The sequence below is a fragment of the Silene latifolia genome, unplaced genomic scaffold (genome assembly GCF_048544455.1).
Source record: "Silene latifolia isolate original U9 population unplaced genomic scaffold, ASM4854445v1 scaffold_243, whole genome shotgun sequence".
Classification (NCBI taxonomy): domain Eukaryota; kingdom Viridiplantae; phylum Streptophyta; class Magnoliopsida; order Caryophyllales; family Caryophyllaceae; genus Silene; species Silene latifolia.
In genome coordinates this window covers 201,645-263,390 of record NW_027413191.1, presented here as the reverse complement: position 1 = coordinate 263,390, position 61,746 = coordinate 201,645, and the positions used below count along the sequence as shown (strand labels likewise).

Here is a 61,746-nt window from a genome sequence, read left to right as displayed (position 1 = left end):
AAGTTCATTGAATACGAAACTAAGTACACCCAACTAGAGAAGACATGTCTCGCCCTGGTTTGGTCAACAAAGTGTTGGAGTAGTGCCCTCCACAATAAGTGCGTTTACATATTAAATCTCGTTAAAGCAATATCAGGGATTTATTTATTTATTTGTCAGCTGGTCATCGTTAATCGGTAATGATTGGCTGACTAGAGTTTGACATTACTGTCGTATGACAGCGGTGACCAGCTGATCCCTTTAGGTCACACCTATAGGATGATGCCGACATGGAAAAAAACTAATTATTTGTTTGAGATACAAATTAATTAAATCCTTGTATTAATTGACTTTTAATAAGTCAAGTGAATGTATTATTTGATGACGAGTTACGAACTCGGGCCGAGGGGATTTATTATTTAATTATTTGATGATTAATTAATAAATGTCAATTGAGATTTAATAATTAATAGTTAACTAATTAAATTTATACGATATGTGTATAAGTTTTGAGGTAAAGGTAATTAGCTATTTTAATTTACAAGAGGTTGTAAAATTAGCTAAATGGGGTAGTGTGGACAGCGGGGGGCCCACGGGGGCGCTTGGGAGGAAGAGAACAAGCATTTGCATTTGTTGGAGTCGCCACCAATTTTTATGGGAAATTGGAACCGTTCGAATACCTCGTGTCATGTCAAGACACAAAGTAAAGACATGAACACTAAGCAATCGTTACCCTTAGCATTCTATGTCTAGAATGACTCTCGTGGATGCCAATGAACACGGATGTTCACAGAGATCTGGAGTAAGGGGTGAGGGTACGTATTAGGAAGCTCTTTTGATCGAACACCTAATCCCGCCCGCCTCGATAGCGGCCTCTACAAATGATTAGGGACATCATCTATACTCGATATATCATCGGCTATATGCATGAAATGCAACATCCAAGTTTTAATCCTAGCATGTGAAGATTAACTAAGTCGGTTGACAATTAGTTTAGCAATCAATTGGGTCGAAGTAGGATTTAATGCTCAATTACATGTGAAAACATACAAATGATACAAAAAAAAGAAATACAATAAAGGAAAATACAATAATTACAATGGGTTCAATGATTTATGTCGAAAATACCTTTAAAACGGATAATTTGGGAAAAAGAATGAATAAAGAATTAACGAACAAATCAGAAGGTGATAATACGGTTAATAGTCAATTATACGTAAACTAATTAAACTAGGTCAAGCAACAACGAAGTTTAGAGACAGAACTCAACCGGGAACAGTAGCGCAAGAGATCGCGCCCTTTGGAAGAGGCGCGGCGATTCTTTGCGTCTGTTCCAAGAGTGAGTTCCCGGCCGTGAAGCCGAATCGCAAATCGTTAATACTCATGGGTTAATTTAAGGATTGATTAATAATATATACTCGGATGAAAGTTATTAATAGATTATTTACATGTGATTAAAGGTCATAAAAGCAATAAACATGGATGAGACGGAATATTTACAAGATTAATTATGGGTTATTAACGAATTAAACAAACTAATTAGATTAAACAAACTATTAATGACGGATTAATGAGGAAAACGACAAAAGACAGATGAAAATATATCAACGGTCGAATTCCAGAAACCCGATATGAACAAATCGAATTCCTACAACCCGGATTGAATTTAATGACGAAAACCCCAAATATGAGATTATAAGGGATTTAAGCTGGATTTAATGACGAATTAAACATGTGAATGAATGATAAATAAAATACATGAAATTATTAGACGATTGTATCTAAGAATTAGAGAGAACAAACGAAACAAAACAAAGACGAACGAATTACAGAGGACGAAGGAAGAAGAAAGGAAGCGAATCATGCGGCGGCCTCACGAAGAGGCGCAGCGGGAGAATGCGCTCCTTCGAAGAGGCGCGGCGATTCTTTGCGTCCTTTCTCGACATCTGTCTTAAAAAGTCCGTAAAAGAGGTTTTAAAGCACGGTTTTAGAAATCGGTTTTAAGAGGTGTTTTCGACATAAACCTTACATTAATGATGATACAAAAAGTAAAAAACAATAATAAAAGAGAGATTTACACCCTCAGACTTACATTTTTGACGAAACGAGATGAACTAAGTTATCGATTAGCGATGCTCGACTCGAACTATAATGCAATTATGAAATTGCCCTCGTAAGAGGAGAACGATTAGATTAATTAAGTTGATTGATTGTGGAGTTGGTCAAATTGGTCGGTCATGCAAACGAGGCTGGTACTCAGAAGGATCCGAGTTTACGTGGTCGAAAGTTCAAGCACGTAGACGCCAAAAAGTAAGAACAAAGGTCTAGAATACAAAGGGAGAAGAGAAGGGCGGACACTCGCGTGAGAAATATGAGGAGCGAAGGCTCCTATTTATACTAAACACGTGAAGGAATTAGGGTTTCGGAGAGTCTTTGGAAGTGAATCTCGGAAAGATATAAAAAAGATATGAGAAAAACGCAGAAAAGGGCCTGGGAAGAGGCGCAGCAGCCACTGCGTCTCTTGGAAGAGGCGCAACACCTGCTGCGTCTGTTCCCAAGTGGTTTCCTCCTGCGAAATAAAGATTTCCGTGTTTAAGTTATGGTAGGACGGAATAATTTGGTTTTCCTTAATATTTTGTATGAATATTACGGGAAATTGTTTACCAAAGGATAAAGATTGTGAAATATTTATAAAAATATGGACTAGAAATATCCGGAACATTCCAGAACATTCTGACTCGGGATTTAACGGTTATCAGAAAATGAAGACGGTTTTAGGCCCGGACTCCAAATGTACTCTAATTCTCAAAAACGACCGTATCGGCACGTAGATGACAACTAAGAGGTAGACATCAGTGTTTGAGCAATCACTTGACGATAAACTTACGAACTGTCACAAATCGTTCCGCGTACCAAACATGCGGCCCAATCATCACCGGGTGGTTTGCGTAGAGGTGCGAAAATGAAGTATCTCTGAGCCCCCACTTTGACGAGGCTTGGACAAGGCGAAAGTCAAAGTATAGCCATCAGGTCAATCGAAGATTACAACCTGACGACTATGGCGACGCAAGGCGGCTCAAGGGGTCTGAACCAAGGACCTGTCGTCGGGAACATTTTAGAGTCTGTCGACTATCGGGGAGGGTCGTTTAAAGTCCATTAGACTACGTAAGGAGGCTCGCCAGCCATAAGTGAAAGGAAAAGTAGATCTATATACTAACATATTCATATATATGTTTTAATTTAATTTGTCATAAAATTAATAAGTGATCTTATGCATGCAAACTAATAAACAATATAAAGAAGAAACTATCATCTTACATTGTGATTTTCGGATTTATGGGCACAAGTGAGTTCACCTACTCACTTGTTCTTGAGCTTCCAAATATTGGATGAACAAGGTTCAAATTAGAACCTCTCCCAAAAGCATATACCCAAGGAAACTCATAATAACCAATATTATTTAGATCTAGTAATAATATTGGTTTTACTATAAAATTGACACAAAATAAATTGTATTTTTACTCTTGAAAATCTCGGTCAAAAGGGAGTATTTGTGAGTTTATTTCTCTAGAATTATCATAAATTGTAGAGAGTTTTTATTGCATTTTCTTACACTAGAAAAATTAGATGGAAAGAATGAATAATGTCATTGATCCATATGGTTGCACATACAAGAGGAAAACCGGTTGGAGGGGGGGACTTTTTGGGGAGCCAATGCATGGTCTTTGTCTTCTCAAGGAAAGAGTAGGTATGCATGGCTAGAAGTAGTCTTTTTATCATTATGTTTTCCACTAATATGAAAACATAATATTAACCTAATTACTCCTCCATTTTCGGCACTTTCATAATAAAATGGATGGTCCATTTTATTTTGTCATTTGTCAATTTTGTCACATGTAACATGTTACATGACATGTCACAATGTAATGTATTTTTAACATATTAAAAATCAACATACTCATAAAATATGTCATTTACAAAATTTGACTAGTAATTCGTAATTACTTGTGCCAAAAGTGTTTCCATATTATAAACTACAACATTCTGTATTTATAATAATTTATTCATTCCGTTTCAATTGTTTCTGTAAACAATAATTTCATCTAAGTAATAAAACAATTCGATTACTTAGACCGTGTCTCATTTAATCATATTACAATAAGATACGTTATTTATACTCACAAGATCATCCGTCAATTTTAAGCAATTTAATTAACTCGTATCGGTATACGATTAATTAAATTATCAATTAAGAGTATTTCCCTATAGGTATGACCTAAGGGGATCAACTGATCACCACCGTCGCACGATAGTAATGTCAAACTCTAGTCAGCCAATCATTACCGATATGTGTGGACCAGTTGACTGTAAAATATTACATCCCACATGTATTCTTAAAATGAGATTTAATAATGATATTTAAATCATGTGATCGCACTATTGTTGAGGACACATTTCCCAACAATCTCCCACTTGTCCTCGACAAGTGTGCGTCACCAATTCTCTTGTCCTATTACTATCTTCCACTCAATGCAAGGTGTCTTTCGGGTCGCACTTGCAAGTGATCATATCGAGAGTGGTTTCCTCGATCTGGAGAATAACTGATTGACCGGATTTATCTATCATAGATACCTTCCGAGCGTGGCCACGCATTTCCAGTTCATTACTCCTTGAGTGGCCCTGAGATATTATTTTAACCCTGACAAGGGGGTCGACAATTCCTATCGCACTTATTCCCTTCGACTAGCCACAGCCATCATAACCCAAAATATGCCCATTTGACCCCATTTACGAAGGTCGTAGTAACACAAATCAAAGTTAATCTGAAACTGTGCCATCTTAGGCGAACAGTCTTTAGTCAAAAGAATCGACTCATTAGAATACTATAGCGACTCTCGCCATGACCAGGCTATATAAATTTGCCGAACTCTATAAGCGGTCATAAGGCCCGACAAAGTGTTCCTAACGATGCGCCTATGTGATCGACTAGTCATCTCACATGACTCTATGGCACTTGAACTTGCCATCAATCGCATCACACTCTAGTCACTTCGAGACGTCACCTCATACAAGCGACTATGGGCTAATACTATGTTAATCCGAGTTCACTTTAACGGGGTTCAACGTTGTCTCTACAACCCGTTTGGATGTAACAAAGTATAATAAAAGAGTTTTAAAGTAAAACTCGAACGACAAATGCGATTATCACATATAAATGGTCAATGCCTGATTACTATTTCATGTTCTATAATCTAATTTGATCTTGTACGTAGTTGTTCATTTCAATTCAATTGAAATGACATGACTCATCATTTTTAGCCTTTGAGAAGGCTTTGGTTAGTAGGTTTTATCAATTTCTTGTACCTTACTCAACCTTACTACATACTCGTTTTCCTTTGTAATGTATACATTTGCATTACAAAACTTTCTGAGTACGTGTCGAGATCCAATCAAGACATAGGCCCTCTAGCCTAAGAATAGCTCCCACTTTGTTTTCACGATTGTGCGGGACTCATCCTTCTTGCACATCTCATGATTGCAAGTGTACTCAATTTCCGTTATAAATATCTCTCATTGTTCTTTATTGCCTAGAACGATTCTAGAAAATCTACTTCTTAATTAACATTGCCACAATGGTATCTTAACCATCCTAATGTGTTTTGATTATGGTTTTGTCGGAAACCATGCGCAATCTCAATTGTCAATTGTCACTTGTGTAACACCCTTACACAAAATTGCATCATAAACACTTTGCATCATAGCCTTAATGCTTCTGCAAGCACTTAAGGGTAATCTTTGTGGCTTACTTGGTAAAGATTACTTAAATTCGATTTTGAAAACAATTCATCATACTCAAAGCATATGAAGTGTTATACATCATTTCTTTTTAATTGATTCGGCAGCGGAAGCAAATGAAATCAATCAAATATGTTCAATTTAATTGAACTAGTCATGAATCTTATCAACATAAGACTTCTTACTGACGCTAATATCATGTGGATTTATCTTCATAAATCCGGATATTCAAGATGTATTATAATACTCCAAAAGTCTTAAATCATTCTCAATGATCAATATGTCATCCACATATCGGACTAATTAAAAATTCCGTAACTCCCACTAAACTCCATGTATAAACACAACTTCTCGACTTATCGAGAAATGTTTTATCACATGATCAAAATGTTGATTCCAACTCATTGATGTCCTACTTAAGATCCTCTCTTAAGTTTCACATTATATTAGGATTGCAAGAATCTATAAAACTCATGACATGTATTGAATACATTCCTTCTATTGAAGAAGTGGGTTTTAGATTCACTTGCTGTATGCATATCCTCATAATGAAACACAATCCCTAAGAAGATCCAAATAGACTTAATCATTTCAATTAGTGCAAAACCCTTTGAAACCAATCTTGCTTTGAAATATCTCTTTATTAGTGCAAAACCCTTTGTCACTAATCAAGCCCTTTTGTTTCGGATTTTCATGGCTCTAAGCCTTGTATTGAGTTGTGACTTAAACACTCTTATGTAAGTCATATGTTCATTACTTTCTAGAAGTAATCAACTTGAATCAAACAATTTCTTTTGTAAGTTATAAGCTCTTTACTTTCTTAAAAGTAGCATGAATTCATCATTTTTAACAAGTGACGAATTTAACCTCCTAGGTTTTGAAGAAACAATGTCTTACACAAAACGTCTCATGTAGCCAAGAAAGACCAGTTTCTTGCGACATAACATTCTCTGTGGCTCTTGAATAATTTCTCCCACTCTGTCTTCTAGAAATAAACTTGTATTTTAGAAAGACAGCTTCATGAGCCGCAAACCCGTCGTGCTCGTGATAATTGAAAAGGGAAAAATGAGCATTTGTTTCTTGTGAAAACTTACAACCATGGTACCCTTACCATTTCATATCTCATATGATTCGATTTAGTGGAAAAATAATTTAGACAAAAATGATAAAATCCCCAAAAGGATCAAGTAACTCAAAGTAACTTGATTGAAGTCCAAACCATATCGAATAGCGTTTGATTTCTTATCCATCCACACATTATTTCATAATGCGTGCTAAGAGAGATTAACTTGTGATACTATATCACATTTCCTTTGGCTTATATCAAAGTCTTCACTTTGATAATCCCATCACGACTAAATCGTGATTCCTTGAACTCTTGAACTTCTTCAAAGATTTCTCTATTTACCTTATTAAGTGAACACACTAGTGTCAACTTAAATCGTTGGTAAAAGATGATGATCAACCTATTTTGGATCGATGATTTATAACCTCGATCTCCTTTTCAACCAAAAGGTACGAGATATCTTGCTTTGAATACAAGATACGCATATACCATTAACAATCTAATGGTTTCAAGAGTACTCGATAACTCTTTGCGTTCATCATTCCAAAATTTAAGGTTTAATCTTGGGTTACCAATTTGAGTCTTGCATTATCTTCATGATATATCATTCTAGTTTGGTTTAGAATATAATCACCTCGATGATGGGCTAGCCATACATCAAATCATGGTGTATAGGATCACAAAAGTGAAACCTCTTTTGTATCTTTAACAAATTGTATTCTTATTTAGAGTTTATGTACTTAATAGTCACAATTAAGTACAACTCCAAACCCGAAAACTAGATTTAGTACACAATGACTCTATCTCTTGACTTCATTGTTACTAGTCGTCATATTCTAATCATCCTATGTATCAAACATAATGATGAAAACCACCACCGGTTTCTAATATTGACGAAGTAATACTAGCAAAATTTATGTTTAATCAAATAAACATTTAACGAAGATGGTCCCATTAGATGTCCCACAACTAACTTGTTGATTCTTCAATAATTTGAGGTAGTTTCCTTTCTCGTGTCTAACATTTAAGACAATGGAAACTTTATCGGTCGGGATTGATAGGTTTAGTATAGTCATTCTCAACAACTTTACCTTTAACATAACCTTGTATCAATTCCATTCTAATTTTACTTCTTTAACCTCGTCCTCATCTTAACGGTTTAAGAGAATGCTCCCACTCATTTCAATGAGTCTTTACTTAGAGAAGCAAAGGTGAATCTTATAAAGATTACTCTTCAATTCAATCGTTTTAGTCTTAAAACTTTCATTGAAGTGGTTGCGTTATTTTGGTCAATTACAATTCGACAAAACTAATTACCAAAACAATTTATCGTTTCAAGGTACTTAATTCAATTAAGTATATGAAACATAATCCATTGTAAGTAGAAGTGTTAGTCAAGAATCAAAAACCTGTTTGATAATGAATAACTTTAATCTATACTCTTTACAAGAGATCCTTAGCAATGGTTCATTCGAGGTCTTTAGAAGAAAATTCAAATTTTGTCTTTAGATACGATGTTTTAATGGAGTTTTGAATCGAAATGATATCGTATATGAATTGTGGTAAAGAAATAGAACAATATAACAACGGAATAGTGGAAAACTTAACATTTATCGTTTTAATAATACTTGAAAAACAAGTATAGCATTTACATAGTGACCTCTACCCAACTATGATAAATGATTCCAAGATCCAAATTCATATTAACTTGGGCACGGTAGGGCCGATTCATCCCTTATCAATATAACTCGGTGGATTAACTCTTTAATCGATTCTACTTTTAGAACTCTTGGTCGATAAAATTACATTAATATTTATCTTTAGCCCGAACACATGCGACTACGGTCACGAATACTTCCGTTGAGCTCAATCCAAATTTCGAATAAATGTGTCCATGAATCCAAATCCACATCAACTTGGGCACGGTAGGGCCGATTCATCCCTTATCAACATGAATTCGGTGGATAGACATTTATCACCCACTTCCCCTACGTAACAAGGTTTGTACCCCGGTAGGGCCGAGTGCACTCCCTCGCGAAATAGGTTTTCATGGTTTCTACTATTTGGTAAGGCTAAGTCTCAATTGTTTATTTTAGCGAGAGGTCATGTCAATTTATTATCTATCACGTTTTAAGTGAACTAAAGCGGTGAACTACGATAATTATAATTGACACGGTCGATATACTCGATTAAAAGATGATGCATGTTTTAGTTATGGCGATTTAGCGATGCATGCAATATATAAATAAAATGCAAAGCATAAAAATAAATCCTAGTATGGCCTTCCTAAAATAGAAAATCTAATTAACTATTACATATTCGGAAACCAACTCCATTGGTCCCTTGAACTTCGGTTGTGGCACGCATCTCTAGGTAACACCGTCTTTATGTATCGCCATCTTGAAGAAATCCGTCTTTGGGAACTCCGAAATGAATAAAATTACATAATAAATTACATAATTTCTTATTATACATTTGTAACTATAATAAAATAAATCTATTAAATTACAAGACGGTGATACGAGATCACAATAAAATTACAACCGAATCGATATTCCCATACATTTCGGGTAATACCAATTAAAAACTAAGGCCATACTAAGTAAAAATTACATAATTCAAAATTACGTAAATAAAATTATGACAATCATAAAGAAAATGCAGCATTATAATATGTATGAACATGCCCAATTTTATGCTAAATCGCCTTTAATTAGCCAATATCGTATATTACTCGGTTTTTACGGATTTGCGTGATTTCAACATTTTATAATCACAAAAATTACATAAATTCATATTTATGCATAAGTTAATTACCCTAACCTCTTAGGACTCAAAATTTAGTCTTCACTAATAATTTGACCATAATTAACTCATATTTCTAAAATTGTTCATTAATGGACCAAAAATTACAATAAAAATGCTATAAACTTCAAATAAATCACAAAAATTCAAATAAATTCAAAATTTGAAATTTAAACTCATGAACATTCTGCAAAAAAAAAACCATGACACTCATAATGTTCAAAAACCTTAGGTTAAAAATTTCAAAATTTTTCCGGAAAAACAATGTTGCGGTTCATCGGTTTTTAACAAAATAATCATTAAAATATGAGAAAAATTATATTCATCAACTTTGCAATTTAAGATCTGAAAAAGACAATAAAATGCAACATGTGACGTTTTTCCTTAGTCATAGATTATGTTTTATTAATTTTTCACTAATAATGTCATTATTTATGCTATTTTTCATCAAAAATCCATAAATCATGCACAAAGACTTCAATATAGCCTATTATTTTACACACATCTTGTAAAATTGCATGTGACAACATACTAAATTTCTATGACCAGATTCAAAATTTATCTCATATTAACCTATTTTTTACTTTAAATCCGATTTTTATCATGAAAAATCCATTTTTCGAGCATAAAAACTCATAAAATTATGAAAATTTCCAGATCATCTAAAAATAATATATGTGAAAACATATCCAAAAACCACTGGAAAATTCGAAGTTTAGCTAATTTTCGTCCAAAAATGACATTTTTATCATAAAAATCACATTTTAATGCCAATATTATATAAAATGAACAATAAAATCCATAAATTAACCAAAATATCCTAAATACATTTTAGGATCAGAAACTTTAACATGCAAAAATTAATTTTGTGATATATCATAATAACACAAATTATACAAGTTTTATATGTTAATCTTTATAACTCGGAAAAACTTTTAACCGATTTGCATGCAAACAACCAAGGCTCTTGATACCGATTGAAAGGAAAAGTAGATCTATATACTAACATATTCATATATGTTTTAATTTAATTTGTCATAAAATTAATAAGTGATCTTATGCATGCAAACTAATAAACAATATAAAGAAGAAACCATCATCTTACATTGTGATTTTCGGATTTATGGGCACAAGTGAGTTCACCTACTCACTTGTTCTTGAGCTTCCAAATATTGGATGAACAAGGTTCAAATTAGAACCTCTCCCAAAAGCATATACCCAAGGAAACTCATAATAACCAATATTATTTAGATCTAGTAATAATATTGGTTTTACTATAAAATTGACACAAAATAAATTGTATTTTTACTCTTGAAAATCTCGGTCAAGAGGGAGTATTTGTGAGTTTATTTCTCTAGAATTATCATAAATTGTAGAGAGTTTTTATTGCATTTTCTTACACTAGAAAAATTAGATGGAAAGAATGAATAATGTCATTGATCCATATGGTTGCACATACAAGAGGAAAACCGGTTGGAGGGGGGGGACTTTTGGGGAGCCAATGCATGGTCTTTGTCTTCTCAAGGAAAGAGTAGGTATGCATGGCTAGAAGTAGTCTTTTTATCATTATGTTTTCCACTAATATGAAAACATAATATTAACCTAATTACTCCTCCATTTTCGGCACTTTCATAATAAAATGGATGGTCCATTTTATTTTGTCATTTGTCAATTTTGTCACATGTAACATGTTACATGACATGTCACAATGTAATATATTTTTAACATATTAAAAATCAACATACTCATAAAATATGTCATTTACAAAATTTGACTAGTAATTCGTAATTAATTGTGCCAAAAGTGTTTCCATATTATAAACTACAACATTCTGTATTTATAATAATTTATTCATTCCGTTTCAATTGTTTCTGTAAACAATAATTTCATCTAAGTAATAAAACAATTCGATTACTTAGACCGTGTCTCATTTAATCATATTACAATAAGATACGTTATTTATACTCACAAGATCATCCGTCAATTTTAAGCAATTTAATTAACTCGTATCGGTATACGATTAATTAAATAATCAATTAAGAGTATTTCCCTATAGGTATGACCTAAGGGGATCAACTGATCACCACCGTCGCACGACAGTAATGTTAAACTCTAGTCAGCCAATCATTACCGATATGTGTGGACCAGTTGACTGTAAAATATTACATCCCACATGTATTCTTAAAATGAGATTTAATAATGATATTTAAATCATGTGATCGCACTATTGTTGAGGACACATTTCCCAACAATAAGAAGAGATCATACCTGAGACTTCTTCTCGAGATGCTTCCGGAGGTGCATAGGAGCTAAGGGTAAGACCTAAAAGATATGTAAGGATTGGTGCTAGGGCATGGGGCCCTAATGGAAAGCATCGACGGGAAGGAGGCCCGAATATAAGTTCAAACTAAGGGTAAATAAGGCTCGAGTGTAGGAGTTCTATCGGTTTGGGAACTTATGGAGAACGACACCTTCGTCGCTTTTCGAGGGGAAACAAGAAATATTGTGAGCAGCAGGACACAGGCGGGAACTGCTGGAGAAATCTGTTCGTGTTCAGCTTCAAACAAACTTCGGAAGAAATAGGGGCTGATGTTGATCTCCATGTCTCGAGAGGGAAAGTCTATCCGCTTACTCTCGTTGGGGAACATAATCGGGAATCAATCTCCGTGTCTCGAGAGGGAAAGTATATCCGCTTACTCTCGTTGGGGAAACATAATGAAGGCGTGTCGAAACACCTGTGAAGGAATAAATGCTTGTTGCGACGAGCAAAGTCTTGGAAGCGATAAATAACGTGTAATAGTCTGCTGTTTGGCTTAGAAATGCGGGTCGGAACGAAAGATAATCGTCAAACGGACCAGAAAGATAAAATAGCATCAGGGAAGAGGCGCACCAAAGGTGGGCCCACAAATAACGAACTCATAACGAATTTTTGAAAACTCGTATGGAGGGAACACCAGGAAGAGGCGCAGCAAGAGCTGCGTCTCTTGGAAGAGGCGCAGCGCCTGCTGCGTCTATTCCCCAAGGTGTATCTTCTGCGTAAAAACGCGATAAACAGAGGGATTGTTTCATTTGTTTCGAAACACAAATCACACAATACTCTCTCAAATCTTAACCATTTCCGCTAAGGTTTGATCCGAAAGCTTGCATTAATCATGACTAATCGAGGTATGTGTCCCATTCTTGCATTAATCTTCTATATTTGCTCAATTTGAACCGAAAAAATTAGGGTTTTCAACCCAATTGAATCGAAAATTTGGGGCTTTTCCCCCAAATGGATTTGCCTTGTTAAATTAGTGTTAGAAACTGATAATTGGCAGTATAAGGAACATAACCATGTGTTTGTTTCGAATTTTCGTTGAGTTTTGAGCATTTGAGTGAATTTGAGACGGTTTTACAGCTAAACCGTAAATTGCTTTGAAAATAGCCTCATGATCGCCCATTTGCGATGAAACTTGATATTTGGGACCCTTGGATGATGGGTAAACTTTCTACCATCTCGGAATTTTGGTTTGTGACGGCTTTTTCAGGACACTTTTTAGGGTATAATCACCATTATAACAAAATGCTGCCAAAATTTCGACTCGAACCCATGACTTGGCTTCCAATTAGGCTTGACTTGACCCTAACTACCACACGAGTGATCGGGTTTGTGAGAATATGGCCAAAGATGGCGAGAAAAGAGCGATTTCAGGGCTTCCGAAGGCTCGAAAATCCCTTAACTAAGGCTCGTCATCACGTGACGCGGCCTAAATTTGCGTTGATGTTGCAGGTGATGAGGCTTCTACTTCTGGGAGGGCTCCCATGGAGATAGACGCTGTTGCTATCGAGGAGGCTTTGGAGCAGGCTTTCACCGCTGCGGTGATGGCTGCTGGGGACGAGGTCCACGAGGAGGAGGCTGTTGAGGAGGAGGAGGCCCCTAGACGGGCCAACGTTGGGCGAGGAGGTCGTCAGCTGAGGGGAGCTTCCGCGTGGGCTGAGACCTGGGAGAGCAGGCACTTGCTATGGGTTGCAGAGGGTCACCTGTCCTACAGAACGGTGAAGAGCTTGGTAAATAGGAATTCACTACTCATCACTCATCTTCTTTCAGTTCATTTGCTCATATCTCATCCAAGTTTCATTCAAAACTAAAATTTGCTTTTGTTTCAAATCACAATAGGAGGCCGGGAACATCAGGTCGTTCTCGGGTTACATGACAGCGATGGTGTAACACCCGCGAATTTCTCTTTCTGACATTTAAAATTTATTTAACCGTTCGATTATTTTATTTTATATTTTTAAATCATTTAATTTAATTGATCTCCTTTTGAATATAAATTTTATAAAAGTTACTTTTTCACAAACTTGATTATATAAAATAAATATTTTTGTCGGATAATATTAATAGCGACAATAATAAAGCTCCGTCTTAAATTATAGTAGGTTAACGGCGAATTCCCGTCTAGCATAAGACCGTCACATTTTTACATATGAAGCTAATTTATTCGGACCAATCCGATCCCTACTACACATACTCACTCACCTACTCTCTACACTTAAAATGATCTTATTATTATTATTATTATTATTATTATTATTATTATTATTATTATTATTATTATTATTATTATTATTATTATTATTATTATTATTATTATTATTATTATTATTATTATTATTATTATTAATAATAATAATAATAATAATAATAATTATTATTATTATTATTATTATTATTATTATTATTATTATTATTATTATTATTATTATTATTATTATTATTATTATTATTATTATTATTATTATTATTATTATTATTATTATTATTATTATTATTATTATTATTATTATTATTATTATTATTATTATTATTATTATTATTATTATTATTATTATTATTATTATTATTATTATTATTATTATTATTATTATTATTATTATTATTATTATTAAACTTATTAAACCCCACCAACCATCCTCCCCCTTTTACTTTTTGGTTGTAACACCTGCAACAAAATCAACGCAAACAACAATAGAACAATAGACCATCGGTGAACCAATTGCCAGTTCTGTGCAAGCTTCAACCTCCGATCCCGTCTCCGTTTCTCGACCTTTTTCCATAATTCTTCCACCATTCTCTTCCTCTTTCCTTCCTCCTTCTTTCTAAGTAAGAAAGTCTCGTTATTGTGGTGGTTTCGTCTTTCGCCGTCTTATAAAAGTGTCGTCTTTTAGCTTCTTTATCCGTTTTTCTTGCTCTCTGATGAAGGATTTGAAGACCCGGAGCAGTTTGAGTTGGAAATCGTGCTCGTTGAGGAAGTTATAAGGTAACGGTGATAGGTTAATCGACAAAATGTCGAAACTCCGTCTTATGTATCGTTTTACATGTCCTTGTATGATATAGTTTGGTCCTTTGTGCTTTTCTCATATGAATGATTGAATGTGTCGGAATAATACTCGACTTGTATGTTTTCTTGAAGTGTTCTAATGCCTTCCCTTTTTCTTACCCGTATTAGAACTCTACTAGTGCAATATATTGGGTATAATATCAATAGGTTTATCATGGACTTGCGAGATCTTTACTAGTGCAATGCGATAGAAAACTTTCAAATTACTCAGCTTGCAGCAAGTATTGGCACTCTTTAGTCCTCTCTCCTGAAAATAACCACATAGGAATCTTAAGTTAGGATAGTGGAGTGAGTTGTGTACGTATGTGTATTTGAATGGACTGTTTTTTTGGACCCGTTTTGGGGCCGTGAAATGTGACCTTTGGAGCTGAAATGTGGAACGATTTTCGTGGACTTTCGGGACGTTTGGTGTTTTTAGTCACGAAAATGGTACCTTGTTGGGACCGGTTTTGGTGTTAAAAAATGCGGTTTTGAGACGATTACATGTTGAGTTTAGGGACTGGTTGTACGCATTTTTAGGACTTTTTTTGAGTCGGTTGTCGCAGTATTCTAGGACTGTTTTGGACAGTTTAATCACGGTGCATTCGGGTCAAGTGGGATCGCTTACAATGGGCCGAGCTGAGAAATTTATAGGGCTAAAATGTTGGTTGAATACGTAAATGATTTGAACTTCCGTCTCAAGTTTATATCTGAATTTTTCCCGCTTTCACATGCTCTCTCTCTTCTGTGTTAGTACTGTTTTGGGACGAGAATAGGGAGTGTGTTGGTACTGTTTTGGGGCGCAAAACTGTGCTATTTTGGGACTAATGCTCTTCCGAGACGGAAAATGTAGTGTTTATAGGTGTTGTACACGGCTGTTTTAGCAACCTATTTTGATGGTGTTTGCGGCTTTTGTTTTGGGTGGTTGTTTGCAGCTTGCTTTGGCCTACTTTGTGGTCTGGTTTTGGCAGGTTGCGTGATTAGTTTTGGGTCTGTTACGGCCTATTTTGGTGTGTGGTTTTGGCCTGCTTTGGGGACTGTGTTGGTGGCCTGCTCACGGCTTGGACTTGGCTGTTTTGGTACGGGTTTTGGGGCAGGAACTCGGGCCTTTTGATACGGTTTTGGGTAGAAGTAGGGCTGCCCGTGGCCTGTTTTGGAGGTGGGTCACGGGTGGTTGTTGGGTCGTGAATGGGGTTGCCAAAAAGGTCCTTTGAGTCGTGTCATAGCTCGTTTGGCGCAATTTGGTTATTTGAAATATTTAAATTCCGTCTCGTGTTTTATATAATGTGATTCGTTAAATATCGTTCATTTTTTTTATATTCTTCTCACATGGTTTATAATTGTGAAATACATTCATTACTATCTCACGTGTATATGAAATGACATGTTTCCATTTTTATAAGAGCTCGATTTAATTGTTTATGCCTTGGGAGTAGTAAATGATTTATCTTACATTTGAGTCATTTATAATTGAATGTTTGTTTGCTTATTATAAATGATTCATTTTCATTTGTTTACATTTTCACTCAAGTGACAAATATTGAAGAAATGGGCTATTTATTCATATTCGTGAATATAATTTGTCATGAAATGTCTTATTTGGATTATATCGGCTCATTACATTAGTAGTCTCTTTCCAAGTTGATTCGTATCGCTTGGTTGAGTCGTATTTTTGATAATGCCTTTATGCTATACCGTATTGCTTGACTTACCTTTACGCCTCTTTCGGACTGTCCTGCCGATTGTGGGTTTAGCTCATATCTTCCGCCTCTTTCGATCGTCCCGCCGATTGTGGGTTCTCGATTTCCGATCTGTCTTCGAGTCTTGGATGCGGACTGCTTCGCCGCATGTCGAATCGGGAACTGTACTGTCCCGAGAGTCTGGCCAGATTTAGACTAGGACTGAGTCTTGGGAGTACCATTGTCGTCCTACCAGGGGAATTATATATTGATATATGAGTAGTAAAGGTCTTGCTTGGTTATAGATATTGGTATTTGTCTTTCAAGGCAAGAGTTATGCCTTGTGTTGTTTGTCTTGGTCCTATCGGATACTAGGGGTGAGCTATAAGCCCTCTAGTTGCGATATGATCGTCGGGATTGATGATCCCATCCGTTCTTATGGTGAGATGCAAGCCATAAGTATGAATGTGACATTAGTAGCCACGTCCCGTGCAATGTTTTCTAAGTGGTTTTCCAAATAATGGCTACGGTTTCTATTCTTGTAATTTGCATTGGTTGATCCCTTACTTAACTGCTTCACATGATTCGGATTCTAATCTCATATCTATGTTGTAATTCCTTGAAATGCGTACTTTTGCATAAATGACCGTATTCTTGTCTTTCATATTATTTAATGGTCTCACGTGAACAGTTGAATCTTTATTATGCTAATGTTGGCCTATCTTGTTCCATCTCAATTATTTGCCACGTTTACATATAAACTTGATATTCTTATCTTTTGTACGTGTCTTATATGACTTACCTGTTTCAATTCCTTGTTATGTTCGTTTTGACATTTTGTGGCTGGGTGAGTTACTCCCCAGTTCATTTTTACATGAATGACAGGTATTAGTTGGTGCATTCATGGGGTGAAGACATGTGTGAGCTAGCGAGCACTTTGGCCTTTTAGTCGGTTTATTTGGATTGTTTAGACTCACCTTTTATTGTATTGTCATTCGAGGGATATCTTTTCCCTCACCTTGACTATCACGTTTGTATAATTTAAACTTTATTTCCGCATTCTTTGTTTGTGTTTGGTATTTTAATAAAACCGCGCTTTAAATTTTAAAAGTTTCAAAAATTCCCTATTTTCCGCTTGAGTTTATAAGTTATATTTTCCGCTTTATCGTGGGGTGTCACAGTTGGTATCAGAGCCTATGTTGCTCCCGACGCACACACGTGTACCCCAAATTTAAATGTGAACTTTACCCTGAATAATGGATGAGAGATGGGTAGACTTAAGGATCTAAGGTGGTAGTCTGTAGTGTGTTTGCTCTTTGTTAGGTCCTAACATGTTTGTTGATTGTCATTTAATAATTGTTATGCCTGTGGATCAATGACCGTGAACTTACCTACATGAGGATCAAGATTTGGTGCCTATTGCCGGGGATTGAAGAATTGTTCAACCTTTGAAGAATGCTTCTACTTCCTCAGAGATATTTCTCTTTCTTTGTATACCTTGCCTTACTCTTTATCTCTTGGTGTTTATCCTTCTTCTAAACTCTCTTCTGTTTTACTTTGAAAGCAACTCTTGTATCTCTCAACTCGTCCTTTGTCCCTTGCTTATCCTCCCTTAACGCCTTTTGGATAGTTCTCTTTCTTTTGTGAGATATTAATTTTGGCTGGATAATTTGGCTTTGTGGAGTTTATTTGTGATTGACCCATAACCCTTGGTTTTGAGAGGCTGTGATATTAGAAAGACTAGATAGTGTGATGTGACATGCTTAGTGATTCTTATACATAGTTCCTTGAGTATAATTGATCGGTGAAATTCTGTGTGTTAAGTGTGAGTTGCCTATGATACTAAGATTATGGAACTTGGCCTTGTTGTTTACACTCGGAAGTTTGAGTTTAGCTCGAGGTTAGCATAGTCGGTATACTTTTGGGAGTGTTACGATGATTACATAAGAACCATGTTAGGCGAGAGTTGTTGCTAGTTTTGGAATCTCATTTGGGTATTCACCTTGCGGTAATGAGGATTAGTAGCCAGAGTTCTTGAGATGTAATTATAAGTTAGGAGCGACAGATGTTGAGCTGAGATGAGTTAGATGTTTTGGGTGGTTGTCTCGTAACTTGGAGAATGTCACCATTTATGCTTTAGGTTTCGAGAGTATAACAAGATATCCTTCGGATGATAGAATATGCAAAAGAACTTTTGAATTTGGATTTTTGATTGAGAGTTTTACCATTTTGAGAAACTCATAGTTGACACTAGTTGGATATGATTATAGCTTTGTTAGAAGTTTTAACCTTGATCTCATGGAGGTTGTTTGTAGATGTTGAGGATTTGAAGTGGTGAAATCACACTTATAGTGAAGTAACTTGTTTCATGGGAGCCTAAGGTGAAGTAACACAAGTGTTCCGAGGAAATCTTTGGGAGCTATGTGGTTATAAGTTTTGTGGTTATGAAGCTTTCGAAACAGTTCAGGATGATGTTGTTGTTCGAGATTTTGAGTACACAGCGTTTCCTTGTTGTCTAATTCCCCTTCCTCTTTGACCATAAGTGTTACCGTTCATACCTCCTTTCCTCGCTTCATCTTGCTCCTCCCTTGAGTTAGATGCTAGTGACCTATAAAATCTCTATCTTTGACCTCCTTGTTGACCTTATTTCAATTCTTACCCCTACGATGTTCATCATAGATCTTTTTGTTGGTTAAGTTTGGACTCTCTTAGCTTACTTAATATTTATATTGTCTAAATTGCTTTTCATTTTATACAATGTCTAAACTTTCAAGCTATCATTTTTTTTATTCGTTGTTAAGAATCTATGTTACTCTTACAAACCTTACCTATTTTAAAATTTGAAAATGAAAATTTGATTCAGTTTCCGATTTGTTCTTTGAGTATAGACTTCTTTATCATGATTTTAAATGCTAAACCCGAAATTTCTTTAAATTTTATCCAATTTCTGTTAACTTTGATAACTTTGATCTATTTGTGATTTCTTTGCCAAGGTTTGATGCTATCTTTTCACAAACTTGACTCCTTTTTGAGTTTAAAAGTGAAACTTTTATTTTTGTATTGGCTTTTGTGAAAGAAAATTTGAGTAAATTACCTTTCTCTTTTGATTTTAACGTTGATTGGATGTTAGAACTCGTTATTGGAGACGTTTAATAACTTGTTCTACGCTTATCGGCGAGTGATTTTTGTTTTAAATTTGTCTTTGAGTTGGAAAGTTACCGTTCTAGTGTGCACAACAAGAGCGATTTCGTTCCATGAATGAGACCTATACTTTTGAAAACTCTCCATAAATGTTTGGAAAGCATTTTGATTTTCTATTTATGCAAATGATTTACCTTTTGACCTTATCTTTGATTTAGAATGTGATGTTCTTGAATACGTAACGACAACACTTCCGTTCCTCTGATGAGAACCTGGTTATGTCGGAAAATTTTATTTCAAACTTTTGAAACAATTTTAATTCTTACGATAAGTGACATTTTAATGTTTTAGGTTACCAATTTCAAAAGTCCAGTTTTACCTTTATAACCTCTCATTTCTACCTTCAAGTTTCGAGGACGAAACTTTTTAAAAGAAGGGGTGATTATAACACCCGCTAATTTCTCTTTCTGACATTTAAAATTTATTTAACCGTTCAATTATTTTATTTTATATTTTTAAATCATTTAATTTAATTGATCTCCTTTTGAATATAAATTTTATAAAAGTTACTTTTTCACAAACTTGTTTATATAAAATAAATATTTTTGTCGGATAATATTATTAGCGACAATAATAAAGCTCCGTCTTAAATTATAGTAGGTTAACGGCGAATTCTCGTCTAGCATAAGACCGTCACATTTTTACATATGAAGCTAATTTATTCGGACCAATCCGATCCCTACTACACATACTCACTAACCTACTCTCTACACTTAAAATGATCTTATTATTATTATTATTATTATTATTATTATTATTATTATTATTATTATTATTATTATTATTATTATTATTATTATTATTATTATTATTATTATTATTATTATTATTATTATTATTATTATTATTATTATTATTATTATTAATTATTATTATTATTATTATTAAACCCCACCAACCATCCTTCCCCTTTTACTTTTTGGTTGTAACACCTGCAACAAAATCAACGCAAACAACAATAGAATAATAGACCATCGGTGAACCAATTGCCGATTACAGCAAGATTCAACCTCCGATCCCGTCTCCGTTTCTCGACCTTTTTCCATAATTCTTCCACCATTCTCTTCCTCTTTCCTTCCTCCTTCTTTCTAGGTAAGAAAGTCTCGTTATTGTGGTGGTTTCGTCTTTCGCCGTCTTATAAAAGTGTCGTCTTTTAGCTTCTTTATCCGTTTTTCTTGCTCTCTGATGAAGGATTTGAAGACCCGGAGCAGTTTGAGTCGGAAATCGTGCTCGTTGAGGAAGTTATAAGGTAACGGTGATAGGTTACTCGACAAAATGTCGAAACTCCGTCTTATGTATCGTTTTACATGTCCTTGTATGATATAGTTTGGTCCTTTGTGCTTTTCTCATATGAATGATTGAATGTGTCGGAATAATACTCGACTTGTATGTTTTCTTGAAGTGTTCTAATGCCTTCCCTTTTTCTTACCCGTATTAGAACTCTACTAGTGCAATATATTGGGTATAATATCAATAGGTTTATCATGGACTTGCGAGATCTTTACTAGTGCAATGCGATAGAAAACTTTCAAATTACTCAGCTTGCAGCAAGTATTGGCACTCTTTAGTCCTCTCTCCTGAAAATAACCACATAGGAATCTTAAGTTAGGATAGTGGAGTGAGTTGTGTACGTATGTGTATTTGAATGGACTGTTTTTTTTGGACCCGTTTTGGGGCCGTGAAATGTGACCTTTGGAGCTGAAATGTGGAACGATTTTCGTGGACTTTCGGGACTGTTTTTAGTCACGAAAATGGTACCTTGTTGGGACCGGTTTTGGTGTTAAAAAATGCAGGTTTTGAGACGATTACATGTTGAGTTTAGGGGACTGGTTGTACGCATTTTTAGGACTGTTTTTGAGTCAGTTGTCGCAGGTATTCTAGGACTGTTTTGGACAGTTTAATCACGGTGCATTCGGGTCAAGTGGGACTGCTTACAGCGGCTGAGCTGAGAAATTTATAGGGCTAAAATGTTGGTTGAATACGTAAATGATTTGAACTTCCGTCTCAAGTTTATATCTGAATTTTTCCCGCTTTCACATGCTCTCTTTCTTCTGTGTTAGTACTGTTTTGGGACGAGAATAGGGAGTGTGTTGGTACTGTTTTGGGGCGCAAAACTGTGCTATTTTGGGACTGCTCTGAGACGGAAAATGTAGTGTTTATAGGTGTTGTACACGGCTGTTTTAGCAACCTATTTTGATGGTGTTTGCGGCCTGTTTTGGGTGGTTGTTTGCAGCTTGCTTTGGCCTACTTTGTGGTCTGGTTTTGGCAGGTTGCGTGATTAGTTTTGGGTCTGTTACGGCCTGTTTTGGTGTGTGGTTTTGGCCTGCTTTGGGGACTGTGTTGGTGGCCTGCTCACGGCTTGGACTTGGCTGTTTTGGTACGGGTTTTGGGGCAGGAACTCGGGCCTTTTGATACGGTTTTGGGTAGAAGTAGGGCTGCCCGTGGCCTGTTTTGGAGGTGGGTCACGGGTGGTTGTTGGGTCGTGAATGGGGTTGCCAAAAAGGTCCTTTGAGTCGTGTCATAGCTCGTTTGGCGCAATTTGGTTATTTGAAATATTTAAATTCCGTCTCGTGTTTTATATAATGTGATTCGTTAAATATCGTTCATTTTTTTTATATTCTTCTCACATGGTTTATAATTGTGAAATACATTCATTACTATCTCACGTGTATATGAAATGACATGTTTCCATTTTTATAAGAGCTCGATTTAATTGTTTATACCTTGTGAGTAGTAAATGATTTATCTTACATTTGAGTCATTTATAATTGAATGTTTGTTTGCTTATTATAAATGATTCATTTTCATTTGTTTACATTTTCACTCAAGTGACAAATATTGAAGAAATGGGCTATTTATTCATATTCGTGAATATAATTTGTCATGAAATGTCTTATTTGGATTATATCGGCTCATTACATTAGTAGTCTCTTTCCAAGTTGATTCGTATCGCTTGGTTGAGTCGTATTTTTGATAATGCCTTTATGCTATACCGTATTGCTTGACTTACCTTTACGCCTCTTTCGGACTGTCCTGCCGATTGTGGGTTTAGCTCATATCTTCCGCCTCTTTCGGACTGTCCTGCCGATTGTGGGTTCTCGATTTCCGATCTGTCTTCGAGTCTTGGATGCGGACTGTTCTGCCGCATGTCGAATCGGGAACTGTACTGTCCCGAGAGTCTGGCCAGATTTAGACTAGGACTGAGTCTTGGGAGTACCATTGTCGTCCTACCAGGGGAATTATATATTGATATATGAGTAGTAAAGGTCTTGCTTGGTTATAGATATTGGTATTTGTCTTTCAAGGCAAGAGTTATGCCTTGTGTTGTTTGTCTTGGTCCTATCGGATACTAGGGGTGAGCTATAAGCCCTCTAGTTGCGATATGATCGTCGGGATTGATGATCCCATCCGTTCTTATGGTGAGATGCAAGCCATAAGTATGAATGTGACATTAGTAGCCACGTCCCGTGCAATGTTTTCTAAGTGGTTTTCCAAATAATGGCTACGGTTTCTATTCTTGTAATTTGCATTGGTTGATCCCTTACTTAACTGCTTCACATGATTCGGATTCTAATCTCATATCTATGTTGTAATTCTTTGAAATGCGTACTTTTGCATAAATGACCGTATTCTTGTCTTTCATATTATTTAATGGTCTCACGTGAACAGTTGAATCTTTATTATGCTAATGTTGGCCTATCTTGTTCCATCTCAATTATTTGCCACGTTTACATATAAACTTGATATTCTTATCTTTTGTACGTGTCTTATATGACTTACCTGTTTCAGTTCCTTGTTTTGTTCGTTTTGACATTTTGTGGCTGGGTGAGTTACTCCCCAGTTCATGTTTACATGAATGACAGGTATTAGTTGGTGCATTCATGGGGTGAAGACATGTGTGAGCTAGCGAGCACTTTGGCCTTTTAGTCGGTTTATTAGGATTGTTTAGACTCACCTTTTATTGTATTGTCATTCGAGGGATATCTTTTCCCTCACCTTGACTATCACGTTTGTATAATTTAAACTTTATTTCCTCATTCTTTGTTTGTGTTTGGTATTTTAATAAAACCGCGCTTTAAATTTTAAAAGTTTCAAAAATTCCCTATTTTCCGCTTGAGTTTATAAGTTATATTTTCCGCTTTATCGCGGGTGTCACAGATGGAGTGCTACGAGCGGCTGTCGGCGGAGGAGCGCGCCATGATCGAGCGCGGAGCGTTCGGGGCCTTGGTGCAGGCCTGGAGGGATATCGCGAAGAGGAAGCTGCGGGCTAACCTTAGCCTGGTCCGCTCTTTCTTGGACCGTTTTTGGGACACGACTTCCACTTTTCACATGCCTTTTGGCAAGGTGGGAGTCACTCTGGAGGACTACGGCATGATTTCTGGTCTGCCGTGTGGAACTGAGGCAGTGGAGTGGCCGGAGACCGCCATGAGGGTGGATTCGGCCGAGGCTAGGAGGTTGATCGGCTGGAACCTGTCGCCGAAGGCTGTCACGGTGCCTGGTTTGGTACCCAGTTCCTACGTCCGAGACTACTTTGCGGGGAAGACCCCGACGCTGGTGACGATTGACGGGAAGGAGACGGCTCCTCCTCCATGTACAGCTGAGCAAAAGGCCCGCCTGTGGCTCTGGTGGTTTCTGTCTTCGATTTACCTCGGAGACAAGGGAGAGAGGCTGTCGACGAAGTTTCTTCTCTTCCTTTCTGACCTGAGCTCCCTAGGGCGTTGGGACTGGGTCACTGCTGGTTTCGCGGTCCTCATCCGCTTCATGAGGGCCATGGTTCGTCCGGAGCTGATGGAGAAGGGGACTTCTCCTGGTGCTGTCGGTCCTGGACTTCTCTTGGAGGTATGAACCTTCATTTGGACTAATAGTCACTTCTCTTCTTTATCAAATTGCGAAAGAAAATCGTTATTGACTATCTTGCTTTACAGGCGTGGGTATACTCCTACTTACTGGGCCTCGCGCCCAAGAGGACGGAGCCGCTGGAGAGGGCCTATCCCGTGGTGAGGGATTGGGTCATATGCAGGACAAGGAGCAAGCGTTCCTCTCACGTTGTTTACCGGCGGGACGTGAACGCTCTTCAGCTAGACAGCGTGAGCATCTCACTTATATTCATTTTTCTTCTACATTGCTTTTAAATCGATCATAAGAATGATTCCTTGTTTGTCTTGTCCCAGTGGGTGCCCAGGCCTTGGGCGGAGTACGCTGGAGCGCCTCCTTTTGTGGCTGAGGTCCTTCGGCCTAGGAGCTCGAGCCGGCTGCTGCCGAGGACGTCGATGAGTCCTGTGTGGTACTTGGGCGAGCGTTTGGCTCGTCAGTGCTCTCGGGATGTGCTGATGGTTCCCATCGATCCTCCTAGGACGATGTTCAGGGAGCCTTCTGAGGCTGAGAGGGAGGCCGACTTGGCTGGCGTCGGTGGTGACGCCCTCCTTCTTCCTGGCGAGGACTACTCAGCTTTCCTCTACGGGAGGTTGGCGTACTGGCCGGTGGTGGTGAGCATCTTTTCTCTTCTTGATTTTTGATTTTGAGAATATGATGAAAGATCATCGATTAATGAGAAACATTTGACTTTGCAGGAGGTTGAGGCGGCGGGAATCGAGCTCCCAGAGTACCCCGAGGCCCTTGAGTACACTGACGCGACCGGGAGGACGACGATCTCTGAGCTGCGTGACTTTGACGTGGCTGTGACGGATGCTGGCCTGGACGATTGGCAGCATCTGATTCAGAGGGTGAGCCTTTAATTTGCATAGTTTTTGTGTAAGAACACATTTGGTTGAATTTATTCAATTATTGAGAATTCCTTTTGAAAATGCAGGTTGCGCCGTCTCGGTTCGTGGCGTTGTGGAGGGTGGCCAACCGGCTGCGAGCTACTGCCGTTGAGGCACTTGTCGGCGGTCGAGGTCCTCAGGTATGAACCTTGTGCCTATTTCATTTTTGAATTTGGATTTTTCTTGTAATGATTGACATGAGCCAATTTGTTGTTTAAAGGGGGACCGCGAGCTGGAGCGAGAGTTGGCCCAGTCTCGGGAGGAGACGGCTCGCTTGTTGAGGGAGCTCGAGGTTCGCGACGCCGAGATTGCTGCTCTCGCGGCAAGAGTTGCGGAGCTGGAGGGCGACCAACAGTAGTTTTGTCTAGTTGTATTTTGAACATTTGTACATTTTGACCTTCATTTTGAACATTTCGGATTTTGTTTGGGGCGAGAGCCCCCAGTTTGCTGTACATTTCCCTTTTTGTTGTATATATAATGGCCTGAGTGCCTTTGCTGCTGGGTTGCGTTGCTTGTATCTGCAGGTTAGCTTTGAACAGGTTTGGTAGATGACGGTTTACGCCATCATGCTGCAGAAATTTACATAGAAATCACGCAAAACATACATTTGTATATACATACGGCCTAAATTAGCGCAAAACGAACGACTCAAAGGAATGCAAAAAATGCAAAAAATTTGCCGGAAATGACCGGACGGTAGGGAGGGTTACCCCTAAAAAAAGAAAAAAATAGAAACCTATAAGTTTAGAAATGAAATGGAAAAAAGGAATAAGAGAAATATAAATGAAATAAATATATAAATTTTGAAATGAATTAAATTGAAATTGAAAATTATTGCCTAAAAATGAATTATAATGAAAATTATTTCCTAAATGAAAATGTGCAAGTGTGGTAAAATGGTGAAAATGCCGATGTCGTCTCGAAATGCGTGCCCGCGGAATATGGAAACACGAAATATGGTAACTTCCGTGGTTTTACCAAAATAATAACCCGTAGGAATAGGAAATTATTCGTCACGGAATTTGGAAAGATCCAACGCGGAAAATCACAGAAATCAAGCTGAGAAAGAGGTGCAGCATGAGCTGCGTCCCTTTGAAGAGGCGCAGGCAGTCTTTGCCGCGCTTTGTTCCCAGTGGGTTCTGTTCGCGATTTTTGGAAACAGAAATTAGTATAAATAGAGACGTCGAGAGAGCTTTTATTCACACAATTATTCCGTCTCTTCCTCGTCTTATTACATAAAAATTCTTAGAACAATTCCTCATCATGAATACTTTGGAGATTCGCGTAAAAGAATGGACCAACGAATTTTCAAACATGGAGAAATACGATATGGGCGCCTATAATCTTGGATCTTTGTTGAGTTTGAAGCTTATCAAGGTTGTCAAACCATTCCTGGATGCTTGTCTTGATTATTGGGACCCGAATTACCATGTTTTTGCGTTCCCTGGAGGCGACATTTGCCCATTTCCTGAAGAAATTGCTGCGATTGGTGGATGGGACCCAGAACACTTGCCTGCTATTCCTTCTACTTCGCAAGGGTACAAGAGCAAATTCAGAGACTTGCTTGGATTGACTAGACTTGAGGTGGACCGTCTAGTGACCTTGAAAGGAGTGCGAATGTTGGACTTCATTGATCGATTCATTAACAGAGCCGACCCCACCGTTTCTTATGTTGCTAGGCGAAGGGCATTTGGATTTTGCTTGTTGCATGTATATGTCTTCCAAGGGCATGTTGATGAAGACTTGAGAGGTTATCCCCGTCTTCTAGGCCTTGTTGAGCAAATGGAGCTGCGCAGGAGCCCAGCTTAGGAGAGATCCTGTTGGGCTTGGATAATAGGAAAGCCAATCGCGACCTACCGTATTTGGGAAGTCCCGTCATTCTGCAGGTAAAGGACATCTTTTTTTTTTTTTTTTTTTTTTTTTTTTGATGTCTAATAATCGCTTTTGGTAGGTTTGGCTTATGGAACGGTTTCGATTGATCGAGCCCCCAGTTCATGTTCCTTTTTATCATGCTCGTTCAATTGCAATGAGGACCAAGCTTTACATGGTAGACTTCACCCGGGTCTGCAATTATTGGGAGAACAAACTGAAGAGTGATGATGGCCCTTTGATTAGGTGGATTGTACCGTGGTGGCACCTCAAATCTGTCACTGAAGTGTCTTCTTTGGATCCTACTCGATCTGTGCGCATTCCTGGCTTGGAATTTATGGTGTGCATCTTCCCGGAAAGGCTGATGAGACAGGTTGGACTAAAGCAGACGACCCCGAAGCTCGATACCGTCCCGCAGACTGCCGTGGCGCTTACTACAGAGAGCCGAAGGGAGTGGGCCATTAAATGGGCCCAAAGAAACGTTTGGTTCTTGAACTCATCTGCTAATGCCTTATGGGTGTCAGATTCTTATCTGCGATGGAGGAAAGCTACTACTCCGGAAGAGCGCGAGAGATTGAGGAAGCGCGAGCCTGTTGACTACAAGGTGCGCGAGGTGGAAAAGGAGAAAGAGAAGCACTTGACTGAGGGAGAGGAAGAATCCGGGTTTCGAGTTGTTCATCTTTCGAAGAAACCGAAGACCTCTCCTGTCGTTTATAAAGTGATTGACAAGAATGGGAAGTCTAGGCCTCGAGAAAGACCGTTGGTTATTAGGTCCGAAGTGGCGCAAGAGCGTCCGGCTCGAGGTCGTGAGAAGAAATATGATAAGAATGACAAGGGCAAAGGGAAGATGGAAGAATAGCCCAAGTCTTTGCTATTATTTATTATTATTATTATTATTTATCATTGTAATAAAAAGGTGGGGTTTTTAGAATCCTAGCCTATATTTTTTATTTTTATTATGTAGCGTATTATTACTATTAGAAGGTGAATGAAATAAAAAGGTTAAGTGGTTATGAAACCGTTGTGATTTTCTATTTATTATTCTTGTCGAATTCCAAATGCAATGCAAATGTCCTTCTATTTACATTTTAAATAATGGGTTGTATCCTGTGAAGGATTGCCTACGTATTCATTTAGAAAATGAAATCAAACCCTTGCGCGTAGTTCGAGTAAATGTAAAAGAATAATTGTTCTAAGCAAGAGCTTGTAATGAACTTAGAAAATAAGCATGAGCTTTTTACTTACTCTGAAGGTGCAGTTTAGTTTATTTGATGATATGAGGATGACAAAGTTGTCAAAATGAAAGAGCAAGGTGACATTAGCTTATTTTAGCTTGGCCAGGGGCCGTTTATTTAGTACCACAAGAGCGGCACGTGAGGTTACGCGAGGCGCGTTTTTGTTCCTATTCTAGGCATAGTACCGTTTTAGTTGGTCGAGGTTTGTTGGGTTTGAAAACTCATTCCCATCTAGGTCTGTGATTCTAACCGAACCCCCTGGAAGTATGGACTTGACTAGAAATGGTCCGGCCCAATTAGGTTTGAATTTTCCCCGTGGGTCAACAGGTAAAAGAGCTCTAACCGATTTGAGTACTAAGTCTCCTTCTTTGATGTTTCTTGGCCTAACCCTTTTGTTGAAAGCTCGTTTGATACGTGCTTGGTATGTTTGGACATTATGCAAGGCGCGTAGCCTACGTTCATTCAGGAGGATGAGTTCTTCATATCTATCCCTCTTCCAATCGGCCTCTGGGATTTGACTTTCGAGTAAGATACGCAAGGATGGTATCTCTAGCTCGACTGGTTGTACAGCTTCCATGCCGTAGGTCAAATAGAAAGGAGTAGCCCCAATTGGCGTCCTAACAGATGTACGATATCCCCACAAAGCAAAGGGTATCTTGCTTGGCCAATCTCGATAGTTGTCAATCATTTTCTTGAGAATTGTGACAACGTTTTTGTTTGCTGCCTCTACCGCGCCATTAGTCTGTGGTCTATAGGGCGAAGAGTGGTGATGCCTAATTTTGTACTTGGCTAGCAACTGCTCAGTCTCAGCTTGGAAATGTGATCCATTATCACTAATGATCTCATGTGGGCAACCATATCGACAGATGATGTTGTTTTGTATGAACTTTGCCACATTTTTAGCCGTGAGACTAGTGTAGGAAGCCGCTTCTACCCATTTGGTGAAATAGTCGATTTCCACTAGGATGAAACAGTGACCTCCTGTTCCGGCTGGAGTTATCTTCCCGATTATGTCGATTCCCCAGGCAGAAAATGGCCAAGGATATGTCATTGTATAGAGCAATGAAGGAGGGACATGTTGTACATTCCCGAAGATTTGGCAATTGTGGCAATGTCTCACGTATTTGATGCAATCGGATTCCATTGTGGTCCAATAATATCCCAAACGTGTGATTTTCTTTGCCATCATGGGCCCACTCATGTGAGGACCGCATTCTTTATCGTGGACTTCTTCCATAACTTTTCGTGCCTGTGAATGATCAAGGCAACGTAGGATTTCACCAAGAGGTGTTCTTTTGTATAATTCTCCTTGCATGAGAACGTATTGGGAAGCTAGTAGGCGTATATCACGTTCTCCCCTTTTGTCCATATCAGGTGGATAGGTACCGTTGAGCTTGAAATTCAGGATTGCTTGGAACCAGGGTTCCTGTGCGATTTCCTCTTCATTGGTGATTTGATGGACATAAGTCGGCTCAGACCGTCGCTCGATATATAAAGGCATTTCCACCATGTGATCTGGCATATTAATCAAAGATGCGAGTTTTGCAAGAGCATCCGCAAATTGATTTTCTTCCCGAGGTAGGTGTAGGATAGGTCACGTGATCAAAGAATTGGGCAACTTGGTCTATTCTGGCTTGATATGGTGCTAAGCTTTCGCTTCGAATTTTCCAATATCCCGTAACTTGATTGATGATTAGGGATGAATCCCCATGTACTCGGAGGTTTTAAATGCCTAAGCTTACTGCCGCTTATAGTCCAATGAGACAAGCTTCGTATTCTGCAGCGTTATTTGTCACCTCGAAGTCGAGTTTGACAGCAATTGGTGTATGCTCACCTTCAGGAGAAATGAGCAACACTCCTATTCCAAATCCTCTTAAGTTTGATGCTCCATCAAAATAAAGGTCCCAGGAGTCTACATCAGTTTGGAGTATATCCTCGTCCGGAAACGACCAAGTGTCTATCGTTTGTGCGTCATTGATGGGATTTTCTGCGAAGAATTCGGCAACGGCGCGACCTTTTATAACTTTCAGAGGCACGTATTTGAGGTCGAATTCTGAGAGCATCAAATTCCATCTTGCTAGGCGTCCGTTAAGGACGGGTTTCTCGAAGAGGTATATGACTGGATCCATTTTAAAGTATATTTTGACGGAGTAGCTAAGCATGTAATGGCGTAGCTTCTTCGTTGCCCACATAAGAGCGAGGCATGTCTTTTCAAGTTGTGAGTATTTGCACTCGTACTCCAAGAACTTCTTACTAAGGTAGTAGATAGCCCTTTCTTCACTTCCTACAGTTTGAGCTAGCATGGCACCCATGGCTATTTTGGTTACTGTGAGATAAACCAAGAGGTTGATCTCGTTGAGGTGGCATGAGCACTGGTGGTTTAGCCAATATCTCTTTGATTCGGTCAAATGCCTTTTGACAATCATCATCCCACATGGTGTGGTCTGTTTTCTTGAGCTTTTTGAAGATAGGCTCGCAAATCATGGTGAGTTTCGATATGAATCGACTTATATATTGCACTTTCCCTAGGAATCCTCTGACTTCTTTTTCTGTTTGAGGTTATGGCATTTCAATCAGGGCCTTGATCTTGAAGGGTCTATCTCTATACCTCGTTGGCTAACGACGTATCCCAGGAGTTTGCCAGACGTTACTCCGAATGTGCATTTATGAGGATTGAGCCTCATGTTGTACTTTCGTAGCCTTGTGAAAAATTTGCGAAGGTTCGCAATATGCCCCTCTCTATCCTTGGACTTGACAATCATGTCATCTACGTATACCTCAACTTCTTTGTGCATCATGTCATGTAAGAGTGTAGTTGCGGTGCGTTGATATGTAGCTCCGGTGTTGATCAACCCAAACGGCATGACCGTATAGCAATAGGTTCCCCATTGAGTGACAAAGGCGGTCTTATGCATGTCTTCCATGGCCATCTTGATTTGGTTATAGCCCGCATATCCATCCATGAAGGATAGCAATGCGTGGTCTGCAGTATTGTCCACCAATATGTCGATGTGTGGTAGAGGAAAGTCGTCCTTAGGGCTTGCTTTGTTTAAGTCCCTAAAATCAACACAAACACGGATTCTCCCATCCTTTTTGGGTACAGGTACTATGTTGGCTACCCAGTCAGAATACTCGGAAACTTTGATGAACCCGGCTTTGAATTGTTTGTCAACTTCTTCTTTGATCTTGAGAGCCCATTCCGTTCTCATTCGTCGAAGCTTCTGTTTCACAAGCTTGAAACCTGGCTTAATCGGAATTCTATGTTCGGCGATATCCCTGTCGATCCCTGGCATGTCTTTGTAGGACCAAGCGAAAATGTCTTTGAACTCATTTAGGAGGTCTATGAAATTGGCCCTTTCGGTAGAGCTCAAAGTAGTCCCTATCCTAAGTTCTTGGGGTTCTAGTTTAGTTCCTACATTGATGGGTTCGGTGTCCTCTATTACTGGTCCCCCTTCCCTTTCCTGTAGTATTTCTTTGGCTACTTAGGGAGGTATTTCGATTGAGTCTGGGTCTTGGTCATCCTCAGTATCATCGTAAATGAAATTGCACTCAAGATAACACTAAGAGTAAGCGAACCCGATTTATTCATATTAAAGTTTGAGAAAAGTTGAAACAAAGAAGCCATCCGATCCGTGGTCGGTGGCGGCAAAGGACAATGGTTGGGACATTTCCCGAACTATCACATTACTACTCGAGGCTAAGCTAGGAGAAAAAAGGGAGTGGGGATGACGACAGAGGTGACTCCTTAGTGACTTCTCTAGACTCTGACTCTGACTCCGACTCGAACTTATCGTCTTCTGGTTCTCCTTTTGAACATCTCTCCTTCTCCAGTGGTGAGCTTGAAGAGTCTTCCTTGATTGTTGGTCCACTTGATTGATTTTCTCCATCCTTTCTGCTGACTTGTGTTAGTTTCTGTGATTAACGCGGTAGGGTTGAAGCGACCGTCTTGAAGTATCATGGTAATGATCTCATCCTGCGCGGCTCTAACAAATCGATCCTCTCCAAACAATAGACTAACAGCTTGTTCGTCTAAGCAAGGTGCTTGACGGGTTTTGACGGTAGGAACCGTTTCTGGAGGGATGAAGTAGCAATCGTGAAAGATCTCGATTCCGGCTAGCTTCCTCTCGAGATAATGCCAAGGCTCGGGAAATCCGTGAAAGAGTTCTAGACTTCCTTCTTTAACAAAGTACCTGTTTAGGGTAGGGAGATAGGGTCGCATTTGGACTCCTACGTGCTTACGGTTTTGAACTTGAGCAAGCATCTCGAGAACTTCCTCTTTAGTGGGTTTGTACCCTAGTCCAAGTGGTATCCTTTTTGAGTTGCCTTCCTTGTATGGTGCGAAGGTGTTTCTTCGGATAGGGTTCAAAGGCATTCCAGGGAAGTATCCATGGGATTTGAGTATGTGGTTGACCACTAAGTTGGAGTATGGATCATAGTATAAGGGTGCCAATTCACTTTCTATGACATTTATGCTTTGGAAGCCCCCAAGTTCATATACTGGATCTGCAAGGACTTGATTGTTCGACTTCTTTTCGATTATTGCCTTGATAGGTGACGAAGTGATCGTCACCACTTTACCATTTAGTGGGATCTTGATCTTTTGATGAAGGGTGGATGTTACCGCTTTGGAAGCGTGAATCCAAGGTCTTCCTAGGAGTATGTTGAAGGAAGCTTCAATGTCCACTATTTGGAAGTTAACCTTTCGCTCAATTGGCCCTGTGGCTATGGTTAGGCTAGCAAGTCCTACTACCTTTCGTCGTGTACCATCGTATGCGCGAATACCTTGATTGGTAGGGGTCCAATCCGACTCTTTCATGCCTAATTTGTATGCCGTTTTGAGGGGTATGACATTGACTGCGGAGCCATCATCTACCAAGGTCATTGGCACATTCTTCTTTAGACAAATGACAGTGATGTAAAGAGCTAAGTTGTGACTAGCGCCAAAAGGTGGCAAATCTTCGTCTGAGAAAGTAATAGGATTACTTAGCTTCGGTGGTTCTTGGAAGACCAAGTTGACTACCTCCTCGGGTGTCGAGTTATGCGCTACATTTAGCTTGGCGAAAGCTTGCAGTAAAGCTTGGCGATGTGGGAATGAGCTTGCTACTAATTGCCAGACTGAAAGATCAGCCTTTGTCTTCTGTAATTGCTTGAGCAAGTGGTCAGTGGAGTCATCTTCGTTATCATTTGGTGTGACAACGTTGGTTGGACCATTTTGAGTAGTGTTTTGATATGGACGCCCTGAACGAGTTAGGTGGTCCACATCTTGGTCTTCTCCATTTTGGACTATTTCCTTGACTAGGGAGTTTTCAATGAGGTACTCGTCCTCATCATCATCGGCCCATACTCCATTGATCGTAGCTAGTTTCCTCATTTTCATGATTTCATCTTCTAGTCGTATGATTTGGTCGACTAATTTATCAACCACGGCTACTATTTCTTGCATAGTAGCGTTTTGAGAGAAGATTAGTGGCACATGCTCCTTGGGTGTTGCGTTGGGATCATGTAAAGTTGTCACCACATTTTTTAATTTCCAAACTTGCCTATCTACACTCCTTGCCCATGCGATGAAGTCGGAAATGGTAGGGGAGATAGTAGAGTAGAACCCCTCGCTCTCGATTGCATGGATCTCATCTTCAATTGGAGAAATGAGGTGTGAACAATCTAAGGTAGATTCGTCACTTTTAATCACTAGAACTCCAAGAGGATTCTGAGTATTGTTGGGTTTACCTCCCGACGGTATTGGTAGTCGACCATCTTCAATCATGTCTTGAAGCACATTTTTCAATTTGTAGCATTTTTCTGTGTCATGCCCCTTGCCCCTATGGTACTCATAGTATGAGTTCTCGTCCCAGAATTTGGATTTCTTTTCGGGTTCGGGAGTAGGTCCGATGGGTTGAAGTTGCCTTGTTTCATTAACCTTTTTAGAGCGTTGGAGTAAGTATCCCCAAGATTTGTGAATTTCCTTGGTGGGGTACTTTTCTTGGATGGCTCGAGAAGGTTAACTTCATCAGTCTTGCTAGTGGAGCCGTAAGAACGACTTGTTGAGCCTTGATATCCTCGACCTACCGTTTTGGACAAGAGTCCTTTACGGATGTCATCTTCTATCCTTGTCCCTAGTACGGTTAAGTCCTTGAAAGTCTTGATGTTTTGGTATCTCAAATGATTGGCATAGATGGGTTTGAGATTATCCACAAACTTCTCCACGAGGGTAGCCTCATCCGGGCGTTCAACTAGTTGGGTACTAGTCTTCCTCCACCTACTTAGGAAGTCGGTGAATCCTTCTTTGTCATTTTGGGTAAGAACCTCTATAGTGCGCATGTTAACTTGGATCTCCGCATTATCCGCGTATTGCTTAGCAAATTCGATCGCGACATCTTCCCAAGTAGCGATCTTCTTGTGTTCTAAGGAGTACAACCATTGCTTTGGGATGGTGTCAAGAGATGAAGGAAAGATCCTTAAGAACATCTCGGGTTTGATGCCTTTGATAGACATGTAATCCTTGAAGGCACGGATGTGGTTCAAAGGGTTTTCGTGCCCCTTGAATTTAGGGATATCCGTCATATTGAAGTTGGTTGGCAATTTGGAGTTGACGGCCTCATACTTGCGATTATTCTCCCTATAAATGTCATCCCCTTTAAGGTACATCAATTGCTCCTCTAAGTATTGGAGTCTTTTCTCAGCTACAGTCATTCCCATGGGAGGATTTTCGTCCTTGGATTCACTCGCGAAGTCACCCACTACTTCACTTTCGTGAGGAGGCAATCTCTCCACTACGGCATAGATCCGACCCTCGATGGTGTCAAGGCGATCGATCATACACTTGGTCTTGAGTAACTTGGATCTGAGCTAGTGCGGCTAGGATTCGATCATTACCATCTTGAAGTTGGGGAGGTTCCTGTCGCTGGTTCCAGGCATCTTGAAAACTGGATAAGAGATCGATGACGAATCAAAACACGATCGACCATTCTAACACACTTGCTAAGAGAAGAAATGTTTTAACTCGTGAAGTGGGTGTGTGCCACTTGTGTTGAGTGAGCTTTGAAGAAAAGACAAAGTTTTGAAAATGTATATCCTAGTCAACTATAGTGTAGTCGTAGGAGTGGACTCGAATTGAGGTTTTGAAATGGGCTTGGGCCCGAAATTTTGACTCGACAAACGGACGGAGTTTTGACTGAGTTTTGCGCTAATCAATGGCCTCTTTTTTTCGAAAATTCTTGTTAAAAAAGGGTTTTGATTTTTTTTACAAAAATCGTCATGGTTTCGTTTAGAAATGGTGATCACGTAAGGTACAAACATTTATACAAGCATTATAACGGGATGCTGAGTGATTTTAAAAGGGTTTTGGTTTAAAGGGTGGGTTGCCATACCGAACCATCAAACCCGAAGTCTGTGAGAGGCTCGTACCAAACAAGAGTAAGGCCGATTCCTAGTCCATTTCCTCAAGTAGTGAAGGCCCTTGATACAAACAAGAGTAAGCATCATGGTATGGATGACGTCAATCGCTATCCATCCTTAGGCCCAAATAAGAATTAGGACCGTTTAGACGGGACGATTGGTCGAATGGGTTGGGTTGGGCCTATGAAGGCCGAATAAAACGGTCTAAGAAGACCGAGTTTTGAAAACCGACAATTGTCTTGTACAAATTATTCCCTAACCTTGTTCAAGTTTCACCCTTGGCTACACGTAAGTGTATTATCCCCAGCGGAGTCGCCAAACTGTGGACAGCGGGGGGGCCACGGGGGCGCTTGGGAGGAAGAGAACAAGCGTTTGCATTTGTTGGAGTCGCCACCAATTTTTATGGGAAATTGGAACCGTTCGAATACCTCGTGTCATGTCAAGACACAAAGTAAAGACATGAACACTAAGCAATCGTTACCCTTAGCATTCTATGTCTAGAATGACTCTCGTGGATGCCAATGAACACGGATGTTCACAGAGATCTGGAGTAAGGGGTGAGGGTACGTATTAGGAAGCTCTTTTGATCGAACACCTAATCCCGCCCGCCTCGATAGCGGCCTCTACTAATGATTAGGGACATCATCTATACTCGATATATCATCGGCTATATGCATGCAATGCAACATCCAAGTTTTAATCCTAGCATGTGAAGATTAACTAAGTCGGTTGACAATTAGTTTAGCAATCAATTGGGTCGAAGTAGGATTTAATGCTCAATTACATGTGAAAACATACAAATGATACAAAAAAAAAAAAGAAATACAATAAAGGAAAATACAATAATTACAATGGGTTCAATGATTTATGTCGAAAATACCTTTAAAACGGATAATTTGGGAAAAAGAATGAATAAAGAATTAACGAACAAATCAGAAGGTGATAATATGGTTAATAGTCAATTATACGTAAACTAATTAAACTAGGTCAAGCAACAACGGAGTTCAGAGACAGAACTCAACCTAGAACAGGCGCAGCAGGACTGCGCCCTTTGGAAGAGGTGCAGCAGTTGCTGCGTCTGTTCCAAGGGTGAGTTCTGGCTGTGAAGCCGGAACTGCAAATCGTTAATGCTCATGGGTTAATTTAAGGATTGATTAATAATATATACTCGGATGAAAGTTATTAATAGATTATTTACATGTGATTAAAGGTCATAAAAGCAATAAACATGGATGAGACGGAATATCTACAAGATTAATTATGGGTTATTAACGAATTAAACAAACTAATTAGATTAAACAAACTATTAATGACGGATTAATGACGAAAACGACAAAAGAAAGATGAAAATATATCAACGGTCGAATTCCAGAAACCCGATATGAACAAATCGAATTCCTACAACCCGGATTGAATTTAATGACGAAAACCCGCAAATATGAGATTATAAGGGATTTAAGCCGGATTTAATGACGAATTAAACAAGTGAATGAATGATAAATAAAATACATGAAATTATTAGACGATTGTATCGAAGAATTAGAGAGAACAAACGAAACAAAACAAAGACGAACGAATTACAGAGGACGAAGGAAGAAGAAAGGAAGCAGGAATTGCGGCAGCCTCACGAAGAGGCGCAGCAGGAACTGCGCTCCTTCAAAGAGGCGCAGCAGTTGCTGCGTCCTTTCTCGACGGTCTGTCTTCTGGAAATCCGTAAAAAGAGGTTTTAAAGCACGGTTTTAGAAATCGGTTTTAAGAGATGTTTTCGACATAAACCTTACATTAATGATGATACAAAAAGTAAAAAACAATAATAAAAGAGAGATTTACACCCTCAGACTTACATGTTTGACGAAACGAGATGAACTAAATTATCGATTAGTGATGCTCGACTCGAACTATAATGCAAATATGAAAGTGCCCTCGTAAGAGGAAAACGATTAGATTAATTAAGTTGATTAATTGTGGAGTTGGTCAAATTGGTCGGTCATGCAAACGAGGCTGGTACTCAGAAGGATCCGAGCTTACGTGGTCGAAAGTTCAAGCACGTAGACGCCAAAAAGTAAGAACAAAGGTCTAGAATGCAAAGGGAGAAGAGAAGGGCGGACACTCGCGTGAGAAATATGAGGAGCGAAGGCTCCTATTTATACTAAACACGTGAAGGAATTAGGGTTTCAGAGAGTCTTTGGAAGTGAATCTCGGAAAGATATAAAAAGGATATGAGGAAAACGCAGAAAAGGGCCTGGGAAGAGGCGCAGCAGCCACTGCGTCTCTTGGAAGAGGCGCAGCACCTGCTGCGTCTGTTCCCAAGTGGTTTCCTCCTGCGGAAGAAAGATTTCCGTGTTTAAGTTATGGTAGGACGGAATAATTTGGTTTTCCTTAATATTTTGTATGAATATTACGGGAAATTGTTTACCAAAGGATAAAGATTGTGAAATATTTATAAAAATATGGACTAGAAATATCCGGAACATTCCAGAACATTCTGACTCGGGATTTAACGGTTATCAGAAAATGAAGACGGTTTTAGGCCCAGATTCCAAATGTACTCTAATTACTGTCAAAACGACCGTATCGGCACGTAGATGACAACTAAGAGGTAGACATCAGTGTTTGAGCAATAACTTGACGATAAACTTACGAACTGTCACAAATCGTTCCGCGTACCAAACATGCGGCCCAATCATCACCGGGTGGTTTGCGAGAGGTGCAGAAATGAGGTATCTACAGGTAGTATTGACACAATGTATGTTGATAAAATGGTCTCATGATTACTTAATAGTTAAGTAGTCATTAGTGGTTAATTTGTATTATTTAACTGTTAAATAATTAAATTAATATTTAATTATGTAAGATAATTAAATATGAGACTTATAAGAATTTGTGAGACAAATGTCGGAAATCAAAATGGACTAAATGGGATCCATTTGGACCGAAATATATGAGGTCATGAGAGACCACTTTTGTCAACATTTGGTGGAAAAACTACATGTGATGTTCCTCTCAATTGTATACATTTGAGAGGTCTATAAATATCCCTTATTTTACATATTTGCATGTGTTAATTTTTAGACCAAAAAACCTCAACAACCTACCCTTTGGCCGGTATATACAAGGAAGAAAAAAGGTCCATTTTTCTTCAATTTTCTTCATCAAAGCTTAATCAATTTGTTGATCATAAAATAAAATATAATTCACAAATAATAATATACATTATATAATATTATTAGTGTAATAATATTACATATTATCTTATCTTTATTAATTCAGAAGACAATACTCAATCCAGGGCGTGCCACGTCATTAATTCAGTTTTTTTTGGAAATACATGTTATGGTGGGACCCGTTAGTGTGCAATGTATTTATTTCTTCAGCCGTCTATACAAACATGCGACAAATTCCGTCTTAGAACAAATACTATGAAATAATACTATGAAATAATTTTATTCATTCCGAATAAATGAAATTAAGGGCATATAAGCGGAATGAATTACAAATCGGAATAAATGAAACTAATTACAAATAAATGAATTACATAATTTTTAAAAAAATTAAATAATAATAAAATTACATAATTACGAGAATGAATTACATTTAATTACGGGATTGAATTACATATAATGCGAATAAATTATATGCATAATTTTTAAAAACTTGATAGTACGATATATTTTTTTAAAAAAAATATCCTTTGTTATTTCCTTTTAAACCATTTCATGTGAACAAGTATTTGTAACAAGTTTAAACATTAATTATGTAGATCGCTGATTTAGACCAACTAGATAAGTACAATAGAAATGCAAAAAAAAAAAAATATACATCCAAAAACATTAATACCGGGCCAAATACATACCCGTGCAATTTTGCACGGGTTTAAAACTAGTAAAGTTATTACTACAATTACCTAGTTAGCAATTCTAGTGATCTTTTGGGTTGATTCTTGGGTGCTACCAGAGGAGGTACTCTTCTTTGAGTACTAGAAGTTTTAGGAGGATCATCCAATTGTAATAGCTCAAGAACTACTAGTGCCCAAATTTGCCTTAATCAATGTAAGGAAATTTTCTCTTAAGATGGTTTTATACCATCTTCTAGTTAATTGTTTTGCATGCATGTAGATTTTGACCACCAAAAAAAATTAATTTGTAATTTTGATATCATAAGATGAGTTATAATAAGGTCTAAATAACTAACAAGTGGTATCAGAGCATTGTTACATACATGCATGTTGTCTTAAGACGATTTTAGTAATTTATGAGATAAATTAATAAAATTGATATTATGTTACTAAAATTAGTTCTATCACATAATATGGTCTTGCATGTAAATAATATTGTCTTAGGATGATATGGGACGAAAATTTGATTTTGTTATATTTTTCCACTTTTTATAACTTAAAATGGCATAAAATTGAATAAAAATGCATTAAAATTAATTAAGAGTTAATTAAATTGGATTGCATGTTAATTTTATGCATATTTATTTAGAAATAACCACATGCATGTTTTATTTATGAGATAAGTAGATACTTTAAGTTAATGTGATTAATTTAGATAGTTTATTGATTTTTATTTGATAAAAATTGGTAAATAATGGTTATTTTGTAAATAAATATTAATTTAATTTTTGGGCTCAAAATTTTTGAATTTTGAGCTCTTGGAAATTGTTACAAAATGTACAAAATTTTATTTTAATTTATTTCAATTTTTATGGTTTGGTTTAGAATTAAATCGTAAAAATTGCCGTTTTACCGATTAAATTATAAAATCGTTTTAAATAAATTTTAAAACCAAAAATTTTCACTTGCATGTCATTTTTGGTATAAGACCAGAATGTTCATGGCCTCGAAATTTATTTTTCCATAAATTTTATAATTAAATAAAAGTTTTCTATAATAATTGTGAATTATTATGTCTTTTTGTCATAATTTGTGTTTTAATACCATATTAATTCAAAATAATTAGTGAGAATAATTGTTTTGAAATTAGACCATATTAGTATCATTAGAATATCTTAAAATTGTTTTAAGAATTGATTATTAATTTGTTATTGGTAAAAATTCCGTCAAAGAAAGCTCAAATGATCGTTGTTGGTAAGTTAAACGATTTGGCATGTCATTTTTCGTAATGCTTTTTATTATTCATTTGGATGAATGTTTTATTTAGCATTATAATTATGTAATTTTTCCTAATATGGCCATAGGTAGAAGTTGGTATTTCCCGTAATGTAAGGGAATATCGATTTGTTTTGCAATTAATTGCGATTTCGTATCGCCTAATTTGTAATTAATTAATAGTTTTTATTTTAATTTTACTACAAATTATAAAATAGGATATTGTTATGTAATTTAATTATTAGTAATTACATGAAGCATCTAAAGACGGAGTTTTCATGAAGACAGTGTTTTCGGAAAGGCATTCTGAAATCCTAAAGAAGGAGGCCATTTTTATGAAGATTCTAGGGACCAAGGAGTTGGTTTCCAAAGTGTAATAATTTTAGTTAATTAGATTAACTAGGTGGCCATATTAGGACTTCTTTGTTTAATTATGCATTCATGCCAAATCGTCACTACATGTTTTATTTTTTGTTGTTATCGATTTAATTGTCTAGCATTCACCAATTTTGTTCACTTAAAAGTGATAGACAATTAAATTGATAAGATCTCTCACATTTGTTGGAAATTGAGATTAGCCTTACCAAATAATAGCACCTATGAATCCCTTCTTCATTAGAGGTAGGTTCGGATCACCGAGGTACACTCTTTTTACGTTGGGTAAGTAGGGTAATAAAGGTTATTACACGTGAAAATTGGTTGGACTCAACAGGATAAATATGGGTTGAATTGGCCCACCGTGCCCATATTTATTTCTGGGGCTAAAAGATAGATTTTAGAAAAATCCGTCAACCAAGAGTTCTAATAGTAGAATCAGTCAAGATTGTTGACTCACCAAATTTATATAAATATAGGTTGAATCGGTCCACCGTGTCCGTGTTTATATAAAATTGGATCTTGGAATCATTTATATAATTCAGTGGGAGATCAGTATATAAATGGGAACTTGTTAAATAGTTTCAAAAGTTAAATTTTTTTTTTGACGATAAATGTTAATCTTTCCTTTCATTTTCTTTGTAGTAATCACGATGACTTCTACTAGTGAAACCGTCACCATAGCTAGAGATTCATGGCTATGTTCTTTTATGGACAAATATGTTTTAAAAGCCGACGGTAGTAATTTTAAAGATTGGGAGGAACAACTTCGATTAGCTGCCGCAGGTGATGGCAAATTACGCTACCTTGTCAATCCCTCTCCCCGTTCGCCTAGTACTAGGGCCACTGCCGATGTAAGGGAGGCTTATTCTTATTATCAAAAGGAATCCGCTGCAATTAAAAATGTTTTGATTTTTTCAATGGATCCTGCTTTACAAAGGCAATGTGTCAAGTTTCGCGATGCGCATGAAGTATTCTCGAGGCTTTCCACTATGTTTTCTCAAGCCCCAAGGATAATTCAATATGACACCGCAGTTCGTTTCTTTGAGGCTAACCTCAAAGATGGTCAACCTGTAAGTTCACACGTACTTAAAATGATTGATTACGTGGAAACTTTAGAGGGGTTAGGATGTAAGATCCCCGACGAACTAGCGGTGGACCGAGTGCTCCACTCTCTCTCTCTCACGTCAAAGGGTTTACCCAATTTAGGGTAAATTATAATATGACGAACATGAGAAAGAGTTTACATGAGCTCCATTCTCTGCTTGTGCAAGCAGAGAAGGACATGGGATTGAATGGTAGTACGAGGAAAGATTTGCTTGCGATAAATGTGAAGGGGAAGAAGCAGTTTAAGAGGAACGCAGGTAATAAGCCCGTTCAGGTGGAGGGCAAAGGTAAAGCAATTGCGAATTGCTCTACCAAGCCTAAACCTATAAAGGGTAATCCTCTTAAAGATACTTGTAATTACAGTAATGGCAAGGGACATTGGAGGTGTAATTGCACGAAATATCTGGATGACATCAAAGTTGGCATTGTGAAGCCAACATGTAATTTCTCAACCGAATCTTTTATGATAGACATAAATTATGCTTCAAATACAACTTGGGTATTAGATACTGGTTGTGGTTCTCACTTGTGCAATCATTTGCAAGGCCTAAAAAGCATAAGAAAGCTAAACAAGGGTGATGTTGATCTCCGAATGGGTAACGGGTCTAAAGTAGCCGCCGTCTCAGTAGGAACTTATGTACTTAACTTAGCTTCGGGGTTGCAGTTGTTTCTTAATAATTGTTATTTTGTACTAATGTTGTCTAGAAATATAATATCAGTATCTGTGTTAGACACAGAAGGTTTTTCTTTTGTAATTAAAGACAAACGTTGTACTTTTTCCCTTAATGGGATTGTATATAGCGAAGCTATTTCAATCAATGGTATTTATATTCTAGATACTTGCAACGATGTTTATCATTTAGATAATAAAAGACTCAAAATAGGTGATCCCGATCAATCTTATTTATGGCATTGTCGATTAGCACAGATTAACGAGAAACGCATTAAAAGACTAGTGTCGACTGGTATAATTAAACCTTTTGATTTCGAATCATTTGGTACATGTGAATCTTGTCTTCTTGGCAAGATGACTCGTTCACCTTTTCTAGGAAAAGGATCTCGAGCTAGTGAGTTGTTGGGTTTAATACACACCGATGTATGTGGTCTAATGACAGTCACTGCTAGAGGTAATTATGACTATTTCATTACTTTTTACCGATGACATGAGTAGATATGGGTATATCTACTTAATGAGGTATAAAAGTGAAACTTTTGATAAGTTCAAAGAGTTTCAGAATGAAGTAGAAAACCAATTAAATAAGAAGATTAAAGCATTACGATCAGATCGTGGTAGGGAGTATTTAAGCAATGACTTTAGAGATCACCTTATAAACTATGGTATTGTATCCCAATTAACTCCTCCTGGCACACCACAATTGAATGGTGTGGCTGAAAGGAGGAATCGAACTTTATTAGATATGGTCCGATCAATGATGAGTCAAACTGAGTTACCTAAGTCATTTTGGGGTTTTGCCATTTTATCTGCTATACACTCACTTAATCAAAGTCCCACTAAAGCAACTGACAAAACTCCATATGAGATATGGAAAGGGAAAGTTCTGAATCTGCGATACATGAAAGTATGAGGTTGTGATGCTTATGTCAAGAGCAAGTCTGACGATAAGCTTGCACCTCGTTCTGAAAAATGTATTTTTGTAGGCTACCCTAAGGAAACTTGTGGATATTACTTCTACAATAGTAGCGAGAACAAGGTGTTTGTGGCTCGTGAAGCTGTCTTTCTAGAAAAAGAGTTTATTTATAGAAGACAGAGTGGGAGAAAATTTGAACTTGATAAAGTTCAAGAGCCACAAACTGATATGACAATACAGGAAGATGTTCCTTCTACGTCTGAATCGGTTATTGTTCCTTCTGAACCTCGGAGGTCAGAGAGGGTTAGTCGCCAGCCTGATAGATACCTTGGTGTCATCGAGGAAGATGGTGACTATGAGGTTTTAATTTTGGAAAGTGATGAACCCAATACCTACAAAGCAGCTATTATGAGTTCTGACTCTAAGCTATGGCTCGAGGCCATGCAATCCGAAATGGATTCCATGTACGATAATCAGGTATGGGACCTGGTTGACTTACCTAAAGATGTTCGACCTCTTCAGTGTAAGTGGATATTCAAGATTAAAATCGGCATGGATGGACATAAAGATGTCTACAAAGCTAGATTGGTGGCAACAGGTTTCACCCAGGTTCATGGTTTACACTATGATGAAACTTTTTCACCAGTTGCTATGCTTAGATCTGTTCGGATAATGTTAGCAATTGCTGCATTTCATGATTATGAGATATGGCAAATGGATGTCAAAACCGCTTTCCTGAACGGGTTTCTGGAAGAGGAAGTATTCATGAAACAACCTGAGGGTTTTGTGGATCCTAAAAATCCTAACAAAGTATGCAAACTTAAGAGATCCATTTATGGTCTTAAGCAAGCGTCAAGGAGTTGGAATCATCGTTTTGATCATGTTATTAAACAAAATGGTTTTTCTCGAAGTGTTGAGGAACCATGTTTATACATGAAGTTTAGTGGGAGTAAAGTTGTTTTCTTACTTCTTTATGTGGACGACATATTACTCATTGGCAATGACGTAGATATGCTTTCTTCTGTTAAGAAGTGGTTAGGAAATCACTTCCAAATGAAAGATTTGGGAGAAGCTCAGCACATCTTGGGTATCCGGATCTATAGGGATAGATCCAAAAGGATATTAGCATTGACTCAAGAAGCCTATATCGATAAGATTCTTGACCGATTCAATATGAAAAACTCCAAGAGAGGTTTTCTTCCTATAGGCAGTGGGATTACTTTGAGTAAGTCACAGTGTCTTACTGAGTCTAAGGATATTGAACGCATGAAATCGATTCCCTATGCTTCTGCTGTTGGATCGATCATGTATGCTATGATGTGTTCTCGTCCTGACGTCTCGTATGCTTTAAGTATGACGAGTCGTTTCAAAAACTCCAGGTGAGAGTCACTGGATAGCCGTCAAGAATATTCTGAAGTACTTGAGAAGGACTAAAGATTAATTCTTAGTGTTTGGAGGAGAATCTGAATTACGTATAAGAGGTTATACGGATGCCAGTTTACAAACCGATAGGGATGATTTGAAATCCCAGGCTGGTTTTGTCTTTTTGTTGAACGGAGGGGCGGCTTGCTGGAGAAGTTTCAAGGAGTCTGTGACTGCTGATTCTACAACGGAAGCTGAGTACATTACAGTCTCTGAAGCTGCAAAGGAAGCTGTTTGGATTAGGCAATTTTTAGAGGGACTGAAGGTAGTTCCAACCGCCGAGGATCCTATCACTTTGTATTGTGATAACAGTGGGGCAATTTTTCATGCAAAAGAGCCCAAGTCTAGTAACAAGTCTAGACACGTACTTAGGAAATTTCTTGTAATTAGAGATTTAATCGAAAGGAAAGAAATTACAGTCTGTAAGGTTGGGACAGCTGACAACATCGCCGATCCTTTAACCAAACCATTGTCTCAAGCTAAACATGATAGTCATGTAGTTTCGATGGGATTGAGACGAATGCCAGAACTGTTGTAACTTATATGATATGTAATAATCAAAATATTGTATTTATTATTTCATATATATGATAATTGTATTTATTGTTATATTCAGTTTTATATCTGAATTTTATATACTTTGTTTTATCCAAATAGATTGTAGTGACAAAGTCGAACTCTATTAAAGTGAACTAGATTAACATTGTATTTTGTCCCTAGTTACTTAATGAGGTGACGTCTTGGAGTGACTAGATTGTAAGGCGATAGATGACAGGTTCGATTGTCATATGGTCATAGTGATGGCTGATCGATTACATAGGCAGATTGTGAGACGATTTGTTGGACAGTGACCGTTTATAGAATCTTTTTGTTGCTGGGTCGTAGCGAGGATTTCTATTTATTCCTACGAGTCAATTCTTTAGACTGGTGACTATTTGTCTGAGTTGGTGCGGTTTTCCGGTGGCTTTGATTTTTGTTCTAGGTCGCGCCGTTAAAGGAGGCCGATGAGCATTTACTGGGTCATTGTGATCTGTATCGAACGAAGAAAATAGGTCAACAGGATTGTCCATTTAAGTCATATTTTATCTCAAGGCCACTCGAGGAGAGGTGACTGGAAATGCGTGGCCACGCTCGGATGAGATCTATAGTAGATTGTCCGGTCAGACAGTCATTCTCCTGATCGAGGAAACCACTTTATGATATGATCACGTGAAAGAACGACCTGAAAGACATCTTGCACTGAGTGGGAGATATTATTGGATAAGAGAATTGGTAACGCACACTTGTGTCGGACAAGTGGGAGATTGTTGGAGTAGTGTCCTCCACAATAAGTGCGTTTACATATTAAATCTCGTTAAAGGAATATCAGGGATTTATTTATTTATTTGTCAGCTGGTCATCGTTAATCGGTAATGATTGGCTGACTAGAGTTTAACATTACTGTCATGTGACGGCGGTGATCAGCTGATCCCTTTAGGTCACACCTATAAGATGATGCCCAAATGGAAAAAACTAATTATTTGTATGAGATACAAATTAATTAAATCCTTGTATTAATTGACTTTTAATAAGTCAAGTGAATGTATTATTTGATAACGAGATACGAACTCGGGCCGAGGGGATTTATTATTTAATTATTTGATGATTAATTAATAAATGTCAATTGAAATTTAATAATTAATAGTTGATTAATTAAATTTATACGATATGTGTATAACTTTTGAGGTAAAGGTAATTAGCTATTTTAATTTAGAAGAGGTTGTAAAATTAGCTAAATGGGGCAGTATTGACACAATGTATGTTGATAAAATGGTCTCATGATTACTTAATAGTTAAGTAGTCATCAGTGGTTAATTTGTATTATTTAACTGTTAAATAATTAAATTAATATTTAATTATATAAGATAATTAAATATGAGACTTATAAGCATTTCTGAGACAAATGTCGGAAATCGAAATGGACTAAATGGGATCCATTTGGACCGAAATATATGAGGTCATGAGAGACCACTTTTGTCAAAAATTTGGTGGAAAAAACACATGTGATGTTCCTCTCAATTGTATAAATTTGAGAGGTCTATAAATACCCCTTATTTTACACATTTGCATGTGTTAATTTTTAGACCAACAATCCTCTACAACCTACCCTTTGGCCGGTTTATACAAGGAAGAAAAAAGGTCCATTTTTCTTCAATTTTCTTCATCAAAGCTTGATCAATTTGTTGATCATAAAATAAAATATAATTCAAAAATAATAATATACATTATACTCCCTCCGGTCCAGACAAATGGTAACATAGGGAAAAAGTGGTTATTTAAGAAAAGGTGGAAAAATAAGGGGTAAAGTAGGAAAGTTTGAATGGGGCCACATGAGTTTAGGTGGATTAAACAAGTAGTTGATGAGTGATTGAGTGGATGATAAAGTTGTAAATATGTAGTGGATGTAAGGGTAATTTAGTACTTTTTCATGCCAAATATGGTATGTTACCATTGGTGTGGTTCATCTATTTTAGGGAAGTGTTACCATCTGTCTGGATCAGAGGGAGTATATTATTATTAGTGTAATAATATTACATATTACAAGGTTATTACTACAATTACCTAGTTAGCAACTCTAGTGATCTTTTGGGTTGATTCTTGGGTGCTACCATAGGAGGTACTCTTCTTTGAGTACTAGAAGTTTTAGGAGGATCATCCAATTGTAATAGCTCAAGAACTACAAAGGTAGGAGACCTTTGTAGTGCCCAAATTTGCCTTAATCAATGTAAGGAAAGTTTCTCTTAAAGATGGTTTTATACCATCTTCTAGTTAATTGTTTTGCATGCACGTAGATTTAGACCACAAAAAAAATTAATTTGTAATTTTGATATCATAAGATGAGTTATAATAAGGTCTAAATAACTAACACAAAGAAACTACAACATTATATGCTCAGCTACATAGTTCACATATACTCCAAGATGGTCCCCGTCAAATACATCTTCGAAAAGCCCGTGTTAAATGGAAGGTTGTCCAGGTGGACACTCATGCTATCCGAATTTGACCTCAAATTCGTACCCCTCAAGGTTATCAAGGGAAGGGCAGTCGCCGATTTCCTAGCAGAAAATCCCGTCAACGAGGATCCAACGACCGACACATGGTCACTCTCTGACGAAGACATCCTCTGTGTCGACACTGACGCATGAGACCTATACTTCGACGGTGCATAAAACCTTAGAGGCTTCGGGGTAGGAATCCTTCTAATATCACCGTAAAGGAGGACATGTTCGATCTCGGTCAAACTAGACTTCGCCGTCACCAACAATGCCGCCGAATACGAAGCATGCCTCATCGGCCTAGAAACAGCCATAACACTTGGCATCAAAAGGTTGAGAGTCCACGGCGATTCCTCACTCATCATCAATCAAATGTCCGGATCCTGGAAAATCCGAAGCGACAAGCTAGCACCATACCAAGCAAAAAATAACCAGGAAGCTGAATTTTTTGACCAAATCGACTACTTCCACTTGCCCCGTGAAGAAAACCAATTTGCCGATGCCTTAGCAAAACTTGCTGCGCTCGTCAACATACCCAAAGACATGACATCCAAGCCCTTGTGTGTCGAAAGAAGAGCGAGCCAGCTCACATCTGCGCCATCAACAACGACGAGGAAAACAATATCGAACCTTGATACCAAGCCATTCTCAACTACAAGACCAAAAACGAATTCACTCCTAACTCTTATACAAGAGGACAAAGAGCCATCCGTTTACTTGCATCACAATTCGTGATAAACCAAGAGCAACTATACAAAAGAACACCCCAAGGGATCCTTCTCCTTTGCATTGATCATGACAAAGCCAAGAAAATCATGGAAGAGATCCACGATGGAGAATGTGGCCCTCACATGAGCGCAATGATGCTAGAACGGGAAATCATGCGGTTAGGCTACTAATGGACCACCATGGAAGCCGATTGCAGAAACTACGTCAAACATTAACACAACTGCCAAATCTTTGCCAACATACAACACATACCACCATCCCTTTTATACACCATGATATCACCCTGGCCTTTCTCGACCTGGGGCATCGGCATCATCGGCAAAGTCAACCCGATAGGCACCAAAGGACATTGCTTTGTCCTCGTCGCAATCGACTACTTCACCAAATGAGTAGAAGCACAATCCTATGCAGTTTTGACCGCCAAACAAGTGGCCAAATTCATCCAAGACAGCATCATCTGCAGATATGAGGTACCCTATGAAATCATTAGCGACCAAGGCTCCCACGTTCGGGCCGAAGCACAAGCATTGTTGGACAAATACAAAATCAAACGGCACTGATCATCCCCCTATCATCCCCAAACCAATGTAGCGGTAGCGACAACAAACAAAACACTCGTCGCCATCATTAAAAAGATGCAGGACAATTACCGCGATTGGCCGAGCAAACTCCCATTCGCACTCTGAGGATACCAGACCTCCATTCGAACACCAACAAGAGTAACACCCTTCTACCTAGCATACGATATGGAGGCAGTACAACCAGTGGAGTTGGAAGTCCCATCTCTACGCATCCTACTAGAGAGTCAAATCCCTGAGGCGGAGTGGACCCGTCAAAGGTTCGAGCAACTCACACTCCTAGATGAACGGCAGTTCAACGCCTTGCACAACGTCCAGCTATACCAACGACGTATACAATGGGCATTCAACAAAAAATTCAAACCCAGAAACATCAAAGAAGGCGACTTGGTCCTTAAGTCGGTTCGAGCACCGTTACCCGTCGATCCGAGGGGAAAATTCAAACCCAATTGGGCCGGGCCATAACTGGTCAAGAAAATCCTTTCGGGGGGGCGCATTGAGGTTGAGTGACCTGGACGGGGAGGACTTCACAAGCCCAACCAACCTAGACCAACTCATGAAATACTACCCTTGAACCTTAGCAACCAACAACCTTTCTTTAGTTTCACAACTAGTGATCGCAATCTCACTTTCAAGTCAACTTCTCAAAATGTTCTGATTTGAAATTGCATGTTTAATCGAGTCTATGTTACAACACTTTGCCATGTTTCAATCAGCCTTTGACCTGTCAAAGGCAGCATCCATTTGCACAATCAAACAAAACACCTGAACTACGAGCATGGTTTGATTTCGCCTCTTCAGATGAATACGTAGGGCTCGTAGGCAATCCTTTCTTACACAAGAAGGATACAACCATCCCAACACCCAAAAAACAATAACCCGTACAAACTTAAAAAAAAAACACTCCCCTTTTAACAAAAAAAACCAAAGAACAAAAGAAAGAGAAAAAAAGTCTTTCTCCCTTCCCACAAAAATCCCCTTCACATATGCAATGTTTAGGACAATTCAAACCGAATTGCCTTTACAAGATGGATGGAAGAAACAACGAATGTTCACAACATTTCTTTTTTTGGCACAAGCAATCCTCTTATTTAATTAATAATGGGAAGGATTACAAACTTGACAACAAATAAAGCTAAGCTAGTCCACAACCAAGACATCTCACATAGTAATCTAACACAAAAAAAAAAAACACACAATACATTGCTAATACAACATAATAAAACACATACAAATACTAATACAACTTAATAATAAAGCGGGTAATGGAGGTCTTCACTCTTCCATTCTACCCTTGCCTTTTCCCTCGGGGTACATCTTCCCCTTGTTCTTCTTGATAGTTCGCCTAGCATGGGCTTCCTCTTCGGAATGTTCTCAACGGATCCATAACGGCAATGGCACCGGGTATCTTACAAGACCCCATGCTCGGCCTAAGTCGAGCCCACACACGGCTCACCGCCTCCTTGGGATCCAAGCTCCTCTTCTTCGGTGGCCTCACCACATCTGGGCTCGCATTATCGCCAAAGTCATCAAAGTAGGCGCGATTTGGCTTGGCCGCTTCCTTTTACTTCAACTTAATGACTTCATCATTGCGGAACTTTGACCTTTATTCCAAGGTAGAGGCTATGGACCATTTGACATATGCGGGAGTCACCCATGTCGTTAAAGCGGGGTTTGGTACCTCCCAAATTGGTCGAGTGGCCCACCACCACTCGAAAGCATCCACAAGCTCCGAGTTTCGGAATACACTCCCATGGACAAGAGTATCTTGAGCGGACACTCACATTTTCTTGGATTCACGTCTTACAAAATCACACGGTTTTCATTGCGCAGCTTTAAACATACGAGTTTTTCTCTTCTTTTTTTAGGGAGGAAGGGCTAGTCAACCCGATCCGCGACAAATCGTTTCCACGTCAAATAAAATTTCAAATTTTTTTCGCATTTCTGCAAAATTGATACATAACATCAATTTCTCTCAAATCACTTTTGCAAACCCGAGTCTTGATCTCGCAAAAATCAAAATCAGCACACTCACAAAAATCAAACTTGATACATAATATCAATTTTTCTCTAATCACTTTTGCAAATCAGAGTCTTGATCTCGCAAAAATCAAAATCAGCACACTCACAAAAATCAAACTTGATACATAATATCAATTTTTCTCTAATCACTTTTGCAAATCCGAATCTTGATCTCGCAAAAATCAAAATCAACTCACATACAAAAATCTTTTTGAAATTCATCCATGGCGGTTTGAGTTTTAATTTTTGAGTTGCAAATCAATTTTGGCAAAATTCGATGCGATTTAATTTAAACACGAATTAGTTTCTCAAAATTTCAGAATATTTCCATTTCAAAAAATTCCAAACGTGACGACTTGTCACGTAATTTTCAAAAATTCTTTTTTAACAAACAATTTCAAATTTTAACTTCGAGTCACCGTGGTTACTTTTGTTTTCAACAAATACTTTGCATGCTTACGTGTACGTATATGTGTTACCTATTGCCTAATTTCTACACTAACGATGCAGGAACAAATGCCAAAGCAAATGGGAAATCAGCCATTGACCGTGCTTCTCCGAAACACAACATAAAAAAAGCCAAGCACAAACAAAATACAAACCAAAAACACAAATATACAAACCGCCTCAAGCAAAAAATATCCACATACATACAAACCAAAGTCCAAAACACCGGCAAGCAACAACAAACTACTCGGCGCCTCACGACGGGTCAGCCTTGGTCTCAGGAGGAGTCGCGGGCAATGCAGATACCACCTCCTGCTCCGGCGTTCTCTCAGGAGAACTCTCCAGCATCTCCCGCTCCATCGTAACACGAAGCTTCTCCGTCTCGGCCAACTGAGTCCTGAGAGAAGCAATCTCAGTATCCCGGCTCTGCAACTCTTCCTCGCGGCGCCTCAACTCTTGCTCGCGAGCGGTGATCCGAGCTCCTGTGTTTGGATCGTCGCTCTCGCCTTGTCCAACTCAGCACGGACACTAGCAAGCTCCGTTGGATCCGCAGTACTCTGCAAAACACAACATAGGTCAGTAAGAACTAAACATGAAATGCAACACAGAAAAACACAAAAACAACCAAAAAAAGGCACCGGCACAAGCCTAGACTCTCTCGTAGCCACGTCACCAGCAAGCGCCCTCCACCGGTTAGCCATCTGCCAGAAAGCCTGATGACTAACGGTCGACACCTACACAACAAAACAAAATCTTTCAACAAAACGACAACACACAAAGCAAAATACAAACAAGAAGGAGGGCTCAAATTAGAAGCCCACCCTCAAAACCGTCAACCTCCACTCCATGCCGGCATTACTCACCTCAGGAACTGTAGGCTCTGGCAGACGCAACTGGAGCTTCTCACCACTCGGCCCCTGGAAAGTGGTCTGTGCCGTGAAATGTGGGGGCTGGGCCATCATGAGGTCGTCAACACCCTACAAAGGGAGCCCATGTCAAAGGTAACAAATCTTTCTACCAATAATGAGCGACCATGAGCACGAGCCGATGTAAACATACCTCGATCGGGTACCAAGCAAGCCTCGACAAACAAAAGGTGTCGTAGTCTGCCCCCCGCAATAGCAAGTCCTCACCTCCACGACCGTGAAGGTTCTCTTCAACCTCATCAGGCGTCGACTCTTGGAACAACACCTCAGGCGGGTCGACGGGCACCACAAAAGTCTCACTGAAGCACTGACGAGCCAAACGCTCGCCAAGGTACCACTAGTAGAAAAACACAAATTTGCGGCGTCAATAAATAGCCCATTTGAGGCATTTTTTGAGTAGCAGCAAATAGAAAATTCATTTGCGGCGTTTTTAAAACGCCTCAAATGTTCAGTTATTTGCTGCATTTTTGAGAAAAATGCCTCATATGTTGTCAGCTATTTGCTGCGTTTTTTGACTTAAAATGCTGCATATATGGGTATGATTTGAGGCGGTTTTTTGATGAAACGTCGCTGATTGTCTTTGCATATAATAAAAAAAAAATTCCAATATCAACCCATATTATTTATTTACTTTTGTTCTATTTAAGATTTTAATGCTTGAACTCATTTACCATGAAAAACCAATACCTCCATATAATGGTAAAAACCAACTTTCATAATCAACATCCATATGTCAAATCCTAATACATCTCAAACAAAAATGTACACAAGCTAAAAGATACAATGATTCAACTAACATAATTATTTGTGAAGTATGTTGCCCATTTTATCTCGTATTTCATTAATCTCGCAATCGGAGTAGGAATCTTCCATCCAGCTCCAAACCTAAAAGGAACACATATATAATGTTAAATGAAGAACCACACAGGTGAAAAGTAAGCTCTTAATCTCTGAAGTACGAGAAAAATAATAGTAACAACCTAACAATGGAGCAACAGTGCCCTGAGATCAGTAGCAATGCAAACTAGGTGTAAGATCAAGGAGGACCTGTGATACGGTCGTTCTGTACCAAAAATAAATACCTAAGTTACTACTAACAGAAGTCAGCGGTAAGTAGGGTCGATCTCCACAGGGAGGCTAAGTTGCTATCTATCCTGTCTAATTCGGTTTGTCGTGGCGTCACGAAATGGGGGTTTTGATTTGATTGTGTTAACTAAACTAAAGACTAAGCAAGGGAAATAAAAAGGAGAAATTAACAAGGAGAAATTAACAGAAGAAAAGGGAGTATGCTAGGAGTCGGTCTACCGTGGCAGCTATCAAATCTTATACTATTGGGAATACTGAGGCGATTAAACTATTGATAAGAAGAGCTATGGTCGTCACCTTTCGGTCCTTAAACCGCCCTAGAGCGTAAACAGACTTAACTTTCGCCTCACCGCAATACCCTATTGTAATTAAGCAAGCCTTCCCTTCCAATCTTTCGATCTAGGTCGGGGTTAACTAGATTTATGGTCTCCTGCATGCATTCATTCGACCGGATAACAATTAAATTGCCTAATACAATTCCTATCGCAAGTCTAACCTATTCAAGTCAGTTAAAACATCGCTACCACGGCTTCCCTAATCCTAACATACTAAGGAAATTAGCTATGCATGATAAAATAAACAAGAACAAGAATTAAGAGAGAATTAAACATTAAATTAAGAAAGAAAAGGGAAGAAATATTACTGAAATAATGATCCGGAATAAAAAGCAAAGTAACAGTGTATCGTTCCAAGAGAAAAGAGAGAGTCAGAGTGTCTCCCGATAAAAAGAGATACATAAACTGACGACCTCCCTCCTATTTATAAGAAATTAGGAGTTTAATTAAACCTAATGACGGAAAATAACTAAAAAGCCCAGCCCGTCAGCAAAATCCACTCGATCGAGTAACTAAATCACTCGATCGAGCAAAGGCATAAAAGGAACTGGTCGATCGAAAGGAAAAATAGTCGATCGAGTACTTATTCATCCTAAACCACTCGATCGAGAAGAAGTGGCTCTCGATCGAGCAAATGGGCTCTCGATCGAATAGAAATAGTTCTCGATCGAGCACTTCTCAGCGCGTAATTCCTGCTTCGCGCACTGAACTTCAAACGGCTGCCATTTCTTCGTTACTTGGGCAAATAGGGCGTGGTTGGTGGCGTTGGAAAGCTAAGAGGATAAGCTTTCACCTCCAACTAGAATCACCTTAATAGCTGTTGTAGAACTCGAGATATGGCTCTTACAAGCAGGAACTAGCAAATTGAAGCACTCTCTTGGCTCGCCTAACTTCCTTACTCCAATGCGCATCTCAAAATAGTACTTTCCATGCTCCGACTCAACTCATCTCCTAAATGCATGCGTAGGGACATGTTTTAGGCTTGAATCTACTACTTATTGGTCCATTCCTGCAATTAAGACAAAATACACCAAAGTAGCATATTCGGGGCATTTCGTAGCATAAAACCACGATAAAAGCATAGAAATACGTGCATAAAATAGGCTAAAAGGACTATATAAAATGCACGTATCAAATCTCCCCAAACCAAACCTTTACTCGTCCCCGAGTAAACTAAAATGCAACTAATGGAACGGAAAAGATAACTCAGAGCTAGCTACAAATGCCCACTTAAGCCAATTTAATGCAAGCAAACTAACACCTATAGCAAATAGTCAAATGCAAACGAGTTGTAAGATGTCTATAATAAAGCTGAACCGTCGACCTTGCAAGACCTTTAAAATCGGACTCTCACGGGTCACTCTTCTCTCATGAAGCAAAGGGTGAACATATATATGTAAAAGAGAGAAAGAGGAATAGTCGCTCACCTAGACTACGACCCACATAAACATGCATGCAACTAATATGATAAACAATTCTAACTACCGTACATACATTCCAACCAAACAAGGTCCTGTCACAGCCGAGGGCTTACAAAAATATGGTAAAGTAAGGCAATGGGTAAGAAAAGGCAAAACATTTATGGGAATGTGGAGGTATAGGTGATCAAGCTAGTACCTAAACAGAACCATATGAGACATATCCATTTCCAACTCAATTATGAAATAAGCACAATGCCCTTCAATTGGCATAAAATCTCACCAAACCAAACTGATAATACTCCTCAAATGATGTAAGATAGAACAGAGGAGCAGAAACCGTCAACCATTTTTTTCTCATTTTTCTTTTCTTTCTATTTCTGGATTTTTTTCATTTCATTTTCTTTCGATTCTTTTATTTTTTTCAACTTCTTTTTTTTTTCATTTCACGTCTTATTTTTCTTTTTCATTTATTTTTTTTTTCTCATCCTCCTTCTCTTCATCCTCTTTTTCTCTTTTCTACCAACTCCAAATCAACAGAATATGCGCCAAAATTTGATACAATGAAATATATGCCGCAAAACATACACTAAACTAGCTTGACAAGGCAGGCTAAATTTGGATGTAGCTAAGGGTCAACTGGCAAATTTGGCTAATGTGGAGTTAAATGGGTAAAAATGAAAGAAAGGGAAATTTGTAAGCATCTCCCTGCATGTGACACCAACCACTAACCCGAATGTATGACGGCAAAAAGCAATTGAATTTCATATTTGTGCAAATTAATGAACATGTTATGCAAGGAGTAACTACTCACAATCCTACATGAACTGGTCATAAATGATACCAGCTTATAAGGCTCTAAATCTTAGAAATTATAAGTAGGTTGCCACAATTTAAGGTCAAGTCTATTCGTTCAGCTAAATTAAACATTAACTCGTAGATTATGCAAAAGACAAAGCTAAAAGGTAACAGTTCAATGCAAGGCTTAAGCAAAAAGACAAAAGTAGTGCAATTTCATCATTGAAATCTACCATTCCGACTCGACCTATATGCTAAAATAAACATGAAATTTTTTGAATTTTATCAATTTTTTCAATTTTTTTGGAATTTTATGAAAATAAACAACGATGCAAACATAAATTAAATGTGATAACTGAAATGCAATAAAAACAATATGCAGACACAGATATGGATGCATAACCTCCCCAAACCAAACCGTACAATGCCCCCATTGTACCAAAACATGGAAAGGAAATGCAAACTGAAGGAGAAAGAGAGTAAATGCGGAAAACTCACAAGATAGCGCGAATAAAGGGACCTCCCCAAACCGACCATGAAATGGGAGGTTGCTAAGGCCCAGAAAACCGTCTCAGGAAGCTAATCCAAGTCAGCACGTGAAAAGGGCATCCAAAACTGCTCGATCGAAGGGAATAGCAGTCGATTGAGTGGTTTTCTTTCTGCAGGTGGTCGATCGAGTGGATTAATTACTCGATCGAGTGAATCCATCAGCTAAGGTGCTCGATCGAGTAGAAAAACTACTCGATCGAGTGCTCTTCAGCGTGTTCCTGCAAAACGCAATGAAAAACAGCCCGCAAACTAACAAGACAGCTTAACTGAGATAGTCTATGGTATAAAACCATTTATTACAACTGAAATTAAATAAAATGCAAAATAAAATCGTCGGGTTGCCTCCCGGGTAGCGCTAGCTTCAGTCAGGTCCCAGCTCGACCTTCTTTTCTCCGAGCCTTCTTGGTTAGTCACAATCAAAACAGCTCAAAGCGCGCAGCAACCTGTCAAATAGCTGCGCATGTGCTACACAACAGCATAAGTAGCACCAAAGTGGAATAACAGAATAGGAAATTAAAATAATAAACCGTTTAAGTCTAACAAATTTCCTATGGGCGCTCCTAAATTTATCCACAAAATAAAGGAGCGCGGGAGCAATTGTCAATATATGGGGGTCCCGATTCAGATTAACAGACTTGAAATGATAAGGACGGTGAAAATTCGTTAAATTATGCGTCCACATACGAGGGGGTATAGCTTTGAAAAAGGAAGCATGAATAAGACGAGGCAATTTACAAATAATAATGAAATTATCGCTTACTACCTCGGGTTGGTTGCTCTCAACGACGGAATCACTGACAAAGGAATGCATTACCTCATCCGTGCTAGGAGCAATTACCGTCTCAGCTGCTTCTTCATCAACCTCCTCAGTGGAACCCATCCCGTAAATCGCAGCTTCAAGTGTATCCGACTCGGCTGTGAATAAGGGAGGTTCACCGTAACCTTCATCATCGTCAAACTCGTCGTCCAATATGAACCCAAGTGACGAATTTAAGCTCCCAATGGCCAACTCAGTCGATCGAGCAGAGTAATCACTCGATCGACCGCTTTCCTCCCGCATCTCACTCGATCGAGTAATAAAATCACTCGATCGAGCACTTCCCTCATGCATGTCACTCGATCGATAAGAAATATTACTCGATCGAGGACTTTCTTCCTGCACAGCGCTGATATCCTTGCATGCACTCTGGAAATACGATAGAAAGTCGTCATCCGAAATATAGAAATCATTTTCAGCATTGGGCAACGCGGGTTCTTCATGGGAAAAACCGCTCTTGGTCGAAACACCTCTTTTGGTTGCCGAGCAACCAACCCAGTGATGTTAACCGAGCAATTTCAGATCGCAACTCAAAGCAATTTCGAAAGACTTGAGCACCCATATGTCTACCAAATTCCGTAACTAAGGATCTCGGCTCCGCGATTTCTTTTTTCTGTATATCACGAGGATCTTGTTGCGGTGGCCATTGATGGGGTGGATGTGGCGGCACAACTACGGCTGCATTGTGCTTAGCAGGACCACATCCCCAAGACTTCTTCCTTTCCCAACTAGCAGGTTTCTCAGCTTGGGCTTCAAACTGAGCAATTAGTCGGGAGACGGATGTCATCTTGGCAAGAGGGATCGAAGGTACTCAAGCCTTCCCTTCGATAATCTCCCTCAGTAGCCTGTCTAATAAACCTGTAGGCCTATCAAAACAACACTAAAGAAAAAGATAAGAACAGCCTCAAGGTACTTAGTCTTCCCTTGAGGCGAAAGGACAAACAAAATAAAACAGATAAAAAGCGTCGCCTCCCCGGCAACGGCGCCAAAATTTGATACGGTCGTTCTGTACCAAAAATAAATACCTAAGTTACTACTAACAGAAGTCAGCGGTAAGTAGGGTCGATCTCCACAGGGAGGCTAAGTTGCTATCTATCTGTCTAATTCGGTTTGTCAGGGCGTCACAGAAATGGGGGTTTTGATTTGATTGTGTTAACTAAACTAAAGACTAAGCAAGGGAAATAAAAAGGAGAAATTAACAAGGAGAAATTAACAGAAGAAAAGGGAGTATGCTAGGAGTCGGTCTACCGTGGCAGCTATCAAATCTTATACTATTGGGAATACTGAGGCGATTAAACTATTGATAAGAAGAGCTATGGTCGTCACCTTTCGGTCCTTAAACCGCCCTAGAGCGTAAACATCTTAACTTTCGCCCTCACTGCAATACCCTATTGTAATTAAGCAAGCCTTCCCTTCCAATCTTTCGATCTAGGTCGGGGTTAACTAGATTTATGGTCTCCTGCATGCATTCATTCGACCGGATAACAATTAAATTGCCTAATACAATTCCTATCGCAAGTCTAACCTATTCAAGTCAGTTAAAACATCGCTACCACGGCTTCCCTAATCCTAACATACTAAGGAAATTAGCTATGCATGATAAAATAAACAAGAACAAGAATTAAGAGAGAATTAAACATTAAATTAAGAAAGAAAAGGGAAGAAATATTACTGAAATAATGATCCGGAATAAAAAGCAAAGTAACAGTGTATCGTTCCAAGAGAAAAGAGAGAGTCAGAGTGTCTCCCGATAAAAAGAGATACATAAACTGACGACCTCCCTCCTATTTATAAGAAATTAGGAGTTTAATTAAACCTAATGACGGAAAATAACTAAAAAGCCCAAACCACAAAAAATCCACTCGATCGAGTAACTAAATCACTCGATCGAGCAAAGGCATAAAAGGAACTGGTCGATCGAAAGGAAAAATAGTCGATCGAGTACTTATTCATCCTAAACCACTCGATCGAGAAGAAGTGGCTCTCGATCGAGCAAATGGGCTCTCGATCGAATAGAAATAGTTCTCGATCGAGCACTTCTCAGCGCGTAATTCCTGCTTCGCGCACTGAACTTCAAACAGCTGCCATTTCTTCGTTACTTGGGAAAATAGGGCGTGGTTGGTGGCGTTGGAAAGCTAAGAGGATAAGCTTTCACCTCCAACTAGAATCACCTTAATAGCTGTTGTAGAACTCGAGATATGGCTCTTACAAGCAGGAACTAGCAAATTGAAGCACTCTCTTGGCTCGCCTAACTTCCTTACTCCAATGCGCATCTCAAAATAGTACTTTCCAAGCTCCGTCTCAACTCATCTCCTAAATGCATGCGTAGGGACATGTTTTAGGCTTGAATCTACTACTTATTGGTCCATTCCTGCAATTAAGACAAAATACACCAAAGTAGCATAGTCGGGGCATTTCGTAGCATAAAACCACGATAAAAGCATAGAAATACGTGCATAAAATAGGCTAAAAGGACTATATAAAATGCACGTATCAACCTGATCGTCATACATAGCCTAACTACGAATGAACAAATGCCTGGACACACCCATTAGGTATTGGAACTCATCCACCTAGAAAAAGAATTGTAATAAACACTACCAAATCACTAATTTCATAAATGTCTTAGCAATGTACGTCATTGCATCGCTTGCATTCTTAGTTAATTTACTATCTAAAGCAGAATCAGGGCACAACCATCCAATCTGAGGTTGGGTGCCGACTTTTATTAAATCATCTCAAAGTGCCCTATATGTAAATCAAGGTAGTGAAATACTCATCTACTGAGTATCTGTATACTTCAAGAGTTGGTTATTGTTAGAATATATGTAAATATGTCAATTATTTACGTATTATTTACTTACATAGTTGAGTGTAATCTTTTGATAGCAAATATCTTATTGTAATTAGGTCAAGTTTATGCTCTACTCTTTGTATATAAACTCTCAAGATTATGAATAATAATCAGGCAATTACTTTCCTACATGGTATCAGCTTCCTAGGGTTTTAACTGTTGGAATATGTGTCCTCCGACAATAATGCGATCACAACTGTTGATCATGATGATCACATGTTTAAATCTCGTTTTAAGAATACATGTGGGATGTAATATTTTACAGTCAACTGGTCCACACATATCGGTAATGATTGGCTGACTAGAGTTTGACATTACTGTCGTGCGACGGTGGTGATCAGTTGATCCCCTTAGGTCATACCTAAAGGGTAACACTCTTAATTGAATATTTAATTGATCGTA

General features: G+C 38.4%; 1 long non-coding RNA gene across 1 annotated transcript; it reads left to right on the top strand.

Annotated features, from left to right (window-relative positions):
* Positions 1–21,056: 21,056 nt before the first annotated feature.
* LOC141638982 (uncharacterized) lies at positions 21,057–23,974 on the top strand. Its single transcript, XR_012542321.1, has 2 exons — positions 21,057–21,135; positions 23,750–23,974. It is a non-coding gene; the product is annotated as an uncharacterized LOC141638982 (long non-coding RNA).
* Positions 23,975–61,746: the final 37,772 nt, after the last annotated feature.